The 61,785-nt window shown below is 47.7% G+C and overlaps 1 protein-coding gene across 1 annotated transcript; it reads right to left on the bottom strand.

The window, feature by feature from the left end:
- Window positions 1-10,769: 10,769 nt before the first annotated feature.
- Window positions 10,770-60,080, bottom strand: LOC124027043 (bone morphogenetic protein receptor type-2-like). The gene is made up of 14 exons (XM_046339602.1): window positions 59,024-60,080; window positions 43,451-43,636; window positions 39,801-39,980; window positions 36,492-36,596; window positions 36,304-36,395; window positions 31,621-31,851; window positions 30,078-30,192; window positions 26,429-26,589; window positions 24,537-24,665; window positions 21,512-21,594; window positions 19,193-19,205; window positions 14,018-14,262; window positions 11,537-12,732; window positions 10,770-10,984 (listed from the first exon to the last, which is right to left on the bottom strand). Exons 1-14 carry the CDS (start codon window positions 59,103-59,105, stop codon window positions 10,770-10,772), a joined length of 3,033 nt encoding a protein of 1,010 aa, XP_046195558.1. The 5' UTR covers window positions 59,106-60,080.
- Between the last annotated feature and the right edge of the window lie 1,705 nt (window positions 60,081-61,785).

The following is a 61,785-nucleotide window of genomic DNA, read 5'->3' as shown; positions in this document are numbered from 1 at the left end:
ATATATTATAACCCTGAGTTCATAATAACTATACCACTGTGTTTTATATATTATAACCCTGAGTTCATAATAACTATACCACTGTGTTTTATATATTATAACCCTGAGTTCATAATAACTATATCACTGTGTTTTATATATTATAACCCTGAGTTCATAATAACTATACCACTGTGTTCATTTTATATATTATAACCCTGAGTTCATAATAACTATACCACTGTGTTTTATATATTATAACCCTGAGTTCATAATAACTATACCACTGTGTTTTATTTTATAACCCTGAGTTCATAATAACTATATCACTGTGTTTTTATATTTATTATAACCCTGAGTTCATAATAACTATACCACTGTGTTTTATATATTATAACCCTGAGTTTATAACTAACCCTGTGTTTTATATATTATAACATAATAACTATACCACTGTGTTTTATATATTATAACCCTGAGTTCATAATAACTATATCACTGTGTTTTATATATTTATTATCTAACCCTGAGTTCATAATAACTATACCACTGTGTTTTATATATTATAACCCTGAGTTCATAATAACTATACCACTGTGTTTTATATATTATAACCCTGAGTTCATAATAACTATACCACTGTGTTTTATATTTATTATAACCCTGAGTTCATAATAACTATACCACTGTGTTTTATATATTATAACCCTGAGTTCATAATAACTATATCACTGTGTTTTATTATTATAACCCTGAGTTCATAATAACTATACCACTGTGTTTTATATATTATAACCCTGAGTTCATAATAACTATACCACTGTGTTTTATATATTATAACCCTGAGTTCATAATAACTATACCACTGTGTTTTTATATATTATAACCCTGAGTTCATAATAACTATATCACTGTGTTTTATATATTATAACCCTGAGTTCATAATAACTATACCACTGTGTTTTATATATTATAACCCTGAGTTCATAATAACTATACCACTGTGTTTTATATATTATAACCCTGAGTTCATAATAACTATATCACTGTGTTTTATATATTATAACCCTGAGTTCATAATAACTATATCACTGTGTTTTATATATTATAACCCTGAGTTCATAATAACTATACCACTGTGTTTTTATATTTATTATCTAACCCTGAGTATCTGTGTTTTATATATTATAAACTATATCACTGTGTTTTATATATTATAACCCTGAGTTCATAATAACTATATCACTGTGTTTTATATATTATAACCCTGAGTTCATAATAACTATACCACTGTGTTTTATATATTATAACCCTGAGTTCATAATAACTATACCACTGTGTTTTATATATTATAACCCTGAGTTCATAATAACTATATCACTGTGTTTTATATATTTATTATCTAACCCTGAGTTCATAATAACTATACCACTGTGTTTTATATATTATAACCCTGAGTTCATAATAACTATATCACTGTGTTTTATATATTATAACCCTGAGTTCATAATAACTATACCACTGTGTTTTATATATTTATTATCTAACCCTGAGTTCATAATAACTATACCACTGTGTTTTATATATTATAACCCTGAGTTCATAATAACTATATCACTGTGTTTTATATATTATAACCCTGAGTTCATAATAACTATATCACTGTGTTTTATATATTATAACCCTGAGTTCATAATAACTATACCACTGTGTTTTATATATTATAACCCTGAGTTCATAATAACTATACCACTGTGTTTTATATATTATAACCCTGAGTTCATAATAACTATATCACTGTGTTTTATATATTATAACCCTGAGTTCATAATAACTATACCACTGTGTTTTATATATTATAACCCTGAGTTCATAATAACTATACCACTGTGTTTTATATATTTATTATCTAACCCTGAGTTCATAATAACTATACCACTGTGTTTTATATATTTATTATCTAACCCTGAGTTCATAATAACTATACCACTGTGTTTTATATATTTATTATCTAACCCTGAGTTCATAATAACTATACCACTGTGTTTTATATATTATAACCCTGAGTTCATAATAACTATACCACTGTGTTTTATATATTATAACCCTGAGTTCATAATAACTATATCACTGTGTTTTATATATTATAACCCTGAGTTCATAATAACTATACCACTGTGTTTTATATATTATAACCCTGAGTTCATAATAACTATATCACTGTGTTTTATATATTATAACCCTGAGTTCATAATAACTATATCACTGTGTTTTTATACATTTATTAAAATGTAAAATCATCATATTAACATGGCAGGTCAGAGTTCACCCTTACAAACCTGTAGTGTTCATCATATTAACATGGCAGGTCAGAGTTCACCCTTACAAACCTGTAGTGTTCATCATTTTAACATGGCAGGTCAGAGTTCACCCTTACAAACCTGTAGTGTTCATCATATTAACATGGCAGGTCAGAGTTCACCCTTACAAACCTGTAGTGTTCATCATTTTAACATGGCAGGTCAGAGTTCACCCTTACAAACCTGTAGTGTTCATCATATTAACATGGCAGGTCAGAGTTCACCCTTACAAACCTGTAGTGTTCATCATTTTAACATGGCAGGTCAGAGTTCACCCTTACAAACCTGTAGTGTTCATCATTTTAACATGGCAGGTCAGAGTTCACCCTTACAAACCTGTAGTGTTCATCATATTAACATGGCAGGTCAGAGTTCACCCTTACAAACCTGTAGTGTTCATCATTTTAACATGGCAGGTCAGAGTTCACCCTTACAAACCTGTAGTGTTCATCATATTAACATGGCAGGTCAGAGTTAACCCTTACGGAGCCATAGGTCCGTTTTGTCATGCAGGTGAACGAGGACCCAAACGCGACTTAACAGAAACAGAGTTTATTAATGTTCAAAACGGAATAACAGAAATCCTCTAGATTGTAGAGGGGAAAACAACTGGAGAAGCGGCCACAGACTGCAGGTCGCTTCGGGTAGGCGCAGGCCGTAGTCGACTGAGACACCTGCTCACACGCAGCGTCTGATGAAGGCACAAAACACGACAGGACAGGGTGATACACAATCACGGCAAAAACACGACAGGACAGGGCGAAACGCAATCACAGCATGGTGAATACAATACAAGGAACCGACGGAACAGGAACGGATCACAAAGGAATAAATAGGGACTCTAATCAGGGGAAAGGATCGGGAACAGGTGTGGGAAGACTAAATGATGATTAGGGGAATAGGAACAGCTGGGAGCAGGAACGGAACGACAGAGAGAAGAGAGAGCGAGAGAGTGAGAGAGGGAGGGGGAGAGAGAGGGATAGAACCAAACAAGACCAGCAGAGGGAAACGAATAGCATGGGGAGCACAGGGACAAGACATGACAATAAATGACAAACATGACAGTACCCCCCACTCACCGAGCGCCTCCTGGCGCACTCGAGGAGGAATCCTGGCGGCAACGGAGGAAATCATCGATGAGCGAACGGTCCAGCACGTCCCGAGACGGAACCCAACTCCTCTCCTCAGGACCGTAACCCTCCCAATCCACTAGGTATTGGTGACCCCGTCCCCGAGAACGCATGTCCATAATTTTATGTACCTTGTAAATAGGTGCGCTCTCGACAAGGACGGGAGGGGGAGGGAAGACGAACGGGGGTGCGAAGAAAGGGCTTAACACAGGAGACATGGAAGACAGGATGGACGCGACGAAGATGTCGCGGAAGAAGCAGTCGCACAGCGACAGGATTGACGACCTGGGAGACACGGAACGGACCAATGAACCGCGGAGTCAACTTACGAGAAGCTGTCGTAAGAGGAAGGTTGCGAGTGGAAAGCCACACTCTCTGGCCGCAACAATACCTTGGACTCTTAATCCTGCGTTTATTGGCGGCTCTCACCGTCTGTGCCCTGTAACGGCAAAGTGCAGACCTCACCCTCCTCCAGGTGCGCTCACAACGTTGGACAAACGCTTGAGCGGAGGGAACGCTGGACTCGGCAAGCTGGGATGAGAACAGAGGAGGCTGGTAACCCAGACTACTCTGAAACGGAGATAACCCGGTAGCAGACGAAGGAAGCGAATTGTGAGCGTATTCTGCCCAGGGAGCTGTTCTGCCCAAGACGCAGGGTTTCTGAAAGAAAGGCTGCGTAGTATGCGACCAATCGTCTGATTGGCCCTCTCTGCTTGACCGTTAGACTGGGGATGAAACCCGGAAGAGAGACTGACGGACGCACCAATCAAACGACAGAACTCCCTCCAAAACTGTGACGTGAATTGCGGACCTCTGTCTGAAACGGCGTCTAACGGGAGGCCATGAATTCTGAATACATTCTCAATAATGATTTGTGCCGTCTCCTTAGCGGAAGGAAGTTTAGCGAGGGGAATGAAATGTGCCGCCTTAGAGAACCTATCGACAACCGTCAGAATCACAGTCTTCCCCGCAGACAAAGGCAGACCGGTAATGAAGTCTAAGGCAATGTGAGACCATGGTCGAGAAGGAATGGGGAGCGGTCTGAGACGACCGGCAGGAGGAGAGTTACCCGACTTAGTCTGCGCGCAGTCCGAACAGGCAGCCACGAAACGGCGCGTGTCACGCTCCTGAGTCGGCCACCAAAAGCGCTGGCGAATAGACGCAAGAGTGCCTCGAACACCGGGATGACCCGCTAACTTGGCAGAGTGAGCCCACTGAAGAACAGCCAGACGAGTGGAAACAGGAACGAAAAGGAGGTTACTAGGACAAGCGCGCGGCGACGCAGTGTGCGTGAGTGCTTGCTTAACCTGTCTTTCAATTCCCCAGACTGTTAACCCGACAACACGCCCATAAGGAAGAATCCCCTCGGGATCAGTAGAAGCCACAGAAGAACTAAACAGACGGGATAAGGCATCAGGCTTGGTGTTCTTGCTACCCGGACGGTAAGAAATCACAAACTCGAAACGAGCGAAAAACAACGCCCAACGAGCTTGACGGGCATTAAGTCGTTTGGCAGAACGGATGTACTCAAGGTTCTTATGGTCTGTCCAAACGACAAAAGGAACGGTCGCCCCCTCCAACCACTGTCGCCATTCGCCTAGGGCTAAGCGGATGGCGAGCAGTTCACGGTTACCCACATCATAGTTGCGCTCAGATGGCGACAGGCGATGAGAAAAATAAGCGCAAGGATGAACCTTATCGTCAGACTGGAAGCGCTGGGATAGAATGGCTCCCACGCCTACCTCTGAAGCGTCAACCTCGACAATGAATTGTCTAGTGACGTCAGGAGTAACGAGGATAGGAGCGGACGTAAAACGTTCTTTTAGAAGATCAAAAGCTCCCTGGGCGGAACCGGACCACTTAAAACACGTCTTGACAGAAGTAAGAGCTGTGAGAGGGGCAGCAACTTGACCGAAATTACGAATGAAACGCCGATAGAAATTAGCGAAACCTAAAAAGCGCTGCAACTCGACACGTGACCTTGGAACGGGCCAATCACTGACAGCTTGGACCTTAGCGGAATCCATCTGAATGCCTTCAGCGGAAATAACGGAACCGAGAAAAGTAACGGAGGAGACATGAAAAGAGCACTTCTCAGCCTTTACGTAGAGACAATTCTCTAAAAGGCGCTGTAGAACACGTCGAACGTGCTGAACATGAATCTCGAGTGACGGAGAAAAAAATCAGGATATCGTCAAGATAGACAAAAACAAAAATGTTCAGCATGTCTCTCAGAACATCATTAACTAATGCCTGAAAAACAGCTGGCGCATTGGCGAGACCGAACGGCAGAACCCGGTACTCAAAATGCCCTAACGGAGTATTAAACGCCGTTTTCCACTCGTCCCCCTCTCTGATGCGCACGAGATGGTAAGCGTTACGAAGGTCCAACTTAGTAAAGCACCTGGCTCCCTGCAGAATCTCGAAGGCTGATGACATAAGGGGAAGCGGATAACGATTCTTAACCGTTATGTCATTCAGCCCTCGATAATCCACGCAGGGGCGCAGAGTACCGTCCTTCTTCTTAACAAAAAAAAACCCCGCCCCGGCCGGAGAGGAAGAAGGCACTATGGTACCGGCGTCAAGAGACACAGACAAATAATCCTCGAGAGCCTTACGTTCGGGAGCCGACAGAGAGTATAGTCTACCTCGAGGAGGAGTGGTCCCCGGAAGGAGATCAATACTACAATCATACGACCGGTGAGGAGGAAGGGAGTTGGCTCGGGACCGACTGAAGACCGTGCGCAGATCATGATATTCCTCCGGCACTCCTGTCAAATCGCCAGGTTCCTCCTGAGAAGTAGGGACAGAAGAAACGGGAGGGATGGCAGACATTAAACACTTCACATGACAAGAAACGTTCCAGGATAGGATAGAATTACTAGACCAATTAATAGAAGGATTATGACATACTAGCCAGGGATGACCCAAAACAACAGGTGTAAACGGTGAACGGAAAATCAAAAAAGAAATAGTCTCACTGTGGTTACCAGATACTGTGAGGGTTAAAGGTAGTGTCTCAAATCTGATACTGGGAAGATGACTACCATCTAAGGCGAACATGGGCGTAGGCTTATCTAACTCTCTGAAAGGAATGTCATGTTTCCGAACCCATGCTTCGTCCATGAAACAACCCTCAGCCCCAGAGTCTATCAAGGCACTACATGTAGCGCCCGAACCGGTCCAGCGTAGGTGGACCGACAAAGTAGTACAGGACTTTGATGGAGAGACTTGAGTAGTTGCGCTCACCTGTAGCCCTCCGCTTACAGATGAGCTCTGGCTTTTACTGGACATGAATTAACGAAATGTCCAGCAACTCCACAATAGAGACACAGGCGGTTGGTGATCCTCCGTTCCCTCTCCTTATTCGAGATGCGAATCCCTCCCAGCTGCATGGGCTCAGTCTCAAAGCCAGAGGGGGGAGATGGTTGCGATGCGGAGCAGGGAAACACCGTTGATGCGAGCTCTCTTCCACGAGCCCGGTGACGAAGATCTACCCGTCGTTCTATGCGGATGGCGAGAGCAATCAAAGAGTCCACATCTGAAGGAACCTCCCGGGAGAGAATCTCATCCTTAACCACAGCGTGGAGTCCCTCCAGAAAACGAGCGAGCAGCGCCGGCTCGTTCCACTCACTAGAGGCAGCAAGAGTGCGAAACTCAATGGAATAATCCGTTATGGACCGTTCACCTTGGCATAAGGAAGCCAGGGCCCTAGAAGCCTCCCCACCAAAAACTGAACGGTCAAAAACCCGAATCATCTCCTCTTTAAAGTTCTGGAAATCGTTAGAGCAAACAGCCCTTGCCTCCCAGATAGCTGTGCCCCATTCTCGAGCCCGGCCAGTAAGGAGTGAAATGACGTAAGCAACCCGAGCTCTCTCTCTAGAGTATGTGTTGGGTTGGAGAGAGAACACAATCTCACACTGCGTGAGAAAGGAGCGGCACTCAGTGGGCTGCCCGGAGTAGCAAGGTGGGTTATTAACCCTAGGTTCTGGAGGCTCGGCAGGCCAGGAAGTAACAGGTGGCACGAGACGTAGACTCTGGAACTGTCCAGAGAGGTCGGAAACCTGAGCAGCCAGGTTTTCCACGGCCTGGCGAGCAGCGGACAATTCCTGCTCGTGTCTGCCGAGCATGGCTCCTTGGATCTCGACGGCAGTGTAACGAGCGTCTGAAGTCGCTGGGTCCATTCCTTGGTCGGTTCCTTCTGTCATGCAGGTGAACGAGGACCCAAACGCGACTTAACAGAAACAGAGTTTATTAATGTTCAAAACGGAATAACAGAAATCCTCTAGATTGTAGAGGGGAAAACAACTGGAGAAGCGGCCACAGACTGCAGGTCGCTTCGGGTAGGCGCAGGCCGTAGTCGACTGAGACACCTGCTCACACGCAGCGTCTGATGAAGGCACAAAACACGACAGGACAGGGTGATACACAATCACGGCAAAAACACGACAGGACAGGGCGAAACGCAATCACAGCATGGTGAATACAATACAAGGAACCGACGGAACAGGAACGGATCACAAAGGAATAAATAGGGACTCTAATCAGGGGAAAGGATCGGGAACAGGTGTGGGAAGACTAAATGATGATTAGGGGAATAGGAACAGCTGGGAGCAGGAACGGAACGACAGAGAGAAGAGAGAGCGAGAGAGTGAGAGAGGGAGGGGGGAGAGAGAGGGATAGAACCAAACAAGACCAGCAGAGGGAAACGAATAGCATGGGGAGCACAGGGACAAGACATGACAATAAATGACAAACATGACACGTTTTTTGTTGTTGCAATACACAAACATATATTTCTCATACAAATGCAAGATACCAAAACAGAAAGCTAATTTGATCCTCTCTGAAGCAGCACTAAAACAGACAGTCCCTGACTCAGACTTCAGGTCCTGCACGGCCTAGATCCACTGCACCCTGCGTCTGCTGGCATGTAGCATCAACACGCAGCCCAGCCCCACACACGTTGCAAACACACGCCAACACATCCATAGTCCACATGGTACAGATTCACAAGACAGGGAAAACAGTTCCAGCATGATTCAGAAGGTTTGCTTTAAAAAGAGTTGGATTCCCAGCAGACAGAATTGTGGGAATCAGAGTTTCTCTGTTGAATGAGAGGTTGTTGCTGTTCGTCCATTTCTGAACAGATGCATCCTGCTTCTCTTGATTGTAGTCCCAGAATCCCAGTGTTCTCGGGTGATTGTAGTCCCAGAATCCCAGTGTTCTCTGGTGATTGTAGTCCCAGAATCCCAGTGTTCTCTGGTGATTGTAGTCCCAGAATCCCAGTGTTCTCTGGTGATTGTAGTCCCAGAATCCCAGTGTTCTCTGGTGATTGTAGTCCCAGAATCCCAGTGTTCTCTGGTGATTGTAAGTCCCAGAATCCCAGTGTTCTCTGGTGATTGTAGTCCCAGAATCCCAGTGTTCTCTGGTGATTGTAGTCCCAGAATCCCAGTGTTTTCTGGTGATTGTAGTTTCCCCCAGTCCTGTCAGGTGATTGTAGTCCCAGAATCCCAGTGTTTTCTGGTGATTGTAGTCCCAGTCCTGTCTGGGGATTGTAGTCCCCCCCAGTCCTGTCTGGTGATTGTAGTCCCCCCAGTCCTGTCTGGGGATTGTAGTATCCCCCCAGTCCTGTCAGGTGTTTGTAGTCCCAGTCCTGTCTGGTGATTGTAGTATCCCCCAGTCCTGTCTAGTGATTGTAGTCCCAGTCCTGTCTGGTGATTGTAGTCCCCCCCAGTCCTGTCTGGGGATTGTAGTATCCCCCCAGTCCTGTCAGGTGATTGTAGTCCCAGTCCTGTCTGGTGATTGTAGTATCCCCCCAGTCCTGTCAGGTGATTGTAGTCCCAGTCCTGTCTGGTGATTGTAGTCCCCCCCAGTCCTGTCTGGGGATTGTAGTATCCCCCCAGTCCTGTCTGGTGATTGTAGTCCCCCCCAGTCCTGTCTGGTGATTGTAGTCCCAGTCCTGTCTGGTGATTGTAGTCCCCCCCAGTCCTGTCTGGTGATAATAATAATAATAATAATAATAATAATATATGCCATTTAGCAGACGCTTTTATCCAAAGCGACTTACAGTCATGTGTGCATACATTCTACGTATGGTGATTGTAGTCCCCCCAGTCCTGTCTGGTGATTGTAGTCCCCCCCAGTCCTGTCTGGTGATTGTAGTATCCCCCAGTCCTGTCAGGTGATTGTAGTCCCAGTCCTGTCAGGTGATTGTAGTCCCAGTCCTGTCTGGTGATTGTAGTCCCCCCCAGTCCTGTCTGGTGATTGTAGTCCCCCCCAGTCCTGTCTGGTGATTGTAGTCCCCCCCAGTCCTGTCTGGTGATTGTAATCCCCCCCAGTCCTGTCTGGTGATTGTAGTCCCCCCCAGTCCTGTCTGGTGATTGTAATCCCCCCCAGTCCTGTCAGGTGATTGTAGTCCCAGTCCTGTCAGGTGATTGTAGTCCCAGTCCTGTCAGGTGATTGTAGTCCCAGTCCTGTCAGGTGATTGTAGTCCCAGTCCTGTCAGGTGATTGTAGTCCCAGTCCTGTCAGGTGATTGTAGTCCCAGTCCTGTCAGGTGATTGTAGTCCCAGTCCTGTCTGGTGATTGTAGTCCCCCCCAGTCCTGTCAGGTGATTGTAGTCCCAGAGTCCCAGTAAACAGAGAAAGCCCACTGACATTACAACTGTGGGTAGTACTTCAGTTGTTTGATTTAAGGAGAGGGTTTACAGACTGAATAAAATATTGAGTTGGTGTCCATTTATAAGTGCAACACAGAGATTATATTAAAAGTGTTAAAAACATAATGAAAGCACCTAAAAGCTGTATCCTATTGCACAATTTAAATCATGATACAAAACCAAAAATGAACAGAGCATGAAAAAAGTGAAAGTGGACAATTGTGTGTTTAAGACCATAGAGTCAGTCATGTCTGGAGTCCTTATGGTGCTGAAAGACAGAGCAAATACTATGACTGTTTAAAGGCTCCAGAGCAGCCTGCCTCATGGTCACAGGCTGAGATTTCAACTGGAGAAGACCCCATTATACACATAGACAAATTAAACCACAAGGAAGAGATTGCTGCATAGCTGGATTCAACAAGCAATGTCAAACGGGACACAACCAACTGCTGTTACAACAACACACTGTCTGTGTTGTCCCTCTGAAGGTCAGAGTTCAGAGACGGGACACAACCAACTGCTGTTACAACAACACTACTGTCTGTGTTGTCCCTCTGAAGGTCAGAGTTCAGAGACGGGACACAACCAACTGCTGTTACAACAACACTACTGTCTGTGTTGTCCCTCTGAAGGTCAGAGTTCAGAGGCGGGTGTCGCTGGGTTCAGAGGTCAGATAGACAGCGGAGCTGGACTTGGGCCGGGCCTGACCTTCTCCCCTGTTGTTGTTAACCTCTGACCCCCTGGTATCTGTGGTGATGACCCAGGTGGCGGGTCGCCAGCGCTTCAGGGAGTACGGTGTCTTCACACGCTTCTTAATCTTCTCCCCTGTTCCCTGGTTCTGGACCAAGGCCTCCCCTGGAACACAAACACAGGGTTAAGGTCAGGGGGTAAGGGTGTGAGGGTTAGGGTCAGGCTGTGAGGGTTAGGGTCAGGCTGTGAGGGTTAGGGTCAGGCTGTGAGGGGTAGGGTCAGGCTGTGAGGGGTAGGGTCAGGCTGTGAGGGGTAGGGTCAGGCTGTGAGGGGTAGGGTCAGGCTGTGAGGGGTAGGGTCAGGCTGTGAGGGGTAGGGTCAGGCTGTGTAGGGTCAGGCTGTGGGGTAGGGTCAGGCTGTGAGGGGAGGGTCAGGCTGTGAGGGGTAGGGTCAGGCTGTGAGGGGTAGGGTCAGGCTGTGAGGGGAGGGTCAGGCTGTGAGGGGTAGGGTCAGGCTGTGAGGGGTAGGGTCAGGCTGTGAGGGGTAGGGTCAGGCTGTGGGGTAGGGTCAGGCTGAGGGGTAGGGTCAGGCTGTGAGGGGTAGGGTCAGGCTGTGAGGGGTAGGGTCAGGCTGTGAGGGGTAGGGTCAGGCTGTGAGGGGTAGGGTCAGGCTGTGAGGGGTAGGGTCAGGCTGTGAGGGGTAGGGTCCCAGTGAGACCAGGTCTGGTGGTGAAGGACAGGTCCAGGGAGTTGGGTCTCTCCGGCCGCCGGCCTCCTTTAGGCTGCCTGAGTAGGGCTTCACCTCTCATGGGGACAGGGTTGGGGTCAGGTCCAGACAAGGAACCAGACACAGAACTCTCCCCCAGGGAGCAGGGGGTCTCTCCACTGGTACTTCCTCCTGCTCCCTCCTCCTCTTCCTCTCCTCCCCCATCACTCTCCCCCTCTCCCTCCCCCAGTACCAGTCCGTTGCTGTTGTTGTTGTTGTTGTTGGGCCGTGCGTTAGAGGAGTGGACATCTGGTTGTCCTGTCTCTCTGCTCAGCAGGGGTTGGTGTTCGTCTGGGCTGGCAGTGATCAGCCCCAGCTGGCCGTCCTCAGAGCTCTGGGGGTTCGTGCTCTGAGTTAGAGTGAGCCCCACCGTGCTGCTGGCGCCCCCTGCTGGCGAGGACCCGGCCCCATGCCCGTTCACAGAGAGGTCCCGTAGGACCAGCAGGTTGTTGGTGGCGCTGACCCGGTGGGGCTCGGAGACGGCGGTGACGTTGGACACGCCGTTGGTCTTAGCTCCGCCCTCTACCTGTCGTAGATTGGACTTGCCACGGCGACCGAATTTAAACCTCAGAGAGGATGAGTCTTTCTTAGGCGGCTTGGTGCGGAGCAGCAGGCTGGAGGGTCGTTTGGGGAGGTTTTGCTGCTTGGGGAGAGGGAACACGGCGGGGGGAGACGCCTCGGCAGCCATCTTGATGAAGGGGAAGAGCAGGGAGGAGGAGGCGGGGCTCAGCAAGTCCGGAGAACAGAACTGTTTCTGGCTGTGTTCCATCAGGTTCTCATCAGAACTCTCCTTCAGGTTCTTATCCACCTCCCTGGGGTCCAGCTTGGTGGTCTCCAGATCCTCCTGGGTCAGGGTCAGGTGGAGGTTAGGGTTGGGGTCATGACCCTGGCTGGACTCTGAGATGAAGGTCATGGTGGTGAGGGAAGAGGAGGTTCCAGCGGAGGGGTTGCCGGGGAGACGGGCGTGAGCCGCCTGCTGCCGCTCGTAGTTTATAGAGTTCCTGTTCCTCTCTCCAGCCACACCTCCATCTCTCGTCCGGCCAATCAAAGCGGAGGGGGTGTCGCTGTGTGTGCTCTTGCCCGTGCCGTCCTGCTCCTCGATGTAGGACGAGGCAGGGTCAGGGCCGGACTGTGGCCCCATGCGGTTTCTGTTGGGGTCACAGTCACGTTAACAACACAACAGGTACTTATCACCAAGGAGGACTACAAGGTGTGTGTGTGTGTCGTTGTGCAGTGCAGTTGGTATGAGTAGGTATGAGTGTAAGGGTGTGTGTGTGTGTGTGAGGTACAGATGGGTTGAGTGGAGGGTGTGGTGTATAGTGTCTGTACCTATCATTGAACAGTGTGGTACAGTAGAGGGTGTGTATAGTGTCTGTACCTATCATTGAACAGTGTGGTACAGTAGAGGGTGTGTATAGTGTCTGTACCTATCATTGAACAGTGTGGTACAGTAGAGGGTGTGTATAGTGTCTGTACCTATCATTGAACAGTGTGGTACAGTAGAGGGTGTGTATAGTGTCTGTACCTATCATTGAACAGTGTGGTACAGTAGAGGGTGTGTATAGTGTCTGTACCTATCATTGTACAGTAGAGGGTGTGTATAGTGTCTGTACCTATCATTGTACAGTAGAGGGTGTGTATAGCGTCTGTACCTATCATTGAACAGTGTGGTACAGTAGAGGGTGTGTATAGTGTCTGTACCTATCATTGTACAGTAGAGGGTGTGTATAGTGTCTGTACCTATCATTGTACAGTAGAGGGTGTGTATAGTGTCTGTACCTATCATTGTACAGTAGAGGGTGTGTATAGTGTCTGTACCTATCATTGAACAGTAGAGGGTGTGTATAGTGTCTGTACCCATCATTGAACAGTAGAGGGTGTGTATAGTGTCTGTACCCATCATTGAACAGTAGAGGGTGTGTATAGTGTCTGTACCTATCATTGAACAGTAGAGGGTGTGTATAGTGTCTGTACCCATCATTGTACAGTAGAGGGTGTGTATAGTGTCTGTACCTATCATTGAACAGTAGAGGGTGTGTATAGGGTCTGTACCTATCATTGAACAGTGTGGTACAGTAGAGGGTGTGTATAGTGTCTGTACCTATCATTGAACAGTGTGGTACAGTGGAGGGTGTGTATAGTGTCTGTACCCATCATTGAACAGTAGAGGGTGTGTATAGTGTCTGTACCTATCATTGAACAGTAGAGGGTGTGTATAGTGTCTGTACCCATCATTGAACAGTGTGGTACAGTAGAGGGTGTGTATAGTGTCTGTACCCATCATTGAACAGTAGAGGGTGTGTATAGTGTCTGTACCCATCATTGAACAGTAGAGGGTGTGTATAGTGTCTGTACCCATCATTGAACAGTAGAGGGTGTGTATAGTGTCTGTACCCATCATTGAACAGTAGAGGGTGTGTATAGGGTCTGTACCTATCATTGAACAGTGTGGTACAGCTGCTACCAGTAGGGTTGAGTGTGGGGCTGACAGACTTGGACTGGTCCCAGATCAGCAGTAGTTCAGCCATGCGCTCCTCTGCACACTGAGCGGTCAGCCTGGCCTCGGCATCCTGGTCCCAACAGTCCTCCATGGTCTCCTTCAGGGACCGCACCGCCTGAGGGAAGGTTACAGAGGATAACCATACCATACCACACCATAACATACCACACCATAACATACCACACCATACCACACCACACCACACCATAACATACCACACCACACCATAACATACCATACCACACCATAACATACCATACCACACCATAACATACCACACCATACTACACCATAACATACTACACCATAACATACCACACCATAACATACCACACCATAACATACCACACCATACCACACCATAACATACCACACCATACCATACCACACCATAACATACCACACCATAACATACCACACCATACTACACCATAACATACCATACCACACCATAACATACCATACTACACCATACTACACCACACCATACCACACCAAAACATACCATACTACACCATAACATACCACACCACACCATAACATACCATACTACACCATAACATACCATAACATACCACACCACAACATACCACACCACACCACACTATAACATACCACACCATAACATACCACACCATACCATTGGCCCCCAATGGTGGAACAAACTCCCTCACGACGCCAGGACAGCGGAGTCAATCACCACCTTCCGGAGACACCTGAAACCCCACCTCTTTAAGGAATACCTAGGATAGGATAAGTATTCCCTCTCCCCCCCCCTTTAAGATTTAGATGCACTATTGTTAAGTGACTGTTCCACTGGATGTCATAAGGTGAATGCACCAATTTGTAAGTCGCTCTGGATAAGAGCGTCTGCAAAATGACTTAAATGTAAATGCATACCACACCACACCATAACATACCACACCACACTATAACATACCACACCATAACATACCACACCATAACATACCACACCATAACATACCACACCACACTATAACATACCACACCATAACATACCACACCACACTATAACATACCACACCATAACATACCACACCATACCACACCATACCACACCACACTATAACATACCACACCATAACATACCACACCATAACATACCACACCACACTATAACATACCACACCACACCACACCACACTATAACATACCACATCATAACATACTACACCACACCATAACATACCACACCATACCACACCATAACATACCACACCATAACATACCACACCATAACATACCACACCACACTATAACATACCACACCACACTATAACATACCACATCATAACATACTACACCACACCATAACATACCACACCATACCACACCATAACATACCACACCATAACATACCACACTATAACATACCACACCACACTATAACATACCACACCATAACATACCACACCATAACACACCATAACACACCACACTATAACATACCACACCACACTATAACATACCACACCATAACATACCACACCATAACACACCACACTATAACATACCACACCATAACATACCACACCACACCATAACACACCACACTATAACATACCACACCATAACATACCACACCACCATAACATACCACACTATAACATACCACACCACACTATAACATACCACACCACACCATAACATACCACACCATACCACACCACACTATAACATACCACAACATACCACACCACACTATAACATACCACACCATAACATACCACACCATAACATACCACATCATAACATACCACACCATAACATACCACACCATAACACACTATACCACACCACATCATAACATACCACACCATAACATACTACACCATAACATACCACACCATACCACACTATAACATACCATACCACACCATAACATACCACACCACATCATAACATACCACACCATAACATACCACACCACACTATAACATACCATACCATAACATACCACACCATAACATACCACACTATAACATACCACACCACACCATACCACACCACACCATAACATACCACACCATACCACACTATAACATACCACACCACACTATAACATAGCACACCATACCACACCATACCACACCATAACATACCACACCATAACATACCACACCATATCACTCTATAACATACCATACCACACCACACTATAACATACCACACCACACCATAACACACCATACCACACCATAACATACCACACTATAACATACCACACCATACCACACCATACCACACCACACTATAACATACCACACCACACCATAACATACCACACTATAACATAACACACCATAACATACCACACCATATCACACTATAACATACCACACCACACTATAACATACCACACCACACCATAACACACCATAACATACCACACTATAACATACCACAACATACCACACCATAACATACCACACCACAACATACCACACCATAACATACCACACCATAACATACCACACCATAACATACCACACCATAACATACCACACCATAACACACTATACCACACCACACCACATCATAACATACCACACCATAACATACCACACCATAACATACCACACCATACCACACTATAACATACCATACCACACCATAACATACCACACCATAACATACAACACCATATCACTCTATAACATACCATACCACACCACACTATAACATACCACACCACACCATAACACACCATACCACACCATAACATACCACACTATAACATACCACACCATACCACACCACACTATAACATACCACACCACACCATAACATACCACACTATAACATAACACACCATAACATACCACACCATATCACACTATAACATACACACCACCACACTATAACATACCACACCACACCATAACACACCATAACATACCACACTATAACATAACATACCACACCATAACATACCACACATAACATACCACACCATAACATACCACACCATAACATACCACACCACACACACTATACCATACACATCATAACATACCACACCATAACATACCACACCATAACATACCACACCATAACATACCACACCATAACATACCACACCACAACATACCACACCATAACATACCACACCATAACATACCACACCACACTATAACATACCACACCACACTATAACATAGCACACCACACCATACCACACTATAACATACCACACCATAACACACCACACTATAACATACCATACCATAACATACCACACTATAACATACCACACCACACCACCACACTATAACATACCACACCACACCACCACACCATAACATACCACCACACCATAACATACCACACCACACCATAACATACCACACCACCACACCATAACATACCACACCACCCCATAACATACCACACAATAACATACCACACCACACCACACCACACCATACTACAACATACCATACCACACCATAACATACCACACCATACTACACCATAACATACCATACCACACCATAACATACCACACCATAACATACCACACCATAACATACCACACCATACTACACCATAACATACCACACCACACTATACCATAACATACCATACCACACCATAACATACCGCACTACACCATAACATACCATACCACACCATACTACACCACACCATAACATACCACACCACAACATACCACACCATGCCACACCATAACATACCACACCATACCACAACATACCACACCACACTATAACATACCACACCACACTATAACATACTACACCCCACCATACCACCATACCACACCACAACATACCACACCCCACTATACCACACCATAACATACCACACCATAACATACCACACCATAACATACCACACCATAACATACCACACCACAACATACCATACCACAACATACCATACCACACTATAACATACCACACCATAACATACCATACCACCCCATACAACACTATAACATACCACACCACACCATAACATACCACACCATAACATACCACACCATACCACACTATAACATAGCACACCATACCACACCATACCACACCATATCACACTATACCACACTATAACATACCACACCATACCACACCACACCAACACACCACACCACACTATACCATACCATAACATAACACACCACACTATAACATACCACACTATAACATACCACACCACACCATACCACACCATACCACCACACCACACTATAACATACCACACCACACTATAACATACCACACCATACCACACTATAACATACCACACCACACTATAACATACCACACCACACCACACTATAACATACCACACCACACTATAACATACCACACCACACCACACCATAACATACCACACCATACCACTCTATAACATACCACACCACACCACACTATAACATACCACACTATAACATACCACACCACAACATACCACAACATACCACACCATAACATACCACACCACCACAACATACCACCACACCACAGCACACCATACCACACCATACCACACCATAACATACCACACCATAACATACCACACCATATCACTCTATAACATACCATACCACACCACACTATAACATACCACACCACACCATAACACACCATACCACACCATAACATACCACACTATAACATACCACACCATACCACACATACCACACCACACTATAACATACCACACCACACCATAACATACCACACTATAACATAACACACCATAACATACCACACCATATCACACTATAACATACCACACCACACTATAACATACCACACCACACCATAACACACCATAACATACCACACTATAACATACCACAACATACCACACCATAACATACCACACCACAACATACCACACCATAACATACCACACCATAACATACCACACCATAACATACCACACCATAACATACCACACCATAACACACTATACCACACCACACCACATCATAACATACCACACCATAACATACCACACCATAACATACCACACCATACCACACTATAACATACCATACCACACCATAACATACCACACCATAACATACCACACCATATCACTCTATAACATACCATACCCACCACACTATAACATACCACACCACACCATAACACACCATACCACACCATAACATACCACACTATAACATACCACACCATACCACACCACACCATATCACACTATAACATACCACACCACACTATAACATACCACACCACACCATAACACACCATAACATACCACACTATAACATACCACAACATACCACACCATAACATACCACACCACAACATACCACACCATAACATACCACACCATAACATACCACACCATAACATACCACACCATAACACACTATACCACACCACACCACATCATAACATACCACACCATAACATACCACACCATAACATACCACACCATACCACACTATAACATACCATACCACACCATAACATACCACACCACAACATACCACACCATAACATACCACACCATAACATACCACACCACACTATAACATACCACACCACACTATAACATAGCACACCACACCATACCACACTATAACATACCACACCATAACACACCACACTATAACATACCATAACATACCACACTATAACATACCACACCACACCACCACACTATAACATACCACACCACACCACCACACCATAACATACCACCACACCATAACATACCACCACACCATAACATACCACACCACCACACCATAACATACCACACCACCCCATAACATACCACACAATAACATACCACACCACACCACACCATACTACAACATACCATACCACACCATAACATACCACACCATACTACACCATAACATACCATACCACACCATAACATACCACACCATAACATACCACACCATACTACACCATAACATACCACACCACACTATACCATAACATACCATACCACACCATAACATACCATACCACACCATACTACACCACACCATAACATACCACACCACAACATACCACACCATGCCACACCATAACATACCACACCATACCACAACATACCACACCACACTATAACATACCACACCACACTATAACATACTACACCCCACCATACCACACCATACCACACCACAACATACCACACCCCACTATACCACACCATACCACACCATAACATACCACACCATAACATACCACACCATAACATACCACACCACAACATACCATACACAACATACCATACCACACTATAACATACCACACCATAACATACCATACCACCCCATACAACACTATAACATACCACACCACACCATAACATACCACACCATAACATACCACACCATACCACACTATAACATAGCACACCATACCACACCATACCCACCATATCACACTATACCACACTATAACATACCACACCATCACCCACCAACACAGGGCCCACACTTACCATACCATAACACACCACACTATAACATACCACACTATAACATACCACACCACACCATACCACACCATACCACCACACACACTATAACATCACCACACTATAACATACCACACCATACCACACTATAACATACCACACCACACTATAACATACCACACCACACCACACTATAACATACCACACCACACTATAATTACCACACCACACCACACCATAACATACCACACCATACCACTCATAACATACCCACCACATCACACCACACCATAACATACCACACCATAACATACCACAGGTAACATCCCACCATAACAGGGCCCACCACACCATACCACAACACACCATAACATACCACCCATACCACACTATAACATACCACAACATACCACACCATAACATACCACACTATAACATACCACACTATAACATCCCAGTAGACCAGGCCCACCATAACATACCACAACATACCACCACACCACCACACCATAACATACCACACCATAACATACCAGAGGTAACATACCACACCACAACATACCACAACAGACCAGGCACCAGGGTTACCACACCACACCATACACACCATAACATACCAGGTCATACCACAACATACCACACCATAACATACCAATATATATATAAATATATGCCATTTAGTAGACACTTTTATCCAGGGTTACAGTCATGGTTACATTCCTGGGGTGGTCCCGGGATCGAATCCACTACCCTGGCGTTGAAGCGCCATGCTCTACCAACTGAGCTACAGAAGGACCACACCACAACACACCACACAACACCATACCACACCATACAACACACCATAGCACACCATACACCACACAACACCACACCATACAACACACCATACAACACCATACAACACACCATACCACAGGTCTCCCAGGCTGTTTTCCTTCCAGGCCCAGGGTTGGGTCTGTTACATCTCTGGACACCAGGACCTCATGTCCTCAAAGGAAGGGTGGCCCAGGGCCTGGAACGCCACCTGGAGGTCTGGGTGATTCTCCTGGAGAAAGGAGGAACCAGAACATTAAGGTGAAGGTCTCCCAGTGATTTGACAACCCATTGTGGTCAGGAGTAAGTCTGGGCTACACCTCATGAAGGTCTCCATTAGACCAGGGCCCAGGTTTAGAGGTCAAAACACATCTCAGTGCTAGAGGCGTCGCTACAGACCCTGTTTCAGCGGTCTAAAACACTGCATCTCAGTGCTAGAGGCGTCAGTACTCTCATGAAGGTCTCCCAGTGGACCCTGTTTCAGCGGTTAAAACACTGCATCTCAGTGAAGGTCTCCTACAGACCCTGGCCCAGGGTTAAAACACTGCATCTCATTGAAGGTCGTCCAGTAGACCAGGCCCAGGGTTAGCGGTCTAAAACACTGCATCTCAGTGAAGGTCTCCCAGTAGACCCAGGCCCAGGGTTAAAACACTGCATCTCATTGAAGGTCACTACAGACCCTGTTTCAGCGGTCTAAAACACTGCATCTCAGTGCTAGAGGCGGGTTACAGACCCTGGTTAGATTCCAGGTCTGTCACATCCGGCCATGAAGGTCTCCCAGTGGGACAATTGGCCCAGGGTTGTCCGGGTTAGGCTGGGGTAGGCCGTCATTGTAAATAAGGTTCTTAACTGACTTGACCTAGGCCTCAGGGTACACCCCAGAAGGTCTCCCAGTAGACCATGCCCAGGTTTAGAGGTCAACACACCTCATGAAGGTCTCCCAGTAGACCAGGCCCAGGGTTAGAGGTCAGTACACCTCATGAAGGTCTCCCAGTAGACCAGGCCCAGGGTTAGAGGTCAGTACACCCCATGAAGGTCTCCTAGTAGACCAGGCCCAGGGTTAGAGTTCAGTACACCTCATGAAGGTCTCCCAGTAGACCAGGCCCAGGGTTAGAGGTCAGTACATCTCATGAAGGTCTCCCAGTAGACCAGGCCCAGGGTTAGAGGTCAGGGTTATTACCTGGGAAGAGGTCAGTACACCTCATGAAGGTCTCCCAGTAGACAAGGCCCAGGGTTAGAGGTCAGTACACCTCATGAAGGTCTCCCAGTAGACAGGGCCCAGGGTTAGAGGTCAGTACACCTCATGAAGGTCTCCCAGTAGACCAGGCCCAGGGTTAGAGGTCAGTTCATCTCATGAAGGTCTCCCAGTAGACGGGGCCCAGGGTTAGAGGTCAGTACACCTCATGAAGGTCTCCCAGTAGACCAGGCCCAGGGTTAGAGGTCAGTACACCCCATGAAGGTCTCCTAGTAGACCAGGCCCAGGGTTAGAGGTCAGTACACCTCATGAAGGTCTCCCAGTAGACCAGGCCCAGGGTTAGAGGTCAGTACACCCCATGAAGGTCTCCCAGTAGACCAGGCCCAGGGTTAGAGGTCAGTACACCTCATGAAGGTCTCCCAGTAGACCAGGCCCAGGGTTAGAGGTCAGGGTTATTACCTGGGAAGAGGTCAGTACACCTCATGAAGGTCTCCCAGTAGACGGGGCCCAGGGTTAGAGGTCAGTACACCTCATGAAGGTCTCCCAGTAGACCAGGCCCAGGGTTAGAGGTCAGGGTTATTACCTGGGAAGAGGTCAGTACACCTCATGAAGGTCTCCCAGTAGACGAGGCCCAGGGTTAGAGGTCAGTACATCTCATGAAGGTCTCCCAGTAGACCAGGCCCAGGGTTAGAGGTCAGGGTTATTACCTGGGAAGAGGTCAGTACACCTCATGAAGGTCTCCCAGTAGACGGGGCCCAGGGTTAGAGGTCAGTACACCTCATGAAGGTCTCCCAGTAGACCAGGCCCAGGGTTAGAGGTCAGGGTTATTACCTGGGAAGAGGTCAGTACACCTCATGAAGGTCTCCCAGTAGACCAGGCCCAGGGTTAGAGGTCAGTACATCTCATGAAGGTCTCCCAGTAGACAGGGGGCCCAGGGTTAGAGGTCAGTACACCTCATGAAGGTCTCCCAGTAGACCAGGCCCAGGGTTAGAGGTCAGTACACCCCATGAAGGTCTCCTAGTAGACCAGGCCCAGGGTTAGAGGTCAGTACACCTCATGAAGGTCTCCCAGTAGACCAGGCCCAGGGTTAGAGGTCAGTACACCCCATGAAGGTCTCCCAGTAGACCAGGCCCAGGGTTAGAGGTCAGTACACCTCATGAAGGTCTCCCAGTAGACCAGGCCCAGGGTTAGAGGTCAGTACACCTCATGAAGGTCTCCCAGTAGACCAGGCCCAGGGTTAGAGGTCAGTACACCTCATGAAGGTCTCCCAGTAGACCAGGCCCAGGGTTAGAGGTCAGGGTTATTACCTGGGAAGAGGTCAGTACACCTCATGAAGGTCTCCCAGTAGACGGGGCCCAGGGTTACAGGTCAGTACACCTCATGAAGGTCTCCCAGTAGACCAGGCCCAGGGTTAGAGGTCAGGGTTATTACCTGGGAAGAGGTCAGTACACCTCATGAAGGTCTCCCAGTAGACCAGGCCCAGGGTTAGAGGTCAGTACACCCCATGAAGGTCTCCTAGTAGACCAGGCCCAGGGTTAGAGGTCAGGGTTCATAAGGTCTCACCTAGACCAGGCCCAGGGTTCAAGAGGTCAGTTCATGAAGGTCTCCCAGTAGACCAGGCCCAGGGTTAGAGGTCAGTACACCTCATGAAGGTCTCCCAGTAGACCAGGCCCAGGGTTAGAGGTCAGTACACCTCATGAAGGTCTCCCAGTAGACCAGGCCCAGGGTTAGAGGTCATGAAGGTCTCCCAAAGACCAGTGCCCAGGGTTAGAGGTCAGTACCTCATGAAGGTCTCCCAGTAGACCAGGCCCAGGGTTAGAGGTCAGGGTTATTACCTGGGAAGAGGTCAGTACACCTCATGAAGGTCTCCCAGTAGACGGGGCCCAGGGTTAGAGGTCAGTACACCTCATGAATGTCTCCCAGTAGACCAGGCCCAGGGTTAGAGGTCAGGGTTATTACCTGGGAAGAGGTCAGTACACCTCATGAAGGTCTCCCAGTGAGACGAGGCCCAGGGCGTACATGTCCACCTGCTTCAGAGCCGACTCGCAGTCCCTCAGGTTCACAGCCCCCTCCAGAACCTCTGGGGCCATGTAGCGGACTGTACCCACCTGAAGAGAGACAGAACCAGGGTTTAAATACATAAACCCTAACCACCCAATCCAGAATGTCCCAAGCCATGTAGAAGTTAGATCCCACCAGGGAGAGACAGACGTGGGTTTCAAAGGGTTCTATGGTCTCACCTCACTGATGACATGGGTTCCAAAGGGTTCTATGGTCTCTCCTCACTGATGACATGGATTTCAACGGGTTCTATGGTCTCCCCTCACTGATGACCTGGGTTTCAAAGGGTTCTATGGTCTCCCCTCACTGATGACATGGGTTTCAAAGGGTTCTATGGTCTCCCCTCACTGATGACATGGGTTCCAAAGGGTTCTATGGTCTCCCCTCACTGATGACATGGGTTTCAAAGGGTTCTATGGTCTCACCTCACTGATGACATGGGTTTCAAAGGGTGCTATGGTCTCACCTCACTGATGACATGGGTTTCAAAGGGTTCTATGGTCTCTCCTCACTGATGACATGGGTTCTATGGTCTCACCTCACTGATGACATGGGTTTCAAAGGGTTCTATGGTCTCTCCTCACTGATGACATGGGTTCTATGGTCTCACCTCACTGATGACATGGGTTTCAAAGGGTTCTATGGTCTCCCCTCACTGATGACATGGGTTTCAAAGGGTTCTATGGTCTCACCTCACTGATGACATGAGTTTCAAAGGGTTCTATGGTCTCCCCTCACTGATGACATGGGTTCCAAAGGGTTCTATGGTCTCACCTCACTGATTCAATTGGTTTCAAAGGGTGCTATGGTCTCACCTCACTGATTCAATTGGTTTCAAAGGGTTCTATGGTCTCCCCTCACTGATTCAATTGGCTTCAAATGGTGCTATGGTCTCACCTCACTGATGACATGGGTTCCAAAGGGTTCTATGGTCTCACCTCACTGATGACATGGGTTTCAAAGGGTTCTATGCTCTCACCTCACTGATTAAATTGGCTTCAAAGGGTGCTATGGTCTCACCTCACTGATGACATGGGTTCCAAAAGGTTCTATGGTCTCCCCTCACTGATTAAATTGGTTTCAAATGGTCTCACCTCACTGATTCAATTGGCTTCAAAGGGTTCTATGGTCTCCCCTCACTGATGACCTGGGTTCCAAAGGGTTCTATGGTCTCACCTCACTGATGACATGGGTTTCAAAGGGTTCTATGCTCTCACCTCACTGATTAAATTGGCTTCAAAGGGTGCTATGGTCTCACCTCACTGATGACATGGGTTCTATGGTCTCTCCTCACTGATGACATGGGTTCCAAAGGGTTCTATGGTCTCTCCTCACTGATGACATGGGTTCTATGGTCTCACCTCACTGATGACATGGGTTCTAAAGGGTTCTATGGTCTCACCTCACTGATGACATGGGTTTCAAAGGGTTCTATGGTCTCCCTCCCTGATGACATGGGTTCCAAAGGGTTCTATGGTCTCACCTCACTGATGACATGGGTTCCAAAGGGTTCTATGGTCTCCCCTCACTGATGACATGGGTTCCAAAGGGTTCTATGATCTCCCCCACCGATGACATGTGTTCCAAAGGGTTCTATGGTCTCACCTCACTGATGACATGGGTTTCAAAGGGTTCTATGCTCTCACCTCACTGATTAAATTGGCTTCAAAGGGTGCTATGGTCTCACCTCACTGATGACATGGGTTCCAAAGGGTTCTATGCTCTCACCTCACTGATGACATGGGTTCCAAAGGGTTCTATGGTCTCTCCTCACTGATGACATGGGTTTCAAAGTGTTCTATGGTCTCACCTCACTGATGGCAGCGTTCTCCTCCTCTCCCTGTCGTACCGGCCGGTTCCCCGTCAACTTCATGGAGAGGCCAAAGTCGATGATGACACACGTTCCGTCGTTCTTCACCAGAATGTTCCGACTGTTCAGATCTCTGTGAGACACAGCTGGCTTGTAGAAGTCTGGAGGAGGACGAGGTGGAAGAGGAGGGGGGAAAAGAGGAGGTATGGAGAGAGAAGGAGGGGGAAAGAGGAGAAAAGAGAGGATGATGAGGGATAGAGGGGGAGGAAGAGAGGAGGGAGAACAGAGGAGGGGAGAGAGAAGAGAGGAGGGGGAGGGAGAAGAGAGGAGGGGAGGGAGAGAGAAGGAGAGGAGGAGGGAGAAGAGAGAAGGAGAGGAGGGGTGAAGCAGAGAGGAGGGGGAGGAGGGAGAGGATGAGGGAGAAGAGGGGAAGATGAGGGAGAAGAGAGGAGGATGAGGGAGAGAGGAGGATGAGAGGAGGAGGGAGAGGGAGAAGAGAGGAGGAGGGAGAGGGAGAAGAGGAGGAGGAGAGGGAGAAGAGAGGCGGAGGAGGGAGAAGAGAGGAAGAGGAGGAGGATGAGGGAGAAGAGGAGGAGGAGGAGGGAGAAGAGAGGAGGAGGAGGGAGGAGGGAGAAGAGGAGGAGGGAGAAGAGAGAGGAGGAGGGAGAAGAGAAGAGGAGGGAGGGGGGAGAAGAGAAGAGGAGGAGGGAGAGGAGAGGAGGAGGGAGAGGAGAGGAGGAGGAGGGAGAAGAGAGAGGAGGAGGGAGAGAGAGGAGGAGGAGGAGAGGAGAAGAGAGGGCGGAGGAGGGAGGAGGAGAGAGGAGGAGGAGGGAGAAAGGAGTAACAAGATAATATTTAGAACTAGGACCGGGGTGGTTCATAATAGATGAGGAGAACTGATCCTTACAACCAGGGCACAGGCAGAGATCTATTGACTTGGTGCAGTATCACAGTATCCACTAGAGGGCAGTGAGAGGCCTGTAGAACAGAGCAGTACTCTGGTGATAGTATTGTAGAATAGAGCAGCAGTCTGGTGATTGAACCACAGACAGAGGATGGCTACATTACTACTCCACATTGAAACCCAGCCAGAGGATGGCTACATTACTACTCTACATTGAACCACAGACAGAGGATGGCTACATTACTACTCCACATTGAAACCCAGCCAGAGGATGGCTACATTACTACTCTACATTGAACCACAGACAGAGGATGGCTACATTACTACTCCACATTGAAACCCAGCCAGAGGATGGCTACATTACTACTCTACATTGAACCACAGAGGATGGCTACATTACTACTCCACATTGAAACCCAGCCAGAGGATGGCTACATTACTACTCCACATTGAACCACAGAGGATGGCTACAGTACTACTCCACATTGAACCACAGAGGATGGCTACAGTACTACTCCACATTGAACCACAGAGGATGGCTACAGTACTACTCCACATTGAACCACAGAGGATGGCTACAGTACTACTCCACATTGAACCACAGAGGATGGCTACATTACTACTCCACATTGAACCACAGAGGATGGCTACAGTACTACTCCACATTGAACCACAGAGGATGGCTACATTACTACTCCACATTGAACCACAGCCAGAGGATGGCTACATTACTACTCTACATTGAACCACAGAGGATGGCTACAGTACTACTCCACATTAAACCACAGAGGATGGCTACATTACTACTCCACATTGAAACCCAGCCAGAGGATGGCTACATTACTACTCCACACTGAACCACAGCTAGAGGATGGCTACATTACTACTCCACACTGAACCACAGCTAGAGGATGGCTACATTACTACTCCACATTGAAACCCAGCCAGAGGATGGCTACATTACTACTCTACATTGAACCACAGCCAGAGGATGGCTACATTACTACTCTACATTGAACCACAGACAGAGGATGGCTACATTACTACTCTACATTGAAACACAGAGGATGGCTACATTACTACTCTACATTGAACCACAGAGGATGGCTACATTACTACTCCACATTGAACCACAGAGGATGGCTACATTACTACCCCACATTGAACCACAGAGGATGGCTACATTACTACTCTACATTGAACCACAGAGGATGGCTACATTACTACTCCACATTGAACCACAGAGGATGGCTACATTACTACCCCACATTGAACCACAGAGGATGGCTACATTACTACCCCACATTGAACCACAGAGGATGGCTACATTACTACTCTACATTGAAACACAGAGGATGGCTACATTACTACTCCACATTGAACCACAGAGGATGGCTACATTACTACTCTACATTGAACCACAGAGGATGGCTACATTACTACTCCACATTGAACCACAGAGGATGGCTACATTACTACTCTACATTGAACCACAGAGGATGGCTACAGTACTACTCTACATTGAACCACAGAGGATGGCTACATTACTACCCCACATTGAACCACAGAGGATGGCTACATTACTACTCTACATTGAACCACAGAGGATGGCTACATTACTACCCCACATTGAACCACAGAGGATGGCTACATTACTACTCTACATTGAACCACAGAGGATGGCTACATTACTACTCTACATTGAAACCCAGCCAGAGGATGGCTACATTACTACTCCACATTGAAACACAGAGGATGGCTACATTACTACTCCACATTGAAACCCAGCCAGAGTATGGCTACATTACTACTCCACATTGAACCACAGCTAGAGGATGGCTACATTACTACTCCACATTGAACCACAGAGGATGGCTACATTACTACTCCACATTGAAACCCAGCCAGAGGATGGCTACATTACTACTCCACATTGAACCACAGAGGATGGCTACATTACTACTCCACATTGAAACCCAGCCAGAGGATGGCTACATTACTACTCCACATTGAACCACAGAGGTCAGGTGGACAGGGTGTGGAGGTCAGGTGGACAGGGCGTGGAGGTCAGGTGGACAGGGCATGGAGGTCAGGTGGACAGTGCGGAGGTCAGGTGGACAGTGCGTGGAGGTCAGGTGGACAGGGCGTAGGGGTCAGGTGGACAGGGCGTGGAGGTCAGGTGGACAGGGCGTGGAGGTCAGGTGGACAGGGCGTGGAGGTCAGGTGGACAGGGCGGAGGTCAGGTGGACAGGGCGGAGGTCAGGTGGACAGGGCGTGGAGGTCAGGTGGACAGGGCGTGGGGTCAGGTGGACAGGGCGTAGGGGTCAGGTGGACAGGGTGTAGGGGTCAGGTGGACAGGGCGTAGGGGTCAGGTGGACAGGGCGTAGGGGTCAGGTGGACAGGGTGGAGGTCAGGTGGACAGGGTGGAGGTCAGGTGGACAGGGCGTAGGGGTCAGGTGGACAGGGCGGAGGTCAGGTGGACAGGGCGGAGGTCAGGTGGACAGGGCGTGGAGGTCAGGTGGACAGGGCGTAGGGGTCAGGTGGACAGGGCGTAGGGGTCAGGTGGACAGGGCGTAGGGGTCAGGTGGACAGGGCGTAGGGGTCAGGTGGACAGGGCGTAGGGGTCAGGTGGACAGGGCAGGGGTCAGGTGGACAGGGCGTAGGGGTCAGGTGGACAGGGCGTAGGGGTCAGGTGGACAGGGCGGAGGTCAGGTGGACAGGGTGGAGGTCAGGTGTATGTCTTACCTCCTTTAAGCAGCTCAGTATGCAGGTAGGCCAGGCCTCTGGTGATGGAATGGGCCAGACGACAGCTACTCATCCAGTCTCCTGTCTGCAGGCCCAGATAGCGATACAAAGAGCCCTGACAGAGAGAGAGAGAGAGGAGGGAAGGATAATGCACCAATTTGTAAGTCGCTCTGGATAAGAGCGTCTGCTAAATGACTTAAATGTAAATGTATTAATACACCACAATACACCAGGAGAGAGAGAGAGAGAGAACCAGAGAGAGAGAGAGAACCAGAGAGAGAGAGAGAGAGAGAACCAGAGAGAGAACCAGAGAGAGAGAGAGAGAGCTGGAGGGAGAGAGAGAGCTGGAGGGAGAGAGAGAGCTGGAGGGAGACAGAGAGAGCTGGAGGGAGACAGAGAGAGCTGGAGGGAGACAGAGAGAGGGATATATACTGTATTAATACATCATAATACACCAGGACACAGAGAGAGAACCAGAGAGAAAGAGAGAGAAAAGAGAGAGAGAGAGAACCAGAGAGAGAGAACCAGAGAGAGAGAGAGAGCTGGAGGGAGAGAGAGAGCTGGAGGGAGACAGAGAGCTGGAGGGAGACAGAGAGACAGAGGGATATATATATATCTATATACTGTATTAATACATCGTAATACACCAGGACACAGAGAGAGAGAGAGAGAGAGAGACAGTGCTGAGGTGGTTTGTCACTTTAAATAAAAGGGAATCAGCTGCCTAAGCCGTCTGGAACCAGTACAACCCAGGAGAAGGAACTCCACTCGGCCCCCAGCCGTCTGGAACCAGTGGAACCCTGTAGAAGGTACTCCACTCGGCCCCCAGCCGTCTGGAACCAGTGGAACCCAGCAGAAGGTACTCTACTCGGCCCCCAGCCGTCTGGAACCAGTAGAACCCAGTAGAAGGTACTCCACTCGGCCCCCAGCCGTCTGGAACCAGTGGAACCCTGTAGAAGGTACTCCACTCGGCCCCCAGCCGTCTGGAACCAGTGGAACCCAGTAGAAGGTACTCCACTCGGCCCCCAGCCGTCTGGAACCGGTAGAACCCAGTAGAAGGTACTTACGTGGGGGTAGTACTCCATGACCAGAAGGTACTCTGGGGTGGCAGCGTAGCCTAGTGGCTAGAGTGTTGGACTAGTAACCGGAAGGTTGCGAGTTCAAACCCCCAAGCTGACAAGGTACAAATCTGTCGTTCTGCCCCTGAACAGGCAGTTAACCCACTGTTCCTAGACCGTCATTGAAAATAAGAATGTGTTCTTAACTGACTTGCCTGGTTAAATAAAGGTAAAAAAAAATATAAAAAAATACTCCCCTCGGCCCCCAGCTGTCTGGGACCGGTAGAACCCAGTAGAAGGTACTTACATGGGGGTAGTACTCCATGACCAGAAGGTACTCCACTCGGCCCCCAGCTGTCTGGAACCGGTAGAACCCAGTAGAAGGTACTTACGTGGGGTAGTACTCCCATGACCAGAAGGTACTCCACTCCCTCGGCCCCCAGCTGTCTGGGACCGGTAGAACCCAGTAGAAAGAAGGTACTTACGTGGGGGTAGTACTCCATGACCAGAAGGTACTCCACTCGGCCCTCGGCCCCCAGCCGTTCGTCGGCAGCGATGAAGTGTGCGATGTTGTCATGCTCCAGCAGGGGGAGACAATAAATGGAACACTCGTTCAGGAAGTTCTGCCGATTGGCTGAGCTGAACACCTTCACAGCCACCTGTCGCTCGTCCAACGAACCACAGAACACCGAGCCGTACCGGCCTCGACCTATCAGCTGACAGAGAGAAAAAGAGGGAGAAGAAAGGTTGAGAAAACACAACTGGATCTCAATTACATTTTGGTCCTCAAACCAATTCTCTCTATGTGCAGCTGTAGTAGGTGTAGATGTGTATAAGGTAGAATAGCTGTAGTAGGTGTAGATGTGTAGATGTGTAGTAGGTAAAATAGCTGTAGTAGTTGTAGTAGGTGTAGATGTGTATCAGGTAGAATAGCTGTAGTAGGTGTAGTAGTTGTAGATGTGTATAAGGTAGAATAGTTGTAGTAGTTGTAGGTGTGTAGTAGGTAGAATAGCTGTAGTAGCTGTAGTAGATGTGTATAAGGTAGAATAGCTGTAGTAGCTGTAGTAGGTGTAGATGTGTATAAGGTAGAATAGCTGTAGCAGCTGTAGTAGGTGTAGATGTGTATATGGTAGAATAGTTGTAGTAGGTGTAGATGTGTAGTAGATGTAGATGTGTAGTAGGTAGAATAGTTGTAGTAGGTGTAGATAGAATAGCTGTAGTAGCTGTAGTAGATGTGTATAAGGTGTAGATGTGTAGTAGGTAGAATATTTGTAGTAGTTGTAGATGTGTATAAGGTGTAGATGTGTAGTAGGTAGAATATTTGTAGTAGTTGTAGATGTGTAGTAGGTGTAGATGTGTAGTAGGTAGAATAGCTGTAGTAGGTGTAGATGTGTAGTAGGTAGAATATTTGTAGTAGTTGTAGATGTGTAGTAGATAGAATAGCTGTAGTAGGTGTAGATGTGTAGTAGGTAGAATATTTGTAGTAGTTGTAGATGTGTATAAGGTGTAGATGTGTAGTAGGTAGAATATTTGTAGTAGTTGTAGATGTGTAGTAGGTGTAGATGTGTAGTAGGTAGAATAGCTGTAGTAGGTGTAGATGTGTAGTAGGTAGAATATTTGTAGTAGTTGTAGATGTGTAGTAGATAGAATAGCTGTAGTAGGTGTAGATGTGTAGTAGGTGTAGATGTGTAGTAGGTAGAATAGCTGTAGTAGGTGTAGATGTGTAGTAGGTAGAATATTTGTAGTAGTTGTAGATGTGTAGTAGGTGTAGATGTGTAGTAGGTAGAATAGCTGTAGTAGGTGTAGATGTGTAGTAGGTAGAATATTTGTAGTAGTTGTAGATGTGTAGTAGATAGAATAGCTGTAGTAGGTGTAGATGTGTAGTAGGTAGAATATTTGTAGTAGTTGTAGATGTGTATAAGGTGTAGTAGATAGAATAGCTGTAGTAGGTGTAGATGTGTAGTAGGTGTAGATGTGTAGTAGGTAGAATAGCTGTAGTAGGTGTAGATGTGTAGTAGGTGTAGATGTGTAGTAGGTAGAATATTTGTAGTAGTTGTAGATGTGTAGTAGATAGAATAGCTGAAGTAGGTGTAGATGTGTAGTAGGTGTAGATGTGTAGTAGGTGGAATAGTTGTAGTAGATGTAGATGTGTAGTAGGTGGAATAGTTGTAGTAGGTGTAGATGTGTGGTAGGTGTAGATGTGTGGTAGGTGTACATGTGTAGTAGATAGAATAGCTGTAGTAGGTGCAGATGTGTAGTAGGTAGAATAGTTGTAGTAGGTGTAGATGTGTAGTAGGTGTAGATGTGTAGTAGGTAGAATAGTTGTAGTAGCTGTAGATGTGTAGTAGATAAAATAGCTGTAGTAGTTGTAGATGTGTAGTAGATAGAATAGTTGTAGTAGGTATAGATGTGTAGTAGCTGTAGATGTGTAGTAGGTAGAATAGTTGTAGTAGGTGTAGATGTGTAGTAGTTGTAGATGTGTAGTAGGTAGAATAGTTGTAGTAGCTGTAGATGTGTAGTAGATAAAATAGCTGTAGTAGTTGTAGATGTGTATAAGGTGAAATAGTTGTAGTAGGTATAGATGTGTAGTAGCTGTAGATGTGTATAAGGTAGAATAGTTGTAGTAGGTATAGATGTGTAGTAGCTGTAGATGTGTATAAGGTAGAATAGTTGTAGATGTTTATTGTAAGTCGCTCTGGATAAGAGCGTCTGCTAAATGACTTAAATGTAAATGTAAATGTAGAATAGTTGTAGTAGGTGTAGATGTGTAGTAGGTAGAATAGTTGTAGTAGGTATAGATGTGTAGTAGGTAGAATAGTTGTAGTAGCTGTAGATGTGTATAAGGTAGAATAGTTGTAGTAGGTATAGATGTGTATAAGGTAGAATAGTTGTAGTAGGTATAGATGTGTAGTAGGTAGAATAGCTGTAGTAGGTATAGATGTGTAGTAGCTATAGATAGAATAGTTGTAGTAGGTGTAGATGTGTAGTAGGTAAAATAGCTGTAGTAGTTGTAGATGTGTATAATGTAGAATAGTTGTAGTAGGTGTAGATGTGTAGTAGTTGTAGATGTGTATAAGGTAGAATAGTTGTAGTAGGTGTAGATGTGTATAAGGTAGAATAGTTGTAGTAGGTATAGATGTGTGGTAGGTGTATATGTGTAAAAGGTAGAATAGTTGTAGTAGGTATAGATGTGTAGTAGCTGTAGATATGTATAAGGTAGAATAGTTGTAGTGGGTGTAGATGTGTAGTAGGTGTAGATGTGTAGTAGGTAGAATAGTTGTAGTAGGTATAGATGTGTAGTAGCTGTAGATGTGTAGTAGATAAAATAGCTGTTGTAGATGTGTATATGGCAGAATAGCTGTTGTAGGTATAGATGTGCATAAGGTAGAATAGCTGTAGTAGGTATAGATGTGCATACGGTAGAATAGCTGTAGTAGCTGTAGATGTGTATAAGGTAGAATAGCTGTAAAAGTTGTAGTAGCTGTAATAACTGTAGTAGCTGTATTAACTATAGCAGCTGTAATAACTGTAGCAGCTGTAATAACTGTAATAACTGTAATTACTGTAGTAGCTGTAATAACTGTAATTACTGTAGCAGCTGTAATAATTGTAGCAGCTGTAATAACTGTAGCAGCTGTAATAACTGTAGCAGCTGTAATAACTGTAATTACAGTAGTAGCTGTAATAACTGTAATTACTGTAGCAGCAGTAATAACTGTAGCAGCTGTAATAACTGTAGCAGCTGTAATAACTGTAGCAGCTGTAATAACTGTAGTAGCTGTAATAGCTGTAGTAGCTGTAATAACTGTAGTAGCTGTAATAACTGTAGTAGCTGTAATAAATGTAGCAGCTGTAATAACTGTAGCAGCTGTAATAACTGTAGCAGCTGTAATAACTGTAATTACTGTAGTAGCTGTAATAACTGTAATTACTGTAGTAGCTGTAATAGCTGTAATAACTGTAGTAGTTGTAATAGCTGTAGCAGCTGTGATAACTGTAGTAGCTGTAATAACTGTAGCAGCTATAATAACTGTAATAACTGTAGTAGCTGTAATAACTGTAGTAGCTGTAATAACTGTAGTAGCTGTAATAACTGTAGCAGCTGTAATAACTAGTAGCTGTACTAACTGTAGCAGCTGTACTAACTGTAGCAGCTGTACTAACTGTAGCAGCTGTACTAACTATAGTAGCTGTAATAACTGTAGCAGCTGTAATAACTGTAATTACTGTAGTAGCTGTAATAACTGTAATAACTGTAGCAGATGTAATAACTGTAGCAGATGTAATAACTGTAGCAGCTGTAATAACTGTAGTAACTGTAATAACTGTAGCAGCTGTAATAACTGTAGTAGCTGTAATAGCTGTAGTAGCTGTAATAACTGTAGTAGCTGTAATAAATGTAGCAGCTGTAATAAATGTAGCAGCTGTAATAACTGTAGTAGCTGTAATAACTGTAGCAGCTGTAATAACTGTAATTACTGTAGTAGCTGTAATAACTGTAATTACTGTAGTAGCTGTAATAGCTGTAATAACTGCAGTAGTTGTAATAGCTGTAGCAGCTGTAATAACTGTAGTAGCTGTAATAACTGTAGCAGCTATAATAACTGTAATCACTGTAGTAGCTGTAATAACTGTAGTAGCTATAATAACTGTAGTAGCTGTAATAGCTGTAGCAGCTGTAATAACTGTAGTAGCTGTAATAACTGTAGTAGCTGTAGTAACTGTAATAACTGTAGTAGCTGTAATAACTGTAGCAGCTGTAATAACTGTAGCAGCTGTAATAACTGTAGCAGCTGTAATAACTGTAGCAGCTGTAATAACTGTAGTAACTGTAATAACTGTAGTAACTGTAAGAACTGTAGTAGCTGTAATAACTACAATAACTGTAGCAGCTGTAATAACTGTAGCAACTGTAATAACTGTAGTAACTGTAATAACTGTAGCTGCTGTAATAACTGTAGCAGCTGTAATAACTGTAGCAGCTGTAATAACTGTAGCAACTGTAATAACTGTAGCAGCTATAATAACTGTAGCAGCTGTAACAACTGTAGTAGCTGTAATAACTGTAGTAACTGTAATAACTGTAGCAGCTGTAATAACTGTAGTAACTGTAATAAATGTAGCTGCTGTAATAGCTGTAATAACTGTCGCAGCTGTAGCCATCTGACCTCCAGTTGTTTGAGGTTGTCCAGGTCCAGAGAGCTCTCAGAACCAGCTCCCTCCATCATGTTGAGATTATGAAGGCCCTGTTTACCACCTCCTGAGAATACATACACAGTCAGACAGAGGCTTAGGTCACGGGGATAAACAGAGATAAGCATCATATTATTGTCTGGTCATCACCATGGTTACTCACTGTGCATCATGCGGTAACCGAAGAAGGCAGCAAAGATGATGACAGCCAACACAGAGACAACAGCCAAGGAGATGACTATGGTCTCTTCACACTGCAACTGGTTGTCTACAGCAGGACATAAACAACCTGTTAGTCTCCATCTCTAACCTGGTAGTATTCTGGTGGTCTACAGCAGGACATCAACAACCTGTTAGTCTCCATCTCTAACCTGGTAGTATTCTGGTGGTCTACAGCAGGACATCAACAACCTGTTAGTCTCCATCTCTAACCTGGTAGTATTCTGGTGGTCTACAGCAGGACATAAACAACCTGTTAGTCTCCATCTCTAACCTGGTAGTATTCTGGTGGTCTACAGCAGGACATAAACAACCTGTTAGTCTGTCTCTAACCTGGTAGTATTCTGGTGGTCTACAGCAGGACATAAACAACCTGTTAGTCTGTCTCTAACCTGGTAGTATTCTGGTGGTCTACAGCAGGACATAAACAACCTGTTAGTCTGTCTATAACCCATGACCTCTAACCTAGTCACAAGAATATCTTGCGACCCAAATCTGATAACATTAAAAGTGATTCATTTTTACATCAACAAATAACATACTGGTGGGGTTGGTTAGGGGTTAAAGGACATGTCAGTTACATACTGGCTGGGCTGTAGTGGGGTTGGTAAGGGGTCAGGGGTTAGGGTTAAAGGACATGTCAGTTACATACTGGCTGGGCTGTAGTGGAGTTGGTAAGGGGTCAGGGTTAAAGGACATGTCAGTTACATACTGGCTAGGCTGTAGTGGGGTTGGGTTAGGGGTCAGGGTTAAAGGACATGTCGGTTACATACTGGCTGGGCTGCAGTGGGGTTGGGTTAGGGGTCAGGGGTTATGGGTCAGGGTTAAAGGACATGTCAATACATACTGGCTGGGCTGTAGTGGGGTTGGGTTAGGGGTCAGGGGTTAGGGTTAAAGGACATGTCAGTTACATACTGGCTGGGCTGTAGTGGGGTTGGGTTAGGGGTCAGGGGTTATGGGTCAGGGTTAAAGGACATGTCAGTTACATACTGGCTGGGCTGTAGTGGAGTTGGTTAGGGGTCAGGGGTTAGGGGTCAGGGGTTAGGGTTAAAGGACATGTCAGTTACATACTGGCTGGGCTGTAGTGGAGTTGGTTAGGGGTCAGGGGTAAAGGACATGTCAGTTACATACTGGCTGGGCTGTAGTGGAGTTGGTTAGGGGTCAGGGGTTATGGGTCAGGGTTAAAGGACATGTCAGTTACATACTGGCTAGGCTGTAGTGGGGTTGGGTTAGGGGTCAGGGTTAAAGGACATGTCAGTTACATACTGGCTGGGCTGCAGTGGGGTTGGGTTAGGGGTTAGGGGTCAGGGTTAAAGGACATGTCAGTTACATACTGGCTGGGCTGTAGTGGGGTTGGGTTAGGGGTCAGGGGTTAGGGTTAAAGGACATGTCAGTTACATACTGGCTGGGCTGTAGTGGGGTTGGGTTAGGGGTCAGGGGTTATGGGTCAGGGTTAAAGGACATGTCAGTTACATACTGGTTGGGCTGTAGTGGAGTTGGTTATGGGTCAGGGTTAAAGGACATGTTAGTTACATACTGGCTGGGCTGTAGTGGAGTTGGTTAGGGGTCAGGGGTTATGGGTCAGGGTTAAAGGACATGTCAGTTACATACTGGCTGGGCTGTAGTGGAGTTGGGTTAGGGGTCAGGGGTCAGGGTTAAAGGACATGTCAGTTACATACTGGCTGGGCTGTAGTGGAGTTGGTTAGGGGTCAGGGGTTATGGGTCAGGGTTAAAGGACATGTCAGTTACATACTGGCTGGGCTGTAGTGGAGTTGGGTTAGGGGTCAGGGGTCAGGGTTAAAGGACATGTCAGTTACATACTGGCTGGGCTGTAGTGGGGTTGGGTTAGGGGTCAGGGGTTAGGGATCAGGGGTTAGGGTTAAAGGACATGTCAGTTACATACTGGCTGGGCTGTAGTGGAGTTGGTTAGGGGTCAGGGGTTATGGGTCAGGGTTAAAGGACATGTCAGTTACATACTGGCTGGGCTGTAATGGGGTTGGTTTGGGGTCAGGGGTTAAAGGACATGTCAGTTACATACTGGCTGGGCTGCAGTGGGGTTGGGTTAGGGGTCAGGGATCAGGGGTTAGGGTTAAAGGACATGTCAGTTACATACTGGCTGGGCTGTAGTAGAGTTGGTTAGGGGTCAGGGGTTATGGGTTAAAGGACATGTCAGTTACATACTGGCTGGGCTGTAATGGGGTTGGGTTGGGGGTCAGGGGTTAGGGGTCAGGGTTAAAGGACATGTCAGTTACATACTGGCTGGGCTGCAGTGGGGTTGGTTTGGGGTCAGGGGTTATGGGTCAGGGTTAAAGGACATGTCAGTTACATACTGGCTGGGCTGCAGTGGGGTTGGGTTAGGGGTCAGGGGTTAGGGTTAAACGGTTAAGGTTAGGTTAACTTACATAGCGGCTAGGCTGTAGTGGGACTGGGCAGGGGAGAACGGTTAGGGTCAGAGTTTAGGTTAACTTACATAGCGGCTGGGCTGTAGTGGGACTGGGCAGGGGAGAACGGTTAGGGTCAGAGGTTAGGGTTAGGTTAACTTACATAGCGGCTGGGCTGTAGTGGGACTGGGCAGGGGAGAACGGTTAGGGTCAGAGTTTAGGTTAACTTACATAGCGGCTGGGCTGTAGTGGGACTGGGCAGGGAGAACGGTTAGGGTCAGAGGTTAGGGTTAGGTTAACTTACATAGCGGCTGGGCTGTAGTGGGACTGGGCAGGGGAGAACGGTTAGGGTCAGAGTTTAGGTTAACTTACATAGCGGCTGGGCTGTAGTGGGACTGGGCAGGGGAGAACGGTTAGGGTCAGAGGTTAGGGTTAGGTTAACTTACATAACGGCTGGGCTGTAGTGGGACTGGGCAGGGGAGAACAGTTAGGGTCAGAGGTTAGGGTTAGGTTAACTTACATAGCGGCTGAGCTGTAGTGGGACTGGGCAGGTGAGAACGGTTAGGGTCAGAGGTTAGGGTTAGGTTAACTTACATAGCGGCTGGGCTGTAGTGGGACTGGGCAGGGGAGAACGGTTAGGGTCAGAGGTTAGGGTTAGGTTAACTTACATAGCGGCTGGGCTGTAGTGGGACTGGGCAGGGGAGAACGGTTAGGGTCAGAGGTTAGGTTAACTTACATAGCGGCTGGGCTGTAGTGGGACTGGGCAGGGGAGAACGGTTAGGGTCAGAGGTTAGGTTAACTTACATAGCGGCTGGGCTGTAGTGGGACTGGGCAGGGGAGAACGGTTAGGGTCAGAGGTTAGGTTAACTTACATAGCGGCTGGGCTGTAGTGGGACTGGGCAGAGGAAAGTCCTCAGTGAAGTTGACGTTACACATGTCAGTACTACAGCAGCAGAAGTGATACGTCCCATTCTGGATCTGAGGAGGCAGGTTGGTTACCACGCAACGGTCGTCCCGACACTCCTGCTGGTCGCCAAGGTGAGTCCAACAACCTAGAGGTGACAGGAGGGAGGGGAGATGAAGTGATGGGGAGAAAGAGAGGCAGTATCTCAGTGCTTCAGTGGACCTTGCTGATCCAGCAGGCAGATGTCCCGGGGAGAGAATTCATATACAGTACCAGTCAACAGTCTGGACACACCTACAGTACCAGTCAACAGTCTGGACACACCTACAGTACCAGTCAACAGTCTGGACACACCTACAGTACCAGTCAACAGTCTGGACACACCTACAGTACCAGTCTGGACACACCTACAGTACCAGTCAACAGTCTGGACACACCTACAGCACCAGTCAACAGTCTGGACACACCTACAGTACCAGTCTGGACACACCTACAGTACCAGTCAACAGTCTGGACACACCTACAGTACCAGTCAACAGTCTGGACACACCTACAGTACCAGTCAACAGTCTGGACACACCAACAGTACCAGTCTGGACACACCTACAGTACCAGTCAACAGTCTGGACACACCTACAGTACCAGTCAACAGTCTGGACACACCAACAGTACCAGTCAACAGTCTGGACACACCTACAGTACCAGTCTGGACACACCTACAGTACCAGTCAACAGTCTGGACACACCTACAGTACCAGTCAACAGTCTGGACTCACCAACAGTACCAGTCAACAGTCTGGACACACCTACAGTACCAGTCAACAGTCTGGACACACCTACAGTACCAGTCTGGACACACCTACAGTACCAGTCTGGACACACCTACAGTACCAGTCAACAGTCTGGACACACCTACAGTACCAGTCAACAGTCTGGACACACCAACAGTACCAGTCTGGACACACCTACTCATTACAGGGGTTTTCTTTATTTTTAATATTTTCTGGACATAGACTAGTAGTGACAGTCTGGACTACCTAGTACCAGTCTGACACACCTACTAGTGAAGACATCAGAACTATTAAGTAAAACAGTCTGGACACACCTACAGTACCAGTCAACAGTCTGGACTAACAGTAGACAGTCAACAGTCTGGACACACCTACAGTACCAGTCAACAGTCTGGTGCTACAGTACCAGTCTGGACACCTGTGTGTGGTGTACCAGTCAACAGTCTGGACACACCTACAGTACCAGTCTGGACAGACTGTGTCTGGTGCATTGGGTTTTCTTTATTTTTAATATTTTCTACATAGACTAGTAGTGACTAGTAGTGACTAGTAGTGACTAGTAGTGAAGACATCAGAACTATTAAATAAAACATATGGAATCATGTGTGTGTGGTGCTGGGTTAGTTGTAGACTGTGTGTGGTGCTGGGTTAGTTGTAGACTGTGTGTGGTGCTGGGTTAGTTGTAGACTGTGTGTGGTGCTGGGTTAGTTGTAGACTGTGTGTGGTGCTGGGTTAGGGTTGTAGACTGTGTGTGGTGCTGGGTTAGTTGTAGACTGTGTGTGGTGCTGGGTTAGTTGTAGACTGTGTGTGGTGCTGGGTTAGTTGTAGACTGTGTGTGGTGCTGGGTTAGTTGTAGACTGTGTGTGGTGCTGGGTTAGTTGTAGACTGTGTGTGGTGCTGGGTTAGTTGTAGACTGTGTGTGGTGCTGGGTTAGTTGTAGACTGTGTGTGGTGCTGGGTTAGTTGTAGACTGTGTGTGGTGCTGGGTTAGTTGTAGACTGTGTGTGGTGCTGGGTTAGTTGTAGACTGTGTGTGGTGCTGGGTTAGTTGTAGACTGTGTGTGGTGCTGGGTTAGTTGTAGACTGTGTGTGGTGTTGGGTTAGTTGTAGACTGTGTGTGGTGCTGGGTTAGGGTTAGTTGTAGACTGTGTGTGGTGCTGGGTTAGGGTTAGTTGTAGACTGTGTGTGGTGCTGGGTTAGTTGTAGACTGTGTGTGGTGCTGGGTTAGTTGTAGACTGTGTGTGGTGCTGGGTTAGTTGTAGACTGTGTGTGGTGCTGGGTTAGTGGTAGACTGTGTGTGGTGCTGGGTTAGTGGTAGACTGTGTGTGGTGCTGGGTTAGTTGTAGACTGTGTGTGGTGCTGGGTTAGTTGTAGACTGTGTGTGGTGCTGGGTTAGTTGTAGACTGTGTGTGGTGCTGGGTTAGTTGTAGACTGTGTGTGGTGTTGGGTTAGTTGTAGACTGTGTGTGGTGCTGGGTTAGGGTTAGTTGTAGACTGTGTGTGGTGCTGGGTTAGGGTTAGTTGTAGACTGTGTGTGGTGCTGGGTTAGTTGTAGACTGTGTGTGGTGCTAGGTTAGTTGTAGACTGTGTGTGGTGCTGGGTTAGTTGTAGACTGTGTGTGGTGCTGGGTTAGTTGTAGACTGTGTGTGGTGCTGGGTTAGTTGTAGACTGTGTGTGGTGCTGGGTTAGTTGTAGACTGTGCATGGTGCTGGGTTAGTTGTAGACTGTGTGTGGTGTTGGGTTAAGGTTAGTTGTAGACTGTGTGTGGTGCTGGGTTAGTTGTAGACTGTGTGTGGTGCTGGGTTAGTTGTAGACTGTGTGTGGTGCTGGGTTAGTTGTAGACTGTGTGTGGTGCTGGGTTAGTTGTAGACTGTGTGTGGTGCTGGGTTAGTTGTAGACTGTGTGTGGTGCTGGGTTAGTTGTAGACTGTGTGTGGTGCTAGGTTAGTTGTAGACTGTGTGTGGTGCTGGGTTAGTTGTAGACTGTGTGTGGTGCTGGGTTAGTTGTAGACTGTGTGTGGTGCTGGGTTAGTTGTAGACTGTGTGTGGTGCTAGGGTTAGTTGTAGACTGTGTGTGGTGCTGGGTTAGTTGTAGACTGTGTGTGGTGCTGGGTTAGTTGTAGACTGTGTGTGGTGCTGGGTTAGGGTTAGTTGTAGACTGTGTGTGGTGCTGGGTTAGTTGTAGACTGTGTGTGGTGCTGGGTTAGTTGTAGACTGTGTGTGGTGCTGGGTTAGTTGTAGACTGTGTGTGGTGCTGGGTTAGTTGTAGACTGTGTGTGGTGCTGGGTTAGGGTTAGTTGTAGACTGTGTGTGGTGCTGGGTTAGGGTTAGTTGTAGACTGTGTGTGGTGCTGGGTTAGTTGTAGACTGTGTGTGGTGCTGGGTTAGTTGTAGACTGTGTGTGGTGCTGGGTTAGTTGTAGACTGTGTGTGGTGCTGGGTTAGTTGTAGACTGTGTGTGGTGCTGGGTTAGGGTTAGTTGTAGACTGTGTGTGGTGCTGGGTTAGTGGTAGATTGTGTGGTGCTGGGTTAGTTGTAGACTGTGTGGTGCTGGGTTAGTTGTAGACTGTGTGTGGTGCTGGGTTAGTTGTAGACTGTGTGTGGTGCTGGGTTAGGGTTAGTGGTAGACTGTGTGTGGTGCTGGGTTAGTTGTAGACTGTGTGTGGTGCTGGGTTAGTGGTAGACTGTGTGTGTGGTGCTGGGTTAGTTGTAGACTGTGTGTGGTGCTGGGTTAGTGGTAGACTGTGTGGTGCTGGGTTAGTGGTAGACTGTGTGGTGCTGGGTTAGTGGTAGACTGTGTGGTGCTGGGTTAGGGTTAGTTGCAGACTGTCACCTTGTTTGACCAGCCTGACGTCTCCAGGAGGACTCTTCTCCCAAAGGCCGAAGCAGTGAGATCCTTTAGAGCAGTGGATGGTGGTGTTCTCGGGGGAAACCCGTCCCTCCCCCACCGCCACGCGCTCCATCTCCCACTGCTGTTGCTGCTCAGTGAAGGCACACTCCCTCTCCATCTGCTGGTCAGCTGAGGGGGAGGAGGAGCGGGATTCATTCCTCATTCAGCAAACAGAGATGGCTCTCAAGAAACACTCATGAAACACATGAGACAGTACGCAATCAGACCAGAACAACCTCCCCCCGACCGCCCCCCACCACCAACCCATGTCTAATCAGACCACTACAGCCTCCCCCTACCACCAACCCATCTCTAATCAGACCAGAACAACCTCCCCCCTACCACCAACCCATCTCTAATCAGACCACTACAGCCTCCCCCCACCACCAACCCATGTCTAATCAGACCACTACAGCCTCCCCCCTACCACCAACCCATCTCTAATCAGACCACTACAGCCTCCCCCTACCACCAACCCATCTCTAATCAGACCAATACAGCCTCCCCCACCACCAACCCATGTCTAATCAGACCCTACAGCCTCCCCACCACCAACCCATCTAATCAGACCAGAACAACCTCCCCCTACCACCAACCCATCTCTAATCAGACCACTACAGCCTCCCCCCACCACCAACCCATCTCTAATCAGACCACTACAGCCTCCCCCACCACCAACCCATCTCTAATCAGACCACTACAGCCTCCCCCTACCACCAACCCATCTCTAATCAGACCAATACAGCCTCCCCCGACCTCCCCCACCACCAACCCATCTCTTCTCTAATCAGACCACTACAGCCTCCCCCACCACCAACCCATCTCTAATCAGACCACTACAGCCTCCCCCACCACCAACCCATCTCTAATCAGACCACTACAACCTCCCCCGACCACCAACCCATCTCTAATCAGACCACTACAGCCTCCCCCACCACCAACCCATCTCTAATCAGACCACTACAGCCTCCCCCGACCTCCCCCACCACCAACCCATCTCTAATCAGACCACTACAGCCTCCCCCGACCACCAACCCATCTCTAATCAGACCACTACAGCCTCCCCCGACCGCCCCCACCACCAACCCATCTCTAATCAGACCACTACAACCTCCCCCCGACCTCCCCCACCACCAACCCATCTCTAATCAGACCACTACAGCCTCCCCGACCACCAACCCATCTCTAATCAGACCACTACAGCCTCCCCGACCACCAACCCATCTCTAATCAGACCACTACAGCCTCCCCCGACCGCCCCCCACCACCAACCCATCTCTTCTATAATCAGACCACTACAGCCTCCCCCCACCACCAACCCATCTCTTCTCTAATCAGACCACTACAGCCTCTCTTCTCTAACCCTGGTCCTCCTCCTACTACTATCACTCTGGTCCTCCTCCTCCTACTACTACATTAACCCTGGTCCTCCTCCTCTTACTACTACATTAACCCTGGTCATCCTCCTCCTACTACATTAACCCTGGTCCTCCTCCTCCTACTACTACATTAACCCTGGTCCTCCTCCTCCCTACTACATTAACCCTGGTCCTCCTCCTCCTACTACATTAACCCTGGTCCTCCTCCTCCTCCTACTACATTAACCCTGGTCCTCCTCCTCTTACTACTACATTAACCCTGGTCATCCTCCTCCTCCTACTACATTAACCCTGGTCCTCCTCCTCCTACTACTACATTAACCCTGGTCATCCTCCTCCTACTACATTAACCCTGGTCCTCCTCCTCCTACTACTACATTAACCCTGGTCCTCCTCCTCCTACTACTACATTAACCCTGGTCCTCCTCCTCCTACTACATTAACCCTGGTCCTCCTCCTCCTACTACATTAACCCTGGTCCTCCTCCTCCTACTACATTAACCCTGGTCCTCCTACTCCTACTACATTAACCCTGGTCCTCCTCCTCCTACTACTACATTAACCCTGGTCCTCCTCCTCCTACTACATTAACCCTGGTCCTCCTCCTCCTACTACATTAACCCTGGTCCTCCTCCTCCTACTACATTAACCCTGGTCCTCCTCCTCCTACTACATTAACCCTGGTCCTCCTACTCCTCCTACATTAACCCTGGTCCTCCTCCTCCTACTACATTAACCCTGGTCCTCCTCCTACTACATTAACCCTGGTCCTCCTCCTCCTCCTACTACTACTACTACATTAACCCTGGTCCTCCTCCTACTACTACATTAACCCTGGTCCTCCTCCTCCTACTACTACTACATTAACCCTGGTCCTCCTCCTACTACTACATTAACCCTGGTCCTCCTCCTACTACTACATTAACCCTGGTCCTCCTACTACTACTACTACATTAACCCTGGTCTACTGTGTTTCAGGGTTAGAGACAGGGTTAGAGTCAGGTTTAGAGACAGGAGTAGAGTCAGGGTCAGAGTCAGGGTCAGAGTCAGGGTCAGAGTCAGGGTCAAAGACAGGGTTAGAGTCAGGGTTAGAGACAGGGTTAGAGTCAGGGTTAGAGTGAGGGGAGTATTTCTCTATGGGTCAGGGTTAGAGTCAGGGTTAGAGTGAGGGGAGTATTTCTCTATGGGTCAGGGTTAGTCAGGGTTAGAGTGAGGGGAGTATTCCTCTATAGGTCAGGGTTAGAGTGAGGGGAGTATTCCTCTATGAGTCAGGGTTAGAGTGAGGGGAGTATTCCTCTATGGGTCAGGGTTAGAGTGAGGGGAGTATTCCTCTATAGGTCAGGGTTAGAGTCAGGGTTAGAGTGAGGGGAGTATTCCTCTATGGGTCAGGGTTAGAGTGAGGGGAGTATTCCTCTATGGGTCAGGGTTAGAGTCAGGGTTAGAGTGAGGGGAGTATTCCTCTATAGGTCAGGGTTAGAGTGAGGGGAGTATTCCTCTATGGGTCAGGGTTAGAGTGAGGGGCGTATTCCTCTTTGGGTCAGGGTTAGAGTGAGGGGAGTATTCCTCAATGGGTCAGGGTTAGAGTGAGGGGAGTATTCCTCTATAGGTCAGGGTTAGAGTGAGGGGAGTATTCCTCTATAGGTCAGGGTTAGAGTGAGGGGAGTATTCCTCTATAGGTCAGGGTTAGAGTGAGGGGAGTATTCCTCTATAGGTCAGGGTTAGAGTGAGGGGAGTATTCCTCTATAGGTCAGGGTTAGAGTGAGGGGAGTATTCCTCTATGGGTCAGGGTTAGAGTGAGGGGAGTATTCCTCTATGGATCAGGATGTTCATTGGACCAGAGCAGCAGTGTGTTTACCCATGGCCCAGTTATTTGCTAATCTCTACCCCCCCCCCCCCTCGCTCCCCCGTCCCCTTCCTCACCGCGGCCTCACTAGCGAAAAACAACAACAGCCTGATTTATTTTTTCTTTCTCCCTCGCCCAGTGATGGACGTCGTGTGTTCTACAGTCAGAAGGGATCAGTGCTCGGTCAGACTCTCCTCTCCTCTACAAGGTTCCACATTGGAAATACATCACATTATAGACTAATGAAATATCCTACTGGAAATACATCACATTATGGACTAATGAAATATCCTACTGGAAATACATCACATTATAGACTAATGAAATATCCTACTGGAAATACATCACATTATGGACTAATGAAATATCCTACTGGAAATACATCACATTATGGACTAATGAAATATCCTACTGGAAATACATGGTAGGGGAGAGGGGCATAATGGTAGGGGGAGAGGGGCATAATGGTGGGGGAGAGGGGCATAATGGTGGGGGAGAGGGGCATAATGGTGGGGGAGAGGGGCATAATGGTGGGGGAGAGGGGCATAATGGTGGGGGAGAGGAGCATAATGGTGGGGGAGAGGAGCATAATGGTGGGGGAGGGAGGCATAATGGTCGGGGAGAGGGGCATAATGGTGGGGGAGGGAGGCATAATGGTGGGGGAATGGTGGGGGAGAGGGGCATAATGGTGGGGGAGAGGGGCATAATGGTGGGGGAGAGGGGCATAATGGTGGGGGAGAGGGGCATAATGGTGGGGGAGAGGGGCATAATGGTGGGGGAGAGGGGCATAATGGTGGGGGAGATGGGCATAACGGTCGGGGAGAGGGGCATAATGGTGGGGGAGAGGGGCATAATGGTGGGGGAGAGGGGCATAACGGTCGGGGAGAGGGGCATAATGGTGGGGGAGAGGGGCATAATGGTCAGGGAGAGGGGCATAATGGTCGGGGAGATGGGCATAACGGTCTGGGAGAGGGGCATAACGGTCGGGGAGAGGGGCATAATGGTCAGGGAGAGGGGCATAATGGTGGGGAAGAGGGGCATAATGGTCGGGGAGAGGGGCATAATGTTGGGGGAGAGGGGCATAATGGTGGGGGAGAGGGGCATAACGGTCGGGGAGAGGGGCATAATGGTGGGGAGAGGGGCATAACGGTCGGGGAGAGGGGCATAATGGTGGGGGAGAGGGGCATAATGGTGGGGGAGAGGGGCATAATGGTCAGGGAGAGGGGCATAATGGTCGGGGAGATGGGCATAACGGTCGGGGAGAGGGGCATAACGGTCAGGGAGAGGGGCATAATGGTGGGGGAGAGGGGCATAATGGTGGGGGGAGAGGGGCATAACGGTGGGGGAGAGGGGCATAATGGTGGGGGAGAGGGGCATAATGGTGGGGGAGAGGGCATAATGGTCGGGGAGATGGGCATAATGGTGGGGGAGAGGGCATAATGGTCGGGGAGATGGGCATAATGGTCGGGGAGAGGGCATAATGGTCGGGGAGAGGGGCATAATGGTCGGGAGAGGGGCATAATGGTCGGGGAGAGGGGCATAATGGTCGGGAAGAGGGGCATAATGGTCGGGGAGAGGGGCATAACGGTCGGGGAGAGGGGCATAATGGTCGGGGAGAGGGGCATAATGGTGGGGGAGAGGGCATAATGGTCGGGGGAGATGGGCATAACGTTCGGGGAGAGGGCATAATGGTCGGAAAGAGGGGAGGTGATGGATTTTATTGAAGCAGGGCTGGGGTGTCTAATCTGTCCCTCTGCTCTCTCGGGTCTGTCTGGGTTAAGGCTGGACTGCAGACGTGATAATCCTCCTGATTAGAGCCAGTGTAGCCCTAAACCAGACTGAGCCTCAGAGTTACATTTTTCTATGGAAAATTGGGATCCTTAACTATAAGAAAAATCCCCAAACACAAAACAAAACAAAGATAATTAGATGCAGAAAGTAAATAGCATGGTGGGTCAATTTGTGTAACAACTAAGATGCTCCACTTGTCTGCTCTTTTGGTGCCCTGACTACCATGGTGTGAACAGTGTGAAGCAAACCCGTACGCATGAACAGACACTGTGTGTTCTTCAAGTGTTGCATCTCACTCATCTCAAAATCCAAGCCTATTCATTGATGACATGACCTGCTTTACTGAAGTTGGGAGACATTGCAAGCCAAGAAATTGCAAGATATAGCTAAGCCGATATATCAGTATAGGCAGGTCTATCTATCAGTATAGCCAGGTCTATCTATCAGTATAGGCAGGTCTATATATCAGTATAGGCAGGTCTATCTATCAGTATAGGCAGCACCAATTGGGCCAGATGGGCTCTCGTTCCTCAGCCTGGCTGAAGGAGAGTTATTAGGTTCTAGTTGGGCCAGATGGGCTCTCGTTCCTCAGCCTGGCTGAAGGAGAGTTATTAGGTTCTAGTTGGGCCAGATGGGCTCTCGTTCCTCAGCCTGGCTGAAGGAGAGTTATTAGGTTCTAGTTGGGCCAGATGGGCTCTCGTTCCTCAGCCTGGCTGAAGGAGAGTTATTAGGTTCTAGTTGGGCCAGATGGGCTCTCGTTCCTCAGCCTGGCTGAAGGAGAGTTATTAGGTTCTAGTTGGGCCAGATGGGCTCTCGTTCCTCAGCCTGGCTGAAGGAGAGTTATTAGGTTCTAGTTGGGCCAGATGGGCTCTCGTTCCTCAGCCTGGCTGAAGGAGAGTTATTAGGTTCTAGTTGGGCCAGATGGGCTCTCGTTCCTCAGCCTGGCTGAAGGAGAGTTATTAGGTTCTAGTTGGGCCAGATGGGCTCTCGTTCCTCAGCCTGGCTGAAGGAGAGTTATTAGGTTCTAGTTGGGCCAGATGGGCTCTCGTTCCTCAGCCTGGTTGAAGGAGAGTTATTAGGTTCTAGTTGGGCCAGATGGGCTCTCGTTCCTCAGCCTGGCTGAAGGAGAGTTATTAGGTTCTAGTTGGGCCAGATGGGCTCTCGTTCCTCAGCCTGGCTGAAGGAGAGTTATTAGGTTCTAGTTGGGCCAGATGGGCTCTCGTTCCTCAGCCTGGCTGAAGGAGAGAGTTATTAGGTTCTAGTTGGGCCAGATGGGCTCTCGTTCCTCAGCCTGGCTGAAGGAGAGTTATTAACATTCTCTTACTGCAAATCACAGTTATGAAGTGAGATGAGCTGCTGGAATGTTGACTCAACCAATCACAGCTCAGCTTTCTCCATCTCTCTCTCTTTCTTTCCCACTCTGTCTGTCCCTCTCGCTCTCTCTCCGAGTAATTCTTCCTCGTGTAACCTGCTGAGTGAGTAGCTGTCTTCCAGGCCTCTAAAAAATGGTCACCATTTCAATTGATTTCCAGTCAGGCTAATTTTACTACTCGACCATGAAGCTAGACAGAATATGTATGATAACAGACTAGGGGGACAGGGTAGGACAGTGGAGACAGAATATGTATGATAACAGACTAGGGGGACAAGGTAGGACAGTGGAGACAGAATATGTATGATAACAGACTAGGGGGACAGGGTAGGACAGTGGAGACAGACAGGGTGCGGTAGTGTAGACAGACAGGGTACGGTAGTGTAGACAGACAGGGTACGGTAGTGTAGACAGACAGGGTACGGTAGTGGGTACGGTAGTGTAGACAGACAAGGTACGGCAGTGTAGACAGACAGGGTACGGAAGTTACTACTTCCGGGTTGGAGTGAGCGGTCGCATCGGCATTTCGCTCCGCAGGTAGTATAACTTTTTCATTACATTTCATTACATTTCATTATAGTACAACGGTTTGATTTGTCTAATCTTAGCAATTTCTTCTTAGCTAGCTACATAGCCGTCTTTGTATCAAAGATAATTGCGGAATTATCGTATTTCGTCGTCCTAACGTAGTCTACACTGCTATTTGCCCAGCAGCTAGCCAGCTAGCAAACGTCCACCGGTTAGCAGCACTGTAGAAACTATTACACTCAACTGAACGACTTGATTAGTGTAGTGTTAGCTAGCTACATAGCTATCTTTGCTGTCTTCGTATCCAAGATAATTGTGTAGTTTAGAGTGTATTGTCTTAGAGTGATTATCTTAATTTACCGAGGTTAGCTAGCCAGCTATTTGTCGTCCTTAACGTAGGTGACTCTGCTAGCTAGCCAACAGCTAGCCAACGTCTTCCGAATAGAACTTCGCACTCAACAACCCGGTCGCATTCACAGGTAGTATCACATTTTCATTTCATTTCATTACAGTACAATGGTTTGATTTGTTTGATCGTAGCTAGCTACATAGCTAGCTACATAGCCGTCTTTGTATCAAAGATAATTGTGTAGTCTAGAGCGATTTTCTAGGTTAGCTAGCCAGCTATTGTCGTTCTCTTAACGCAACGTAACGTAAACAACACTGCTAGCTAGCTAGCTAGCCCCGAATAGCAGCACTGAAGAAACTATTACACTCAACGGAACGACTTGATTAGTGTAGTGTCAACAACGCAGCCACTGCCAGCTAGCCTACAAAGTCAACAACGCAGCCACTGCCAGCTAGCCTACTTCAGCAGTACTGTATCATTTTAATCATTTTAGTCAATAAGATTCTTGCTACGTATGCTTAACTTTCTGAACATTCGAGACGTGTAGTCCACTTGTCATTCCAATCTCCTTTGCATTAGCGTAGCCTCTTCTGTAGCCTGTCAACTATGTGTCTGTCTATCCCTGTTCTCTCCTCTCGGCACAGACCATACAAACGCTCCACACCGCGTGGCCGCGCCCACCCTAATCTGGTGGTCCCTGCGCGCACGACCCACGTGGAGTTCCAGGTCTCCGGTAGCCTCTGGAACTGCCGATCTGCGGCCAACAAGGCAGAGTTCATCTCAGCCTATGCCTTCCTCCAGTCCCTCGACTTCTTGGCACTGACGGAAACATGGATCACCACAGATAACACTGCTACTCCTACTGCTCTCTCTTCGTCCGCCCACGTGTTCTCGCACACCCCGAGAGCTTCTGGTCAGCGGGGTGGTGGCACCGGGATCCTCATCTCTCCCAAGTGGTCATTCTCTCTTTCTCCCCTTACCCATCTGTCTATCGCCTCCTTTGAATTCCATGCTGTCACAGTTACCAGCCCTTTCAAGCTTAACATCCTTATCATTTATCGCCCTCCAGGTTCCCTCGGAGAGTTCATCAATGAGCTTGATGCCTTGATAAGCTCCTTTCCTGAGGACGGCTCACCTCTCACAGTTCTGGGCGACTTTAACCTCCCCACGTCTACCTTTGACTCTTTCCTCTCTGCCTCCTTCTTTCCACTCCTCTCCTCTTTTGACCTCACCCTCTCACCCTCCCCCCCTACTCACAAGGCAGGCAGTACGCTCGACCTCATCTTTACTAGATGCTGGTCTTCCACTAACTTCATTGCAACTCCCTTCCAAGTCTCCGACCACTACCTTGTATCCCTTTCCCTCTCGCTCTCATCCAACACCTCCCACATTGCCCCTACTCGGATGGTATCGCGCCGTCCCAACCTTCGCTCTCTCTCCCCCGCTACTCTCTCCTCTTCCATCCTATCATCTCTTCCCTCTGCTCAAACCTTCTCCAACCTATCTCCTGATTCTGCCTCCTCAACCCTCCTCTCCTCCCTTTCTGCATCCTTTGACTCTCTATGTCCCCTATCCTCCAGGCCGGCTCGGTCCTCCCCTCCCGCCCCCGTGGCTCGACGACTCATTGCGAACTCACAGAACAGGGCTCCGGGCAGCCGAGCGGAAATGGAGGAAAACTCGCCTCCCTGCGGACCTGGCATCCTTTCACTCCCTCCTCTCTACATTTTCCTCCTCTGTCTCTGCTGCTAAAGCCATTTTCTACCACTCTAAATTCCAAGCATCTGCCTCTAACCCTAGGAAGCTCTTTGCCACCTTCTCCTCCCTCCTGAATCCCCCCTCCTCCCTCTCTGCAGATGACTTCGTCAACCATTTTGAAAAGAAGGTCGACGACATCCGATCCTCGTTTGCTAAGTCAAACGGCACCGCTGGTTCTGCTCACACTGCCCTACCCTGTGCTCTGACCTCTTTCTCCCCTCTCTCTCCAGATGAAATCTCGCGTCTTGTGACGGCCGGCCGCCCAACAACCTGCCCGCTTGACCCTATCCCCTCCTCTCTTCTCCAGACCATTTCCGGAGACCTTCTCCCTTACCTCACCTCGCTCATCAACTCATCCCTGACCGCCGGCTACGTCCCTTCCGTCTTCAAGAGAGCGAGAGTTGCACCCCTTCTGAAAAAACCTACACTCGATCCCTCCGATGTCAACAACTACAGACCAGTATCCCTTCTTTCTTTTCTCTCCAAAACTCTTGAACGTGCCGTCCTTGGCCAGCTCTCCCGCCATCTCTCTCTGAATGACCTTCTTGATCCAAATCAGTCAGGTTTCAAGACTAGTCATTCAACTGAGACTGCTCTTCTCTGTATCACGGAGGCGCTCTGCACTGCTAAAGCTAACTCTCTCTCCTCTGCTCTCATCCTTCTAGACCTATCGGCTGCCTTCGATACTGTGAATCATCAGATCCTCCTCTCCACCCTCTCCGAGTTGGGCATCTCCGGCGCGGCCCACGCTTGGATTGCGTCCTACCTGACAGGTCGCTCCTACCAGGTGGCGTGGCGAGAATCTGTCTCCTCACCACGCGCTCTCACCACTGGTGTCCCCCAGGGCTCTGTTCTAGGCCCTCTCCTATTCTCGCTATACACCAAGTCACTTGGCTCTGTCATAACCTCACATGGTCTCTCCTATCATTGCTATGCAGACGACACACAATTAATCTTCTCCTTTCCCCCTTCTGATGACCAGGTGGCGAATCGCATCTCTGCATGTCTGGCAGACATATCAGTGTGGATGACGGATCACCACCTCAAGCTGAACCTCGGCAAGACGGAGTTGCTCTTCCTCCCGGGGAAGGACTGCCCGTTCCATGATCTCGCCATCACGGTTGACAACTCCATTGTGTCCTCCTCCCAGAGCGCTAAGAACCTTGGCGTGATCCTGGACAACACCCTGTCGTTCTCAACTAACATCAAGGCGGTGGCCCGTTCCTGTAGGTTCATGCTCTACAACATTCGCAGAGTACGACCCTGTCTCACACAGGAAGCGGCGCAGGTCCTAATCCAGGCACTTGTCATCTCCCGTCTGGATTACTGCAACTCGCTGTTGGCTTGGCTCCCTGCCTGTGCCATTAAACCCCTACAACTCATCCAGAACGCCGCAGCCCGTCTGGTGTTCAACCTTCCCAAGTTCTCTCACGTCACCCCGCTCCTCCGCTGTCTCCACTGGCTTCCAGTTGAAGCTCGCATCCGCTACAAGACCATGGTGCTTGCCTACGGAGCTGTGAGGGGAACGGCACCTCAGTACCTCCAGGCTCTGATCAGGCCCTACACCCAAACAAGGGCACTGCGTTCATCCACCTCTGGCCTGCTCGCCTCCCTACCACTGAGGAAGTACAGTTCCCGCTCAGCCCAGTCAAAACTGTTCGCTGCTCTGGCCCCCAATGGTGGAACAAACTCCCTCACGACGCCAGGACAGCGGAGGCAATCACCACCTTCCGGAGACACCTGAAACCCCACCTCTTTAAGGAATACCTAGGATAGGATAAGTAATCCTTCTCACCCCCCCCCCCCTTTAAGATTTAGATGCACTATTGTAAAGTGAGTGTAGTGTTTACAGACAGGGTACGGCGGTGTAGACAGACAGGGTACGGCAGTGTAGATAGACAGGGTACGGTAGTGTAGACAGTCAGGGTATTGTAGTGTAAAACCTGCAGAACAAGACACACACACACACACACACACACACACACACACACACACACACACACACACACACACACACACACACACACACACACACACACACACACACACACACACACACACACACACACACACACACACACACACACACACACACACCTCCCACGCTTCATCAAAGAGCAGGCTAAATGACAGGACAGGAAATGGGAGGAAACAGACAGCTAGACATTCTGAGTGTTCCATCACCTGATCACCACTCCATTCTTAAACTAGTTTTATATTTCTCCTTTGCTCTCTTGATGCTTTCCCATCCGCTCTCTCTCTCTCTCCCATCCTCTCTCTCTTTCTTTCCCATCCGCTCTCTCTCTCTTTCCCATCCTCTCTCTCTCTCTTTCCCATCCGCTCTCTCTCTCTTTCCCATCCTCTCTCTCTCTCTTTCCCATCCTCTCTCTCTCTTTCCCATCCTCTCGCTCTCTCTCTCTCTTTCCCATCCGCTCTCTCTCTCTCTCTTTCCCATCCTCTCTCTCTCTCTTTCCCATCTGCTCTCTCCCTCTTTCCCATCCTCTCTCTCTCTCTCTCTCTCTCTCCCATCCTCTCTCTCTCTCTTTCCCATCTGCTCTCTCTCTCTTTCCCATCTGCTCTCTCCATCTTTCCCATCTCTCTCTCTCTTTCCCATCCTCTCTCTCTCCCATCCTCTCTCTCTCGCTTTCCCATCTGTTCTCTCTCGCTTACCCATCTGCTCTTTCTCTCCCATCTGCTCTCTCTCTCTCCCATCTGCTCTCTCTCTCTCTCCCATCTGCTCTCTCTCTCCCATCTGCTCTCTCTCTCTCCCATCTGCTCTCTCTCTCTCCCATCTGCTCTCTCTCTCTCCCATCTGCTCTCTCTCTCTCTCTCTCTCCCATCTGCTCTCTCTCTCTCCCATCTGCTCTCTCTCTCTCCCATCTGCTCTCTCTCTCTCTCTCTCTCCCATCTGCTCTCTCTCTCCCATCTGCTCTCTCTCCCCCATCTGCTCTCTCTCCCATCTGCTCTCTCTCCCATCTGCTCTCTCTCCCTCTCCCCCATCTGCTCTATCTCTCTCTCCCCCATCTGCTCTCTCTCTCTCTCTCCCATCTGCTCTCTCTCTCTCTCCCATCTGCTCTCTCTCCCTCTCCCATCTCTCTCTCCCCCATCTGCTCTCTCTCTCTCTCTCTCTCTCTCTCTCTCTCTCCCATCTGCTCTCTCTCTCTCTCCCATCTGCTCTCTCTCTCTCTCTCTCTCTCTCTCCCATCTGCTCTCTCTCTCCCATCTGCTCTCTCTCTCTCTCTCCCCCATCTGCTCTCTCTCTCTCTCTCTCTCCCATCTGCTCTCTCTCTCTCTCCCATCTGCTCGCTCTCCCCCATCTGCTCTCTCTCTCTCTCTCTCTCCCATCTGCTCTCTCTCTCCCATCTGCTCTCTCTCCCTCTCCCTCTCTCTCTTATCTCTCAAGGTTTTCCAGAAGCTTTCCTCTCTTATCTGTCAAGGTGTTCCAGAAGCTAGGCATCAACCCAAAGTCTAGAGCAGGGAGGTGCAACTTGTTCCTGTAGCTCTACAGTGTAGACTCCTAGTATGTTTCTATAACCAACCCATGAGGAGAACACAGGGGCCCTGTAGCTCTACAGTGTAGACTCCTAGTATGTTTCTATAACCAACCCATGAGGAGAACACAGGGGGCCCTGTAGCTCTACAGTGTAGACTCCTAGTGTGTTTCTATAACCAACCCATGAGGAGAACACAGGGGCCCTGTAGCTCTACAGTGTAGACTCCTAGTATGTTTCTATAACCAACCCATGAGGAGAACACAGGGGGCCCTGTAGCTCTACAGTGTAGACTCCTAGTATGTTTCTATAACCAACCCATGAGGAGAACACAGGGGGCCCTGTAGCTCTACAGTGTAGACTCCTAGTATGTTTCTATAACCAACCCATGAGGAGAACACAGGGGGCCCTGTAGCTCTACAGTGTAGACTCCTAGTATGTTTCTATAACCAACCCATGAGGAGAACACAGGGGGCCCTGTAGCTCTACAGTGTAGACTCCTAGTGTGTTTCTATAACCAACCCATGAGGAGAACACAGGGGGCCCTGTAGCTCTACAGTGTAGACTCCTAGTATGTTTCTATAACCAACCCATGAGGAGAACACAGGGGGCCCTGTAGCTCTACAGTGTAGACTCCTAGTGTGTTTCTATAACCAACCCATGAGGAGAACACAGGGGGCCCTGTAGCTCTACAGTGTAGACTCCTAGTATGTTTCTATAACCAACCCATGAGGAGAACACAGGGGGCCCTGTAGCTCTACAGTGTAGACTCCTAGTATGTTTCTATAACCAACCCATGAGGAGAACACAGGGGGCCCTGTAGCTCTACAGTGTAGACTCCTAGTGTGTTTCTATAACCAACCCATGAGGAGAACACAGGGGGCCCTGTAGCTCTACAGTGTAGACTCCTAGTATGTTTCTATAACCAACCCATGAGGAGAACACAGGGGGCCCTGTAGCTCTACAGTGTAGACTCCTAGTATGTTTCTATAACCAACCCATGAGGAGAACACAGGGGGCCCTGTAGCTCTACAGTGTAGACTCCTAGTATGTTTCTATAACCAACCCATGAGGAGAACACAGGGGGCCCTGTAGCTCTACAGTGTAGACTCCTAGTATGTTTCTATAACCAACCCATGAGGAGAACACAGGGGGCCCTGTAGCTCTACAGTGTAGACTCCTAGTATGTTTCTATAACCAACCCATGAGGAGAACACAGGGGGCCCTGTAGCTCTACAGTGTAGACTCCTAGTATGTTTCTATAACCAACCCATGAGGAGAACACAGGGGGCCCTGTAGCTCTACAGTGTAGACTCCTAGTGTGTTTCTATAACCAACCCATGAGGAGAACACAGGGGGCCCTGTAGCTCTACAGTGTAGACTCCTAGTGTGTTTCTATAACCAATAAATGCACCACCTGAAACTGGACATTTTTAGAAGATATACTTTTCCACCAACCTTAACTTGGCGATACTATCTTCATCCGAATCAAAACACAACCTGTCCTGTAACTCCCAGTAATGAAAACCAAAAGTATCTGGTTCAATCACATGCTGTGGTGTCAACAACCTGTAGCTGGCTAGACCAGTATACCTGATATGGACCACCGTGTACTGACTGTATCCGAGCTATAGACGAGCTTCGCCTGATAGGACTGTTGTTAACTAAACTATCCAGAACTGACAGAACAGGTTCAATAGGTTATTATCTCATAGTGTTGTTAACTAAACTATCCAGAACAGACAGAACAGGTCCAATAGGTTATTATCTCATAGTGTTGTTAACTAAACTATCCAGAACAGACAGAACAGGTCCAATAGGTTATTATCTCATAGTGTTGTTAACTAAACTATCCAGAACAGACAGAACAGGTCCAATAGGTTATTATCTCATAGTGTTGTTAACTAAACTATCCAGAACAGGTCCAATAGGTTATTATCTCATAGTGTTGTTAACTAAACTATTCAGAACAGACAGAACAGGTCCAATAGGTTATTATCTCATAGTGTTGTTAACTAAACTATCCAGAACAGACAGAACAGGTCCAATAGGTTATTATCTCATAGTGCTGTTAACTAAACTATCCAGAACAGACAGAACAGGTCCAATAGGTTATTATCTCATAGTGTTGTTAACTAAACTATCCAGAACAGACAGAACAGGTCCAATAGGTTATTATCTCATAGTGTTGTTAACTAAACTATCCAGAACAGACAGAACAGGTCCAATAGGTTATTATCTCATAGTGCTGTTAACTAAACTATCCAGAACAGACAGAACAGGTCCAATAGGTTATTATCTCATAGTGCTGTTAACTAAACTATCCAGAACAGACAGAACAGGTCCAATAGGTTATTATCTCATAGTGTTGTTAACTAAACTATCCAGAACAGACAGAACAGGTCCAATAGGTTATTATCTCATAGTGTTGTTAACTAAACTATCCAGAACAGACAGAACAGGTCCAATAGGTTATTATCTCATAGTGTTGTTAACTAAACTATCCAGAACAGGTCCAATAGGTTATTATCTCATAGTGTTGTTAACTAAACTATTCAGAACAGACAGAACAGGTCCAATAGGTTATTATCTCATAGTGTTGTTAACTAAACTATCCAGAACAGACAGAACAGGTCCAATAGGTTATTATCTCATAGTGCTGTTAACTAAACTATCCAGAACAGACAGAACAGGTCCAATAGGTTATTATCTTAGTGTTGTTAACTAAACTATCCAGAACAGACAGAACAGGTCAATAGGTTATTATCTCATAGTGTTGTTAACTAAACTATCCAGAACAGACAGAACAGGTCCAATAGGTTATTATCTCATAGTGTTGTTAACTAAACTATCCAGAACAGACAGAACCAGGTTATTATCTCATAGTGTTGTTAACTAAACAGAACAGGTCAATAGGTTATTATCTCATAGTGTTGTTAACTAAACTATCCAGAACAGACAGAACAGGTCCAATAGGTTATTATCTCATAGTGTTGTTGTTAACTCACCGGGGACCGGAGGGAGGACCGTCACGAACAACAGCGTCGTGATTTGCTTCAGCAACGACATTGACGTCACTCTGTTGTACATTTGATTTAACTTGAAACTTCCCGCTCTTTCGAAACTTTAACGTCTTTATTTACACGTCAGTCTCTTTCACGCGCAGGTCAATAACCGACGTGTCCAGCGACACATTGAAGACGGGGTCAGGTTGTCATGCTAACAAGACAGCTACTTCACACAACGACGTTAGCTACGCTGAGTTACCTAACTAAACATTAACAATACACTGCTAGCGTTACTAACAGGTAGTTAACTATGTTAAAATAAACTTGTTAGGGAATAAAACCCGTCGGCTTTTTTGTTTTTTTGCCCACAGAAGTCCAACTTTGCCGTGTTTCTCCCCCCTAACGGTAGCTAGCTCCTTTTGCTAATGTTAGGCCGCCTTGGTAGCGAACTGACGTTAGCTTGTTGTTTCACAAAGGTCCGTCAAAAACAAAACAAATTCCATGTTCACTATGCCTACTGCATAGCTCCTTGTCTTAATAACGTATCCATTCAGGGTTATTTGGGTCTATTCAGGGTTAGTAAATAGGTTAGTCCCGTCGGGGTGGATAGACGTCTCTTCTGCTGCTCCCAGGCACGGTTGCATTTGGCCTTGACCGGGCAGTGCGGCAGACAGGGCGGCAGACAGGGCGGCAGACAGGGCGGCAGGCAGTGCGGCAGACAGGGCGGCAGGCAGTGCGGCAGACAGGGCGGCAGGCAGTGCGGCAGACAGGGCGACGGGGGAACGCCTGGTTGTGTCTCCAGTATCAGGTTGTTGGATGAAGAAATGGAAGCTCCCTATCTGCAGACAGGACACCAGACAGTGTGGCCGGGGAACGCCTGGTTGTGTCTCCAGTATCAGGTCGTTGGATGAAGAAACGGAAGCTCCCTATCTGCAGACAGGACACCAGACAGTATGGCCGGGGAACGCCTGGTTGTGTCTCCAGTATCAGGTTGTTGGATTTGTTTGGGTGGATAAAGAACTGGAAGCTCCCTATCTGCAGACAGGACTAACTACAACAATACATTCCTGCTGGAACCTGTAGTGGAACTTTATCGCCACCCTGTGGACATAACTCTACAGATAGCAGGTCCAGAAAACACTTCTACTGAAATATATAAAGTGTCCACAAGATGGCAACATGTCTAGTGAAAGACCCGCACACAGTGCATCAACTCATGTAACAACATGCCCAAAAAAATATTGGCATATGAGTCGCGTTTTCCTAGTGGCTTGTTTCTGCGTTTTCTTTTGATTTCCCATCACGATCCAGTGTTTAAGAAAGGTGAACGGAGTTGAATAGTTGTAACGTTATAGATGGATGGGCCGTTCTCAAATGGTATTCAAATGAAGGTGGCATGGTATTGAAATGAAGGTGGCATGGTATTGAAATGAAGGTGGCATGGTATTGAAATGAAGGTGACATAGTATTCAAATGAAGGTGGCATGGTATTCAAATGAAGGTGGCATGGTATTCAAATGAATGTGCTATGGAATTCTAATGAAGGTGGCATGGTATTCAAATGAAGGTGACATGGTATTCTAATGAAGGTGGCATGGTATTCAAATGAAGGTGGCATGGTATTCAAATGAAGGTGGCATGGTATTCAAATGAAGGTGGCATGGTATTCTAATGAAGGTGGCATGGTATTCTAATGAAGGTGATATGGTATTCAAATGAAGGTGCTATGGTATTCTAATGAAGGTGGCATGGTATTCAAATGAAGGTGGCATGGTATTCAAATGAAGGTGGCATGGTATTCAAATGAAGGTGGCATAGTATTCAAATGAAGGTGGCATGGTATTTAAATGAAGGTGGCATCAATTGCAGATGTTTCCTCCTGATGTTTAATATGTCTACAGTTGAACACACAGTGAGCTCCTAAAGGACAGCTAACATAACACACAGTGAGCTCCTAAAGGACAGCTAACATAACACACAGTGAGCTCCTAAAGGACAGGTAACACACAGTGAGCTCCTAAAGGACAGGTAACACACAGTGAGCTCCTAAAGGACAGGTAACACAACACAGTGAGTTCCTAAAGGACAGGTAACACAACACAGTGAGCTCCTAAAGGACAGCTAATACAACACACAGTGAGCTCCTAAAAGACAGCTAATACAACACACAGTGAGCTCCTAAAGGACAGCTAACAAAACACACAGTGAGCTCCTAAAGGACAGCTAATACACAGTGAGCTCCTAAAGGACAGCTAACACAACACACAGTGAGCTCCTAAAGGACAGCTAACACAACACACAGTGAGCTCCTAAAGGACAGCTAATACACAGTGAGCTCCTAAAGGACAGCTAACACAACACACAGTGAGCTCTAAAGGACAGCTAACACAACACACAGTGAGAGCTCCTAAAAGGACAGCTAACACAACACACAGTGAGCTCCTAAAGGGTTAACACAATACACAATGAGCTCTAAAGGAACACACAACACAAGTGAGCTCCTAAAGGACAGCTAACACAACACACAGTGAGCTCCTAAAGGACAGGTAACACAATACACAGTGAGCTCCTAAAGGACAGGTAACACAACACACAGGTGAGCTCCTAAAGGAGGACAGTGAGTAACAGCTAATACACAGTGAGCTCAAAGGACAGGTAACACACAAAGGACAGCTAACACAACACACAGTGAGCTCTCTAAAGGACAGGTAAACTAAAGGACAGGTAACACAGTGAGCTCCTAAAGGACAGCTAACACAACA

This window comes from Oncorhynchus gorbuscha, unplaced genomic scaffold (assembly GCF_021184085.1).
Source record: "Oncorhynchus gorbuscha isolate QuinsamMale2020 ecotype Even-year unplaced genomic scaffold, OgorEven_v1.0 Un_scaffold_2914, whole genome shotgun sequence".
In the NCBI taxonomy this organism is placed as follows: domain Eukaryota; kingdom Metazoa; phylum Chordata; class Actinopteri; order Salmoniformes; family Salmonidae; genus Oncorhynchus; species Oncorhynchus gorbuscha.
Note: the sequence above shows the minus strand (reverse complement) of the source record. Positions and strands in the feature narration are given on the sequence as shown.

What these genes read in the sequence shown, in the direction of transcription:
- LOC124027043 (XM_046339602.1), bottom strand. Translation starts at nt 59,105, where the DNA reads ATGTACAACAGAGTGACGTCAATGTCGTTGCTGAAGCAAATCACGACG. An exon ending in CGTCAGGCTGGTCAAACAAG is followed by an intron (nt 39,981 to 43,450) that starts GTGACAGTCTGC and finishes TGTCACCTCTAG; the next exon opens with GTTGTTGGACTCACCTTGGC. An exon ending in TACTGAGCTGCTTAAAGGAG is followed by an intron (nt 26,590 to 30,077) that starts GTAAGACATACA and finishes GTCCTCCTCCAG; the next exon opens with ACTTCTACAAGCCAGCTGTG.